Source organism: Oryza brachyantha, chromosome 1 (genome assembly GCF_000231095.2).
Source record: "Oryza brachyantha chromosome 1, ObraRS2, whole genome shotgun sequence".
NCBI lineage: Eukaryota > Viridiplantae > Streptophyta > Magnoliopsida > Poales > Poaceae > Oryza > Oryza brachyantha.
Window position 1 is genome coordinate 14,142,335 of NC_023163.2, and position 71,832 is coordinate 14,214,166.

At 41.1% G+C, this 71,832-nt stretch overlaps 4 protein-coding genes across 8 annotated transcripts; 2 read left to right on the plus strand and 2 right to left on the minus strand.

Annotated features, from left to right (window-relative positions):
* The first annotated feature begins 20,324 nt into the window (after positions 1-20,324).
* Positions 20,325-34,308, plus strand: LOC102709893. 4 transcript variants are annotated; one of them, XM_015832834.2, is made up of 8 exons: positions 20,325-20,903; positions 21,019-21,081; positions 21,701-22,402; positions 23,207-23,341; positions 24,145-24,228; positions 25,339-25,395; positions 25,562-25,617; positions 33,434-33,518. In XM_015832834.2, the coding sequence occupies exons 1-7, from the start codon at positions 20,340-20,342 to the stop codon at positions 25,571-25,573; spliced, it is 1,617 nt and encodes a 538-aa protein (XP_015688320.2). In that variant the 5' UTR covers positions 20,325-20,339; the 3' UTR covers positions 25,574-25,617; positions 33,434-33,518. The 4 variants fall into 4 exon arrangements, with proteins under 4 accessions (XP_015688320.2, XP_015688319.2, XP_040375736.1 ...); XM_015832833.2 differs by lacking the exon at positions 33,434-33,518 and adding an exon at positions 27,290-27,755 and having other exon boundaries at positions 25,531-25,617; XM_040519802.1 differs by lacking the exon at positions 33,434-33,518 and adding an exon at positions 27,290-27,325.
* A 337-nt stretch (positions 34,309-34,645) lies between these two features.
* Positions 34,646-39,683, minus strand: LOC102710170 (probable RNA-dependent RNA polymerase SHL2). The gene is made up of 2 exons (XM_006645894.3): positions 36,936-39,683; positions 34,646-36,323 (listed from the first exon to the last, which is right to left on the minus strand). The coding sequence occupies exons 1-2, from the start codon at positions 39,681-39,683 to the stop codon at positions 35,454-35,456; spliced, it is 3,618 nt and encodes a 1,205-aa protein (XP_006645957.2). The 3' UTR covers positions 34,646-35,453.
* A 5,545-nt stretch (positions 39,684-45,228) lies between these two features.
* Positions 45,229-50,498, minus strand: LOC102721402 (protoheme IX farnesyltransferase, mitochondrial). Its single transcript, XM_006644183.2, has 7 exons — positions 50,146-50,498; positions 47,724-47,853; positions 47,300-47,437; positions 47,050-47,183; positions 46,152-46,277; positions 45,928-46,031; positions 45,229-45,852 (listed from the first exon to the last, which is right to left on the minus strand). Exons 1-7 carry the CDS (start codon positions 50,415-50,417, stop codon positions 45,464-45,466), a joined length of 1,293 nt encoding a protein of 430 aa, XP_006644246.2. The 5' UTR covers positions 50,418-50,498; the 3' UTR covers positions 45,229-45,463.
* Positions 50,499-58,445: 7,947 nt separating this feature from the next.
* Positions 58,446-69,448, plus strand: LOC102721685 (general transcription factor 3C polypeptide 5-like). Of its 2 annotated transcripts, none has more exons than XM_040524146.1 (14): positions 58,446-58,819; positions 58,907-59,096; positions 59,716-59,814; positions 59,900-59,966; positions 60,889-60,955; positions 62,619-62,661; positions 63,889-64,060; positions 64,166-64,264; positions 65,668-65,730; positions 66,911-67,046; positions 67,682-67,865; positions 68,248-68,369; positions 68,454-68,486; positions 68,989-69,448. In XM_040524146.1, exons 1-14 carry the CDS (start codon positions 58,616-58,618, stop codon positions 69,244-69,246), a joined length of 1,737 nt encoding a protein of 578 aa, XP_040380080.1. In that variant the 5' UTR covers positions 58,446-58,615; the 3' UTR covers positions 69,247-69,448. The 2 variants fall into 2 exon arrangements, with proteins under 2 accessions (XP_040380080.1, XP_040380083.1); XM_040524149.1 differs by having other exon boundaries at positions 68,450-68,486; positions 68,989-69,256.
* Positions 69,449-71,832: the final 2,384 nt, after the last annotated feature.

A 71,832-nucleotide genomic window follows, 5' to 3' on the forward strand; every position in this document is an offset into this window, starting at 1 on the left:
CTAGAGTTGGCAAAAGTAATTAGCAATGCCTTAATTTTATAGCTGTACTGAGCCATATATACGGACCATCCAATTTGATATGTTTAATTTGTTGTAAGTTGCAGAGCTTAGATTATTCCATGGTGTGCGTGTGTGTGCGTTCTATTCGAAGTCCTAATTAATATTAAAATTCTGTTGATGCAAGTTTGCATTTGTACATGTACATTTTCAATCAAGAATCCAATACATGCAAACCATACTATTCAAACTCAAAATTACATACTCTAATCTAGCTATTTTTCAGCAATTAAGGTTGCTCATTTTTGATATAGATGAACACGACACAGGCAAACTGGAGGTGGCTTGTTTTTACCCCAAATTGAATCAATGTCGTTCTTAATTTTGCTTTTACATGCATGAACTGAACTTTGACCAGAGTTCTTTTGAATAAAGTGGAGATTCATCTATCGTCATATAATCTTACCTACCTATGTCATGAAACCAAAGTCATCGAGATTGAGAATTAATGGTCCAGATGTTTTTTTTTCGATTAACATGGGAATTTCTAGATTTTCATATTAATGGTATGTGATAATTTCTAGATCCTAGGAGCCTCCAATTAGTTTATATGACGATCTGTGACCAAATTCCAAATGAAAAATACGATCTATATGGTGTTCAGTTGTATTACTAACAAAAGGTTACCCATTTCAATTATATCCCAATTACTATATATACCAGAAACGAAGAAAACATTTCCTGTTACAAGTATTTTAAATCACCTTCACACTATGTGCAATTTCAAAAAAATTGTCTGCCACACCTTTTCGGGCTTCTTTTTTGTATTCGGATGACTTTAATTAGTTTGTTTGCATTGGCAGTGGCTGAGGGAGAGGTGTACGTGTTAGAAATATATATCTTCAATAGTATATAAATGCATGCGATTTATACTCCAATGATAACTCTAGCTTATACAACTGAGTAAAAAGTCATTCATTTTATTAGATTTTTGACCTTGATAGATCCAAATCATACACACCACTCCCTTCATCCTAAAAATAACTTGATTTCTAGATTTAATAGAAAGAAAAAGAGTCTAAATGTTACCTGACTGACAAGACCGAGAAACGGTAGTCCCGGTCACACTGGAATTTTGACATTTTGGTTCTTTTAAAAAACTTATTTTACAAATAGACCACTGAAAAAACTTATTGCACAAATGGATCTTTTGACCATGCCAATGACATTGGCGCTGTCCTCCTGACACACGAACATAACATTGTCATTTGGAGGACGGCGCCAATGACGTTGGCGCGGTCAAAAAGATTCATTTGTGCAATAAGTTTTTTCAGGTGAACTATTTATAAAATAAATTTTTTAAAAGTACCAAAATGTCAAAAAGGTTGGTCACATCTCCATGGAAAAAGTCAAAAGACCATCTGATCTCCTCATAACCTCTCCCTCCCTCACTCTCCACCTTACATGTAGCGTGGTACTTCTACTCCATCTCCTCAGCTTCATGTGTGTGTGTGAGTGAGAGTGGAAGGATTTATTTATAGCTGAGTGAAATCGTGTACTGGCCGATCGACCAAGCTGATGAGTGGACTAGTTGGTGATGGTAGGCCGACGGACCATTGGAGTGGGCCAAAAGTGGAGCACCTCTGCACCTGTGTTGGCTTGAACACCATGATAGGTCACCTGGTCCCTCACATGGCGTAGGGGTGGATAGCGAGCTAGCTCGGCTCGGCTCGGTCTAGCTCGTTAAGATAATGAGCTAGGTCGGTTCGGCTCATTATCTTAACAAGCTAATTAAAAACTCAGCTTGGCTCGACTCATTGGAAATCTCGAGCTGGCTTGTTAGGCTCATGAACCAATGCTCAAAAAATTGGCCTTGAAGCACCTCCTCCATTCAGACAGCCGATGACAAGGCCAGTGAAGGCCACAAGGCAGCAAGCAGAGAACAAGGCGGACGGAGATAGAGATGGATGCACGGCCGAAGGAGGCCCATGTGAATGGGATGGACCGATGCCTAATGGACTTAGCGACGGTGGTGCCGATGGGCGATAGGGTGACGGGTCGACGACCGATGGAGTTGGCGGCATGCCGTGGTTCCTGCACGCCATGGGCCAAAACAAAGTGAGCGAATTGGCGTGGGCGTGCGGGCGGCATGGCGATAAGGGTTGGAGAGTGGAGATGTAGCCGTGACTAGTCAGCGATGGGATTAGGGCTGGGCAAATTCACCGAAAACCAAACATGATAACCGAAACCGAACCAAAATAACCGATTTACATGGTTATTTCAGTTTTCGGTTTTTAAACGGTTTTAAAATTTAGTTAATTCGGTTTTTGGTTTTTTAACCGGTTTTTATTTTTAGAAAACTGAAATTAACAAATTAACCGAACTCAACTCCTTGACTCCTCGCTGCCTCGGTTTCACGGCCTATGCGGCCGTGTCTCCTTATTATTCGATTCTAATCTCCCATGATTCAAGAAGCCCTAGTGCCTCCTCGCCTTCTTGAGTTCTTGTCCACGGCGGGCGGCGTCGATGCGGCACTCCTCATCTCCTCAATGCCGCACACCTCGATTTATAAAGATCTGTTAATAACTTTGGTTTTTAACCGATAACCGAAATAACCTAACTGAAATAATTCGGTTATTTAGGTTCGGTTAATAATTTTTTAGTGTAAATTTCGGTTTTCAATATTCAAAAACCGAAGTATTAAAAAACCGAATAGATCGAAGCGAATAAACCGCACTAACCGATTGCCTAGCCCTAGATAGGAGTGGGAGTTGGAGCCGGGCCAGCCAGCGATGGCGAGAAGGAGAGTAGCAGTAGAGTATTCGGCAATGGTGATGGGAGTTGGAGTCAGCCTTGGCAACTGCACAGAGGAAGGACGGGAGTGCGTCGTGTGCCTGTGCGGTTCCAAGGAACTAGGGTTTTCTGCAGGCCTGTGGGCAACTGGGTTGTGGCATGTGGCCTATGTGCCTAGAGTATGGAGTGTCGAGTGCTAAACCGGTCTGCCTCGTTAAGGCTTGCGAGCAACTCATGAGTCATGAGCCTCTTGTTGGCTTGTTATCTCTAACGAGCTAAAATGTCAACTTGGCTCGTTACGAGAATAAAACAAGCTAGGCCGAGCCGAGCCGAGCGAGCTAATGAGCCATGAAGCTTCATGTCCACTCCTAGATGGTCGATCCCGATCCCTAGTTACAGTTGGATGGTTGGATGAGCACTAGATCATTTGGTTAATTTCTATGGAGAAATTTGGATGGGGCCTACTAGGCTTTTGGTAGCTAGTGAGCCTAGATCGATTGACTACTCTAGACTGTCCAAAGGGCCTCCAAGCAAGTGGAGACCAACCGGTCAAGTCATGACTACCACAAAGCACCTCATTTTGGCCAGGACATCAATGTCAGTTGTTCTAAACTAGGCACTAATAAGAACCTCTACCGGACATTTTGCCCCTAAACAAGCCTTACCCTTCAAGAACCAGTATTGATGAAATAACTTTCATGTCTGTTCATTGAAAAGATTAACACTAATAGTATTCCTGCTAGTTTTTTAAATTAACCGCGTTCAAAGGTGATTCAAAACGATCAGCTGATGGTCCACTTATTCTCCCAGACCTTTTATCTCCCTCTCTTCCACTTCTCCCACACCTTCTCTCTCCCTTATATCTTCTCCTGCTCCCCTTCTCCTATCCTTCTCTCTTCCACTAGGCAAGCCTGGCGAGCGGCAACCCTAGTGGGCAATGGCACCGGCAGCCTTGGTGAGCGCGCGGTGGTAGTGGCGGACCATTGCAAAAGATTTTAAACCAACAAATGCACATGAAATTATGTTAGTTTAAATAAAGAATGGTAAGGTAACATGTTATCTTCCATTATTTCGTAAAAATGTTGACAGTGAAATTGGAGTTTAATTAATGACTGTCAACACCCATTGCAAAACTTCTGGCTCCGCCGCTGCCCCTGCACCTTCGTCTGGGCATTCTTCTTCTTTTTAGAAGGTAAGATAATTTTTAAAAACATGACGAACAAAGTGAATGTAGATTTAATAAATGTCGTTTTCCTTATCTAATTGAATGTTTAGCGGTTCGCTCTTTTTTAATATATCATTAAAACTTCAGCAATTTATTAGAAGATAGATCATGTTAAATTTTACAGACATGTAATAACAGGCTATTATTGCTCAAACACTCACTAAAATATGTGTTCTACTTATACCATGAAGCAAGCCTGCGCTCTAATTGGTTGACATGCATGATACTATTCCCATGCATACCATGCAAGATATATTTGACACCGTAATCGTGTAGAACAATTCTATTTAGAGTCCAAACATCCATAACAGGTTATCTCTGTGACACATCAATACGACCCATTTGAGATGACTCATCTATGACGAGATAAAAAGTCTCTCATTTGAGGTTAGGCTGCCAAGAATCACATGTCACTCGTGACAAGTCCTGGTTTTAACTCATCGTACATGATCTATCACCGGTCATAATCATGATCCATCATAGATGACATATTATATGTGATGGGTGTAGTGGTATGACCCATCAATTTCATTGGGAGGAATTAGCAAAGAAAAGAAATCTTCTATCTGGGTTTGAACCTAAAAAGAAAATAAATCAAAACAAGAGAAAAGCATAAGCGAAAGATCAAGTCGAAGATTGGACTGGCTCGGTAACTCAAGTTGACCAGTCCCATTCATTATTGCCGGATGAGTGACCTTATCTCGGATGAGGCATACCACTATGTTTATATCCATCATAGATTTATCATGGGTGTTAGTTATGGCGTGTCACATATGTGTGCAAATTTAAAATTTTCAATTTTGCAAACTAGGATGGAGACATATCCTATATCAAAGTACGTAGTAGATGTGGACAATATCTAAAACTTTATAACTTGCAACTTTTTCATTTGAGATAATTTACATCACCAAATATGCATTCCAAATGATGAGATATACTTAACAAAATTTTGAATTTTTCAAATAACCTCATATGTTGAAATGACATATATCAAAGTTGTAGAGCTAAACCAGATCTACAATGTTATAATTAGCAACATTTTCATTTGATATGGTTTACATGTCTAAATATGCTACCATGTGAGATCTACATTGAAAAACGAAAATTAAATTCTTAAAGAACCACGGATGGAGATATCCCTTATATAAAAGTTGTCGAAAACAATAAGCTAGCCATAAAACATTATAGGTGGTAACTTTTTTATTTGCAGTCATCTCAATTATCAAATATGTATTAAATGATTTAGATATAAATAGTCAAAAAGGTAATATGAATATCGTATACAACACAAACCCTATAGCTTATACACTAAATCCATGCGTAGGATGGGTAGTAAATATTCAAAAATATGTTTTAGCAGTTTTTTGGTGCATTTTAAAATCAAAATCATGAGTCATGAATTATGGGTAATAAGTCATGACTCATTAGATATGAATCGTCTGGGATGGGTCATATGTTCCAACCCATAAAATTTGGATCAACTCTGAGATGTGGTATTTTACTACCCGTCAAAGATCACTTATTTCTGGATAGTGTTTGTCTGCCATGGACGAGAGTTTCTCATGATGGAGGACCACTTATTTACGACGAGCTAGGTCTATCCCCATGCTGGTTAGCACCCACAGTATTGCATGGAGGCACATGGTGTGGCAGTGAGCACAGAATTAAGGATTGATTAAGAGATAGACGTATGTTAGTATGTGTGGACACCCGGGTTGGGCTTAGGGGCTAATCGCACTGAGTCCGTGAGTTTTTTTTGTTGTTTGAGAGCCGAAGAATCGCTTCCATTAATGGCCGATGGGACAGGGCTGACACAAGTCCTATCCCCTACCGAGGTAGGCGCATGCTCCTAACATGCTATCGGTCCGTTGTCACGTCCATCAATTCAGCGATGACTTACTACGTCGTCCCGCATGCCTCAGTATTTGCAGCACCATGTGGGTGCTAGGGCGCATTTAAGCCAACGAGAGGACACAGTATGATCCCTCGGCCGGCATGTCCTTAGGCATGCGAACCAAGGACCCGATCCTCGACGCCCTCCTTCACAGTGATGGCTGCCTCTCGGCCTCACTGGCGAAGGCCGCAGGTCGGGGCGAGCGCCTGTGACGACCTTGATCTTTTCATCGAAAAGAACATGGTAATATGTTGGAGGACATGCTTCCTTCGCGCAGCATACCCCTGGGCTCATTTCACCGACATAATGCATATGAGGGAGGGCTTCTAGGGTTTCCATTTGGCTTATTCTACAATCAAGATTTGCTCTGATACCAACTTGTCACGTCTAGAAATTTACATCAATTTCCGAACAATAGTATGCATTAAACCTCAGTCCAAGAATCAACACAAGTACATGATGACAAAGTTGAATACATAGTTCCACAACTTGAAAACATATAAAAATAATTGACTAGCGATAATGCAGCGAAAAAGAAACAAACTAAAACTATCTAATCTTGAACTTGTGATAACGGCTCCATACCACAGGCAACTTGATGGCCAGACGAACCTTACTCCTGAGAACTGCCTCCGTCGAACTCAAACTCTAGGTCGAGGGGATAAATTAAGCCAGGGTGAGTATGAACCACCGTACTCAAGAAATAACACTCGTGGAAAAGGAACAATAATGAATGCAATTGGATATCAAGGATAGGCTAAAGTTACTTTGCATAAAAACAACATTTATTTAGCAAAATAGTTGATCGAAATATAATAAATAGAATAAAACATTTAAAATAATCATCCACTGTCCACGTTACATCACATTGCAGACAGGCCCATAAAACCATCATCTGAACTATACTAGTTCCAGATTAATCAAGTTATTAAAGATGAGACTAGTCCCATCGAGTTTGGCAGTTCACCCCATAACCGTGGGCACAACTATTTGAATAGTTTTACTCTAATCAAAGGTGTATAAATTTATCCACAAGACATGGCCCCATAACATGTCACCATGCGCCGATGTATCACCGTGATACCTCGGAAAGGAAACCATGATAGAACATTTCACCTAACCCTCCATATCCAATCGACATCATTCTTCAGGTTTCACCCTCTCCTTTGCACCAAGGCAGACAATCCCCTCTTGTGCCTAGGCAAATACGGAATTAGCATAGGTCATCACGGGACCCATCCATACTCCATAATGCTTACCCTTTCTTGGATGCGTCAAATAGAGAAAAGTTAAGCTACAGATTCCACCATTACCCACTCTAGCTTGTGGTTAGTATGTATAGTACTCCCAGAAATTCCCGAGAACTGGTCCTTAATTACCATGGACACGACTCTCAAAATCATGAACCCACGATCCACCATTAACAATATTTTAGTTGCAATTAACCCTCATCGGGTAATTAATCATAATCAACAACTATCATTGTCTAACATTAATTAAATGATAACTCATAAGCTATGTTGAATTAATCTTGGCTATGCAAAACCTAGGTCTAACTCTAGTCAAATTACCCAAGTTAAACAACAAGAAATGGGAAACAATGGCTCAACAATAGGTAATTCTCCAGTAAAACAGTTTAGCAAAACAATGCACATTTGAATATAAAACATAGCTTTTAAAACATGGGATCAATATGATCAATGTTAGAGTGTCACTTGCCTTTCTCTTGTCTGGATAGAACCTCAACGACAACTTTGAAGTAAAGCGGCACTTCGATGAGAACGGCTTCTACACGACAAACAAGTAAAAACAAAGACAATCAGACTATAAGACTATTTAAGCAGGAAACAAAACTATTTTAACAGATTCTTGACAAAATTATTGATCTATTACAATTTAAATGGGCTTAAATGGACTTCGGATTAAAAAGTTAAGAATTTAAGAAGTTACGTTGTTTTCTTGCTTAACCTATAGAAAAACAACTTGGACGACTCAAGAAAACACCGGACATAACACGTATTAGCACGACATGACCAAAACATGCACGTATGAGAGATTCGCATGACGAATCAGTGTTGAAACGTGAACCCATGAACGAAGAGTAGAAACAATGACGGGATTAACGGCATGATTTAACGACTTGTTAAACTGAAATTTAATGACTCACTAAATGACTTTAACGTAAAACCATCTACGCATAAAATTGAATTCCACACGGTAAATCGATCTCACGCTAGCTAAACAAATTAGAAACCTAAACAAATAAGCAATCTATGAATTTAGATTGATTCATAAGGAAATGACATGTGAACCTGAATATCGGTGCGGAGAAAACAGCCGACGGCTGCTGCTATTGCTCAGCTTGGGCAGGGACAGGGGCGTGGGCTCACGACAGGAGAGGCTCGGCAGAGGGGCTCGGCCGGCGGCTAGGAACCCAGGCGGCATCAGTGTCACGCCCTGAGTTTTACCCTAGCCAAGAAATAATTAAATAATGCATTAAAAATAATTTGTTAATTAAAGTTCAGGAGAAACTCAGTGTAATAAATTAATTTAATTTAATTGGAAGCTTTTTGGATGTTCTAAAATGTCCTGAAAGCATTTTAAATTATTAACAGGATTTATATTTGAATTGCAGTCAATAAAATTTGCTCAAATAAACTTAATAAAAATCGGCAAAATTGGAGGCAATTTCTTTTTTCCCTCCTTCCTTTTTCTTTTCTTTTTCCCTTCTCCCTTTTTTCCCTTTTTCCCTTTTCTTTTTCTTTTCCTTTTTTTCTCTCCCTTCAACCTCCTCCTCCTCTCCCGCTGGGTCGGCCCAGTCCTTCTCCCGGCCCAGCTCGCCCTACCTCTCTCCCTCCCGCACCGTGCCGAGCCAGGCCACGGCCCAAACCGCCGAGCCCCAAGTCCTCTTCGTCTCCCTCTCCCTCTCCCAGGACACCGACAGGTGGGCCCCACCTGTCGGGCCCGTCTAGCTCCTCCGGCCGACACCGACGCAACCCCGCCGTCGTCGGAGCGTTGTCGCGCCGCCGCGCCCGTCGCGTCGTCGTCGCCTCCCCGAGCCGCCCGGCGTTCCCGTCGTGTCGCCGCCGCGTTCACCGTCGGGCGCTGCTCCCCGCCGTCGGCCATCGCCACCGGTCTCCACCTTCGCGCCTTCGCCCGCCGGTCTCGGCCATCGTCGGTCGTCCGCCGCCCCACCGTCGTCGTTGTCCATCCGGTGAGCTCTCCCCTTCCTCCTCAATCTCTCCCTCGTCGCCGCGCTGTCCTGCCGCTTAGCGCTGCCACGCCGTCGCTCTCTGTCGCGCCATGGCCGCGCGTGCCGCTCGCGCCGCCGCACCCACTCCACTTTCCCCGGTCGCCGCCAAATCCGTCGCCCGGCGTAACCACTGCCCCGCTTCTCCCGGCGCCGCCCCCTTTCCCGCGCCCGTCACCAACTACCTCCCTGCCCTACGCGCCGGCCTCCACCTTTAAATCCCCTCTGCGGCCGCCACTGCTCCCCCTTCGCCCTCTCGAGCCACCGCTGCCCTCACCGTCGCGATGCTGCCCCATCCTCATCGCCGGCGTCGTTCTCGTCGCCTTTGAGACCCTCTCCCCTTACTCCTCCCTCTCTCCCGGCGCGTTCCGTGCCCGCGCCGTCGCTCTGCTGGTTTGCGCCAAGCCGCCGCTCTCGCCAAGCCTATCGCGCCCTCGCCGCCGCGCCGTCGCGTCCCGGCCACGCCACCTTGCCCACGCCCGTGCCGCTGCCAACTGCCGCGTGCAACCGCCGGCCACATTCCACGCCGCTGCTAACGACGTCCCCGCCTCCTCCGCGTCCGCGCCGGCTGTCACAACCACCTCCCGCACACACCGGCCGCCACCATAAATCCCCTCCCTGGCCGCCACTCGCTCCCTTTCATCGTCGCCGCTACGCTGCCGCCCTTCTCTGCCCCGCGCCCGGCCCTCGCCGCCGCTTGAGCGCCAATGCCCCGCCTCGGGATGTCACCGGTCGTCGCCACGGAGCGCCGCTCTCGTCGCCCGTTGTCACGCCCAGAAATTCCTCACACGAATTTCTGAACTTAATTGTGTATTAAATCCCTGTCCAGGACCAGCCAGGGTACACAAAAAGACAATGTTGATTACATAACCATCGTTCTTAGAAACAACTGAAAATTACACTTATTCTAGCGGAAATGCAGCGGAAAGAAAAACAAAGGGGTAGACTAGCTCCAGCGGGTTCGGCTCCAGTCCACAGGCAACACTTCGACGGCGGAACAGCTCACTCCTGAGAGGCACCTCCATCGGACTCTGCTTCTAGCTCTGGGTTGGGAAAGTTAAGCAAGGCTGAGTACAAACCACCGTACTCAACAAGTAACACGGACAAGGGGAAGATAAATGATGCAACGGGATTAACAAGGACAGGCTAGGGTTAGTTGCGACAAAGCAGCAGTTTAAATAAACAACAGAGCTTAAAGAATAAAGGTAATTGAGAACAGTAAAGCATAAATAAAATAAGCAGTTGTAAAGTACCACAACACTACCCAACGTTACACCACGTTGCAACAGGCCCAACCACTACTCAACGTTACACCACGTTGCAGTAGTCCCGAGAGATAACCAATTTACTCAAGTTATTAAAGGTTCACTAATCACAGTGAAGCTGGGAGTTCGCCCGTAACCGTGGGCACGGCTATTCGAATAGTTTATACTCTGATCAGAGGTGTACTACTGTACCCACAAGACACGACTCCACTACACTTGAACGTGCGCCGACATACCATCACGGCATACCGGAAAGGAGACCGTGATAGGACCCGTTACACAACCCTCCCTATTTAATCGCACCACACTTCAGGTTTCACCCCCTCCTTTACACCAAGTCGGGCAGTCCGCTCTTGTGCCTTAGTAGATCCGGAAGCAGGAGAAGCTTTCGTTACACCACGATTGCCCGTCCATCCTCCATCACGCCTACCCTTGCCTGGGTACGTCAAATAGTTCGAAGTCATGCTCCAAATCTCACCTTACCCATTTCGGCATGTGGTTAGCACTTAATGACTTCCAGGGTTTCCCGTGAACCGGTCCTTAATCGCCATGGGTGCGACTCTCAAAACCATGCACCCACAGCCCACCATTATCAATATTTTAGTTGACATTAACCCGAACCGGGTAGTGAATCATTATCTCAGCTATTCAGAACTAAGCATAATTATATGTGATCCTATGAGCTATTTGTTCTAAGCATGGCTAAGCATTAACCCAGGCCTGACTCTAATCAAGTTACCCCTGGTCCAGCAATGAATAAAGTTGGATAAACAACGGCATAATAATAAGGTTTACCCGAAAATAACATAAAGTAAGTACTTTAATTAAAACAATGCATATTTGAAGTAATAAAGCGGGGAATTTGCAATAATGGGTTCAATATGTTCAAGGATGAGTGTCACTTGCCTTGCTCTGGCCCTTGGGGAACTTCGGCGACGAACTCGAAGTAAACCGGCTATTCGGCGGGGTCCGAATCTAAGCGACAAAGCACAAAAATAAATAAAACAGGCACAAACTCTACTGAAACAGCAAAAGAAACTATTTTTAATGGATTCTTGATAATTTTATGAATTTAATGAAATTTGAATGGACCTAAACGGAGACTAGATGAATTACTTATGAATTTTAGAAGCTTTCTGGGTTTTTTAGCTAAACAGAAAAGTCCTAAATCAATTATTGCGCAATTAATGGGGCTGCTGACGTCAGCGAGGAGAGAGGAACCTGACGGCTAACAGGTGGGGACCACCTGTCGGTGAGAGAAGGGGAGAGGGAGAGACTGACACGCGGGTCCCACGGGAGGAGAGAGGAAGGAGGGGCGCGGGGTGACTGACGGGTGGAGCCCACTCGTCAGCGAGAGGGAATAGAGAGGAGGGGAGCAGAGCGTGGCTTGGGCGGACGGCGGCGACCGGCGGGAGCAGCAAGCGACGCGGCGGCGGCGGCGCACGGCGACGGTGGAAGGACAGCGGCGACGGCGACTGGCGAGCGACGACGGCGCGGCACTCGCGAGCGCAAGCGACGGCGGCCAGACGTCGGCGACGCGGAGGCGACGACGACCACGGCGACTGGCGGGAGCGGCGAGCTTCGGTCTCGTCCGGCGACGGCGCGCGACTCGGCGGCGGTCGGCCGAAGAGGGGAGAGAGGGGAGGAGGATGGGGATGCTCACCGGCGGCGGCGAGGGTGCGGATGGGTCGGCGAGATCGAGGCGAAGGTGACGACGCGGGTTGGAGCGGGAGATCGGCAGCGGCGGCGGAGATCGATCGGCGGCGGCGAGGCGACCGGGCGCGACGGCGACCACGCGACGGAGGAATGCGCGGCGCAGGGACGTTCACCGGCGACGACGAGGACGGCGACTGGTCGGCGACAGCGACGCTGAGGTGACGACGCGGCTGGACAGCGGCGAGGGCGTCCGACGGCGAAGTTGCGCGGCGGCGGCGAGAGGCAGCAGCGCGGCGGCGACTCGAGCGGACGGCGGAAAGTGAGCGACGGCGCGCGGCGGCTCGGGATTTATAGGGTGGCGGCACCGGCTAGGGCGGGCGGAGGTTGGAGACCTAGTCGGCGACGACACGGTCTCGGCGGCGGCCGTTGCGGCGGCGGCGGTTGCGGCGACGGCGCGGAGTTCGGCTCGGACGCGGCGCGGCGCGGCGCGGGCGCGCGAAACAGTCACTGACAGGTGGGCCCCACCTGTCAGTGGCGCGGGAGAGAGGAGGGAGGCGGCGCGGACTCGCGGCGCGGGAGCTGGGCCGAAGCCGCGGCCCAGGCGGGGCGCGCGCGGGCGGAGGGGAGCGGCCGGCGCGGCTGGGCCGGCCGAGGAGGAGGCTGTGGGCCGGCCCGGGAAGGAAAAGAAAAAGAAAAAGAGAGAGGGAGGAAAATTGGACTTCGGCCCAATTTGAGAAGGAAGGGAAAAAGAAAGGAAAAATGAGGGAAAAAGGAAAACCCCACTTTTGCCGAGTTTTAAATTAATTTGTTCGGCCAAATTTTATACTTTTGCAATTTGAATTTAAATCCTGTTAGTCGATTTGCCAGCCTCGATTTAATTGAATTAATTCCTTTTAGAGGGATTTTTCCTGAGTTAATTAAGCCAATTGTTATTTACGGATTTCTTTTTATGATTTAGGCTTAGGACGAAACTCTGGGTGTGATACCCGTGCGCCGTTGTCATCGCGCCGCCGGACACCGAGGCCGCCCGAGCGTCGTCATCCTCGCGCCCTCACCGCCGTCGTCCGTCAGTAAGCCCGCTCTCCTCCCTTCCTCTGTTTCTTCGTGCCACCGAGAGTGCGCCCCGCCGCTCACCGTCGGCCGACGTCCTCCGCCGCCACCCGGCGACCTCTCCGCTCCTTCTCGGTCGCGCGTGCCCGGCGTCCTCCTCCGCCCGCGACCAAGCTGCATGCCGCCGCGTCAGCGCCTATGCCCGCCTCGCTCTGTGCCGCACCCGCGCTGCGCGTAGGCCTCGCCACCGCGCTGGCCGCGCTGCGCCATGCCACCGCACTGCCGCCGCCAGCTGCACGCCGGGCCGGCCGCACTCGTCAAGCCGCACCGCCTCCCCTCCGTGCGTGCGCCGTTCACCGTCGCCGTCGGGCGCCGTTGCTGCCGTCGACCATGCGCCTCCTCTCTTCCTCGGTCACCGCCTAACCGCCGCTCCTTAGAGCCGCCCCTCGCCGCGCCGTCGGTCGTCGCTGCCGTCCGCTGCCATCGCGCCGACGTCGCCGACCACCGCTCGCGCCACCGCCCGGCCGCCTGCCGCCTAGCCGCGCCACCGCCACGCCACCTCCTCCCGCGCGCAACCATCACTCCGCTTTCCCCGGTCGCGCCGTCGCTCGCAACGGTCGCCGCCGATCCCGCTGCTCTGCTCGCGCCGGCCCAACAGCCATGTTGCTTTTCCCGTCCGTGCCGCACAACCACCTCCTCCGCGTCCGCGCATCGCAACAGCCGCCCCGCAACCACCGGCAGCCATCCGCGTGCCGCTGTGGCTAACCACCCCCGCCCTTTGCATGCCACCGCCGTGACCTAATAACTTCACCGCTGTCGCGCCGCTCCTCCCTCCTCTCTCCGGCCACGCTTGTCGCCGCCACAAGCGCCCGCCACCATCGTCTTGCCCACTCGCACCGCCATGCGGCGGCTTGCGCCGCCGCCTTCTGCGCGTGCCGTGCCGCGTCGCCTCCACTCCGCGTCGTCGTCGCCGTGCACCGCGTTCGGTCTCTGCCACCGCCGCCGATCAATCTCGTATTCCACCGCCGCTCTCACTCACCGTCGGCCGTCACCGCGTGTGCACAAGCCTCGCCGACTTGCCGCTGCTGTCCCCACCACCGGTAAGCCGTCGCCGTCCTCCCCCTCCCTCTCTTTTCCTCTCCGCCCGTGGCCGCCGGAGCCGACGCCGCCGCCGCATTCTTGCGCGCTTCGGCTTTCTCCGTCGCCCGTCCGCCAGCCGCCACCCTCGCCTTGCTGTCACCGACGCGACCCCGCCACTGTCGGAGTGCCGCCGCGCTCGTCGCGTCATTGCCGTCGCTCTCCCCGAGCTGCCACCGTCCTCCTTTGGCGCCGCCGCTCTCAGCGCCGCCGCCGGTTCTCGCATCGCCGTCCGCCGGATCACCGTCGCCCGTCGCCGCCCGCTTGTCCACGCTGTCGTCCGCCGGTCGCCGCCCTCCGCCACCTGCCCGGCCGGCGCCGCCTCTCCCCCCTGTTCGGCCGAGGCCGCCCCGTCCTCCTCTGTTCTGGGCCACTGATGAGCGGGCCCCACTCGTCAGCCGGTCAGCCTCCCCTCTCCCTCTCTCTCACCGCCATGTGGGTCCCGGCTGTCAGCTTTCCTCTCTCCTCAGTGCTGACGTCATGCCTCCAATTAATTGCGCAATAATTCATTAAGGTTTTCTGTTTAGTTTAAAAACACAGATAATCTTCTAAAATTCATAAGTAATTCATCTAGTCTCCGTTTAGGTCCATTCAAATTTCATTAAATCCAGAAAAATGCCAAGAATCCATTAAAAATAGTTTCTTTCTCTGTTTCAGTAGATTTATAGTCTGTTTTTGCTTGTTTTGCCTTGTTTGTCGTAGGTTTTGACCCCGCCGCAGCGCCGTTCGTTCCCGAAGTCGTCGCCGAAGTTCCTCGTGAGTCTAAGCAAGGCAAGTGGTACCCTTCTTTGATCATATTGAACCTATGATTATAAAATCCCCCGCTTTTACATTCAAACATGCATTGTATTCAATTGTATTTACTTTATTTATCTATTGGGCATTTACCTTTATACCTGTTGATCCCCATTTATTATTATTGTCATCCCAGGGTTAATTTGACTAGAATTATGGTTAGTCAATGCTTAGCCATGCTTAGTTCAACTAGCTCACCAATTCTTATTTAATTATTGATTAAACTTTGATAGACCTTTAATGGTTGTAATCATTATTAATATCCCGTTGAGGATTAATACAACTAAAATATTGCTTATGGTGGGTTGTGGGTGCATGGTTTTGAGAGTCGTGCCCATGGCAATTAAGGACCGATTCTCAGGAAACCCTAAAAGTCTTACACGTACTAACCACAAACCAGAATGGGCAACGGTGAGACTCGTAATCTAGCTTGTCCCTATTCGACGTACCAAGGCAAGGGTGAGCGTGATGAAGTATGGACGGGCAATCGTGGTGTAACGAAAGCCTCTGCTGCTTCCGGATTCACCAAGGCACAAGAGGGGACTGCCCGACTTGGTGTAAAGGAGGGGGTGAAACTTGAAGTGCGGTGCGATTGTCTAGGGAGGGTTAGGTGAAAGGTCTTATCATGGTTTCCGTACTAAGGTATCGTGGTGATACGTTGGGGCATGGTAACATGCTTGGGAGCCATGTCTTGTGGGTAAAGTTGTACACCTCTGCAGAGTAAAACTATTTGAATAGCCGTGCTCGCGGTTATTGGGCGAACCGACAGATTCACTGGGATTAGTTGAACCCCTTTTATAATTGGATTAATCTTGGAACTGGTTTAACCCTGCGCAACATGGTGTAACGTTGGCAGTGGTTTGGGTCTGTCGCAACGTGGTGTAATGTTGGACAGAGGGTTGAGCCTGTTGCAGTGTGGTGTAACGCTGGACAGTGGTTTAGGCCTGTTGCAACGTGGTGTAACGTTGAACAATGGATGATTATTTTAAATGTTTACTTTACTTTTATTTCATCCTATTTTTATTTACTGTTTTGCTAAATTACTGTAACTTTGTGCAATTTAACCCTAGCCTATCCTTAATACCCTATTGCATTCATTATTCCCCCTCCTCTTGGGTGTTACTTGTTGAGTACGGTGGTTTGTACTCAGCCTTGCTTAATTTTCCCCACCAGAGCAAGTGCCAGAGTTTCAGTCAGAAGTCAGAAGAAGGTTGTTCCCAAGGTTAAAGTGAGGTTCAGTCCGCCGTCGAGAATGTCTGTGATGTGGAGCCGTCATCGCCAGCTAAAGCTGAAGATTAGATGGTTTAGTTTGTTTTCCTTTTCCGCTGCATTTCGATAGATAATTGTTTTTATTTGTTTTTAAGTCGTGAAACTTGTGTATTAATTTGTCATAGTGTGTACTCAGGCTGATACCTGGACCGAGATTTAATACATGCTATTGTTCAGAAATTTGGTGTAAATTTCTGGGCGTGACAGTCAGCTAGGGCAGCGGTGGCTTGGGCACATGAGGCGTGTGGCGTGGGGCTAGGCATAGGAAACAAATGGGAAAAAAGGTTTGGGGCTAGGGGTCTATTTATAGGAGAAAACCTAGAGATAAAATAAGGTATTCATCCCCTATAAAAGGGAATAAATATATTCCCAAAGGAATATGAATTAGAGTCCTAAGGAAACTAGGATTAGGATTATGGATTGAATTAGGAATAGAGTCCTAATAGGATTAGATTTGAGGGGAGGTGGGGGATGGCGGCATGGGTGGGGATGGGGTGTTGGGCGCACGATAGGGGAGAGGTGGGGGCGTGCGGCAGGGAGGAGGAGAGGAGTTTGGTCGCAGGGGAGGAAACAAGGAAGCCTAGGGGCTTTTGGGCCTAAAAATCCGAGTGATACTCTGATTTGGCCCAAACGAAAACCTATGGTTAAAGAAAAGAAAAACGGACAACCTAGTTGCCGTTAAAAACTTTGAATGACTTTTATTTGGTGAATTTTTACTGTGATTCTTCTGAAATTCACCTATACATCCCGTTAGTCAATTTTAACCCAATGAAAAATGAAAACATGTTTTCGCGGTCTTTAGACGATTTAATTAAGTAATTTTTTTTGACTATTTTCTCCTGGTTAAACCAACAAGATTTCTTGCAAATAAATTAGGGTTTTGTTTTTAGGCTTAGGACAAAAACTCAGGGTGTGACAGTTGCTCCAATGCAGTACCTAAATTCTTATAAAGTGTGAGTGTGTCAGTCAGTTTGATCCTGCAACTGACAAGATGAATAATAAAACAAACCTGTCAGATATCGAGCTGATAGGTCACTGAGATCCCAGCTGATAGGATATTAATGTGGTGGTGTTTAGCCGATAAGCTGAGCAATCGGTTGTTGAAAGTTTAGATCGCTAGAAATCTAGTAGGGATGAACTCAAATAATTAAACAAACAATAAATCATTTGCTACGATCGGTCAAAACCAACTAGCATGTGATCCTCATAAGCTGATGCAATATAAATAACCACTAATCTAAATAAATAAAGTCGATTGGTGTAAAAGCAATATAGTAATGGAATCGACTATCCTATTGATATAAATGCAATGAGTATGCGAACTAGCAAAGATCATCGGCTATAACCAACTGAAAATCGACCAAGATCTATAAAATACCTAGCCTAGTTTGCTAAAAATAATCTTAGAAGATCGTACCGAACCGAGACAGTTCAAGATTACGCCTAGCAACGTCAAGCAAGATACTAAATATATCGATATCACAATCAAGCCGATGACCGATAACTTATCGATTAAAACTCTGATAAAACAATGAGCATGATATATTGATCTGATGTAAACTATTTCATAAACACAATCTAATAGATTGGACCGAACCGAGACAATACTAGATTGAATATGTCAAATAGAAAATATCAAATTAACGTAAATCACCCAAAGTGGTCGATCAGATCAACCCAAGATACAAAAGTAACTTAAGTTAAAACTGATACAGTAACTAGCAATCGTATAACCATATCAGAAGATTGGATCAAATTGAGACAATTCTGATCTAGCCGATACGACTATCGAGGCCAGCGAAACATAGAACTTACCTCTTTGCCGGAGATCAAAGTGATGTAGCCCCGCATTAGGTGCCAAGTTTCGCCGGTAATGAAACCTCGGTGAGGAGGGTGGTGATGCGCCAAAATTTGTATTTGATCGGTGTATGTAGATGTCTTACGATGACCCTGTGTGTACATATTTATACCCATAGGTAGATACTAGTCTATATAGAACATGACATGTATTTTCTAATAGATTAAATGAAACACACAAGTCCTGACCAAGCTCTAAATCTAGACATAAAAAAAATACTAAATACTACCTAATTAATAGATAGAATTAAATCATCACACATGGTCTTCACGATTCCTTCTTGAATTCAGACTCTACTGGATAAACTTTACATCGGTTGATCACATCCTTTCTTTAACCGAATCCAATAAGAAATTTTATCAAGTTTTAATGTTAACACTTAGTATCACAAAGAAAGTTATAATTTTCCAAAAATAACATATGCCATTCTCATTGTTCGTCGAAATAATTATTACCTATGTTTGATGTTGTAAGATATTTCGATCCTCCCTAAATCATATACTACCTCTGTAAGACTTTCTAGTCTCGTATATAATTTGTATATATATATATATAAATAATTTATATATATATATATATATGTATATATGTCTAGATTCATTAGCATCTATATAAATCTAAACAAGACTAGAAAGTCTTACATTGCGAAACGGAGGAAATAGATGCTAATGAATCTGGACACATATATAACATATATTCATGGATTGATTCATGAATCTAAATAGAGCTAAAATAGCTTATAATATAAAACGGATGAGTAATACGGTCATCGGGACTCAATTTTATACTGTACTAGCACAATGCCTATGCTTCAAAAATCATTTTATAAAATTTTATTAAATACTTGGCATATATAAATAATTTAATGAATAGTTGAGCTCCATAAAAACATATACTCTCTATATGTATTTTAATATAATACTCTTAACTTTATTGCACATGTTTAATCATTTATCTTATTAAAATAACTTAACTTACATAGTTATCATTTATATTTTTATGAATAGATTTATTATTAAATATATTTTAATTATAACTTACATCTTTCCATATTTACACATAATTTTAAATGATTAAACTTTTATCAAAAGGTCAACAACATTATTTATAAAAATACAGAGGAAGTATTAACCTGCCCTCAAACTGTTAACACCAAGCTAATTAACCACAAATAATATATCTAACAATAAAAATGTGGCACATGGAGCAAGGTTTAATTAGCTAAATTAATTTATTAATAATGAAATACTCATATATCGATCGAGACATACATGAGTTAAAAAAATATGGTCCACGACCTACATTAACATGGTGAAAACGATTGTCCCACACACGGCTATTACGACTGCTTCCAACACCTAGTCCAATATGGATTAAATATCCTTCGGATCTTGGGTGGCGGGTCTCCGTCGTCATCTCTAACTATTATCTCATTCTATATAGTCTAAACCAATACGAACAACATGTTGGCTCTTGGCCATATTTTGACCTTTTCCTTAGGCTCGGACTGATGGTGAACTTATGAACCAGATTATATGACAAGGTAGAAACACTATCATTTTTTATAACATTAGATTTTTTAATAATTTTTATGATAGTAGAGATTTAGATTATACAACAATCAAAATAATCTATCCTAAAATCATAATAATAATATTTAATTTGAGAATTTATGTAGATGTCAAAATTCATCAATTTTTATAACATTAGAGATTTAGATATTTTTTATAATAATATAGATTTGGATTATAGAACAATCAAAATAATCTACCCTAAAATCACAATAATAATTTAATTTGAGAATTTATTTAGGTGCCAAAATTTTGATGTTAAAATTATAATTTATTGTTGATATATTTAATAATAAAAAGTATAAAACAACACTTTAATAATTAATTATTGGAGAAGCGCTTCACAGCTATGAAACAAACCGATTGTTCTACACTTAGGAACGAAAATGTAAATGATGACCTCGTGGTGGAACGATAGACGAAAAAACCGGTAGAACTCTTATTGCTTTTATATATATATATATATATATATATATATATATATATATATATATATATATATATATATATATATATATATATATATGTTTAGCTGTGTGTATACGTTGAATAGACAAACAGCTGTCTTGGCCGTCGTATATGCTTTATTACCTGCACCTGCGCCCTTCCGAGGAGCTCCCCACACTTTACTTCTCTTCTTCTGGAAACCCCTCTCGAACCGCACGAATGGGGCGGCGGCGGCGATTCGCGCAGCTCGCCTCGACCAGCGACGACGACGACGACAACGACGTCGTCCCCGCCGCCGACGCTCCCAAAGCGAAGCCCACGCTTCCCTCCTCCACCTCGGGCCCCAGGAAGCAACAGCGCCGCCTCGCTCCCGCCGCCGACGAGGATGATGACGATGACGTGGACGACGTGGAGCTTGAGGAGGAGGAGGAGGACGAGAAGGATCTGGAGGAGATGCGGAAGAACGAGGAGGAGGAACGGAGGGAGGAGACGCAGACCCGCCGCCGCCGGGGCCACAAGCCCAAGCGCCCTGCCGAGGAGAGCGAGGAGGAAGAGGAGGCGAAGGCGGAGGAGGCCCGCGAGGAGGAGAACACCGAGGCGGTTCCCATCGGGGAACCCGTGAAGATCACCGGGAGGGGGAAGAAGCAGCGCAAGCATTACACCTCCTTCGAGTACGAGGGCAACACCTTCGAGCTCGTATGCCGCCGCCTCCTCCTCCCTTTTGCCCCCAATTTTGGCTAGGGTTTTTAGGGGTTTTAAGAAGTAACCAATTTCTCATTGTTTGGGATGGATGATTGTTCTTGATTTACAGGAGGACCCGGTGCTGCTTACGCCCGAGGATAGCAAGGAGAAACCCTATGTTGCCATCCTTAAGGTCTGTGATCGGATTTGGACGATGTTAACAGTACATTGGCACATATCTCTCTTATACACATGATCAAGGAATTGTTTTAGGCATTCAATTATGTGTCATTTTGTAGGCATCACCAAGGTCGGTGATGAATCACACCTGTTGCATGTTTGGGTGATATTACTACATTAGCATGTATATCTCTCTTATTTACATGACAAAGAAAGAATATCAAGGAGTTATATGCATTAAAATCTGGTGTTGTGTTGACGCACAAAAATCCTGTGTCAGATTTTTCACCTTTCCTTTGCTAGTTTTCTTTAGGGTGACAATTGGTGAACAATTGTTTCTTCCTGATCAGTTTGACATATTGATGTAAATCTTGAAGATGAATTTCTGTCCAGAACTCTATGAGCATGCACCAGTTTTGACATGAATGTTTACCTTTCAAAGTTGTTTCAATGATGGAACTATGCTTAGATGTACTGATGCACGTCTTATCTCTGACCTATCGAACCGTTGTTCTATGGTCTGTGACTGAAATCATTGACTCATTGTCTACCTATTGTTGTTGTAATTTTATTCCCTCTTTCCAGAGTTCATTATGATAAATAACACATTATTTATTATCATCTTGGAACAGGATATAACAGAAACCGAGGGAAGCTTATCAGTAACTGGCCAGTGGTTTTATAGACCAGAAGAGGCTGATAAAAAGGGTGGGGGTAGCTGGAAAGCAAGTGACACGAGGGAGCTATTTTACAGTTTTCATTTTGATGATGTACCAGCAGAGTCAGTTATGCACAAGTGTGTAGTCCATTTCATTCCTCAACACAAGAAGATTCCCAGTCGGAAGGAACACCCTGGATTCATCGTCCAAAAGGTCTACGACACGGTTGCGAAGAAACTCTGGAACCTAACAGACAAAGACTATGAGGATAACAAGCAACATGAGATTGATCTTCTTGTTAAGAAAACAATAGACCGTATCGGGCAGCTTTCTGATCTTGAACCTGCAGATGCACCTGTAGACAACAATGATCAGCTCTTGAACAAGCGAGGCCTACGGAAGAGACCTATGCTCCCTATAGATGTTTCAAGGGATGATGCTTTAGCAGGCAAATCTGAGCAGTTTGGAAAAGCAGAGACACCTGGAAGTGATAAGCTAAAGAATTATTCCACTCTTGTCAAATATAAAGCTGTTACTGGTGATCAATATCGTGATAGGTGGCTTGATAAATTAGTGGATACTATTCCACTAATATCAAAGGAAAGTGCTGGGGCTTCTCATGCTGATCCTGGTGGTGCCACCAAAAGTTCGACTAATGGTTCATCTGCAAAGGAAGTAAGTTCGGGTGTAAGTTGTTTACTCTCCTTGTGATGGGAATGGTTTAAACTCCTACATTTTGAATATATGTTGCATAGTTATGTTATAGGAAATTAGGAATTTTTATGTCCCATAACTGCATACACGTACACTAATATATGACCATACAATAGGATTATTTGACAACTGTATGAGTTAACTTTGTCAATTATATGCCACATAGAAACGCTACAATTAATCATTTTGGTAACATTAGGTTAAGTTATCCTCTCACTTTCCAACTCTTTTGTGTGCTAAGCTTCTATTTTGCTAGCGACATGAAATTTGCATATATATTATAGTTTTCCTGCTATATTTTACGGTAGCAATTTTATGGTTGTGAGAATCGTTGGTAAACTGCATCTTCTTGTTCCTATATTCTTTAGACAAGTGGCCTGGGATGAGTAACACTACAGGGTTCACTTGACAAGGCATCATTGAACTACGGATTGCTTCCCCGAGCAGCCAATATTGAATAATTTATTATGTTTGTCTCAAGCATTTTTGGTTTTCTGTTCTGTATGCAAACATGAAGGTTAAAAGTAAAACTCACATCTCAGGGGTGCTTAAATGCTCTAGCAAGTGTGAAGTCATACCCTGCTATATCCATCAGTGATCAGTATAACTTTGTTTGCTAACACGAACTAATGATTGCTTCTCAGCACTGAGAAATAATACCATATGTGCTAGTATGTTGGCAATGGTCATTCTTTAGGACTCATGTAAGCCTCGTTCGTCCTTTATTTGTGTTCCTCCTTAGATGGTTTTGCGATCTGTTTTCAGGACAATGAAAAATCGTATGCACCTGATGTGGTTATTTCAATAATGGCCTCCTTAGAAAGATCTACTTATGAAGCTCTTGGTTCCGACTTCCAGAAGTATAACCAGAAATTGAGACAACTGCTGTTCAACATCAAGGTACATACAAACAAATTTCAACAAACCATATCCTTCTGACAGATGCACAGTTCACTTATTAGTTTATTTATATATACCTGGTCTTGGAAAGCTCCATTTTACTAATTGCATAATGTATAGAGCTAAATACATGACTAAACTACAGTCTTTAGTTGCATAAGTAATAAGTGATAAAAATTTTCTCAAGTAAACATAGTAGAAGTTTACATCCTAAATAATTGGCATCTTGACCTTTGCAGTACTACCATACCATTGATAGAAAATCAATTCTGCTAATGTCTCAAATGTGAATATGAGATTATACCAAGTTTGGAATTCACAAAATATAATACATGCATTATGTAGAAATTCTTAAATTGCAATTTTCACATATTATCATTCTTAAAGCAAAACATTGTTTTTTTGGGTCATCTGCTCATTGTAAAACATAATTCTCTTGCATTCGCTATAAGGCTTCTTAAAATACCACCTATGACTAGGAAAATTTCTTAATGTCATTATTCTTGATTCAGTATTAGGCTTTTTGGTTACCACTCATGTTTCATTTGAATAATGCAGGTAATTTCTTATTTTTGTAACTCACATTGCCGTTAAACTTTCTCCTTCAGACTATAAGCTCAATCTTTTTCTTTAGTTTGAAATTTTTGTTTTTCTTTTTGGATCATAGTAGCACTCCCCAACAATTTGTTTCATCGTGATCTTAACCATATAAAGGTTTTTAGCTTGTCAAACATTATGATTCTGTAAAGACTGCAAATTATTATTTGATGACCTGACATATCACTGTTATTTTTCATTTGCAGAATAGCCCTGTACTACGGAAGAGACTGATGAACAAGGAGCTTGATCCTCCAGTCTTGTTAACAATGTCTCCGGATGAACTAAAGGTCTAATTATCTTTCAACTATTTTGCAATCTTTCACTTCAAAATGTACTTTACAGCATGTTTCATATGTCTCATGCTCTTTACTGTAGTGACTAAGTGCCAGTGGTGAGCATTCAGTTTTTTTCAGTTTCATTGGTTTGATATATTTGGTTTTCTCACACTTCACTTTTTGCTAGCCAACTGAAAAAAAAAACTTCAAGTGAAAACCAAGCCGAAGAACCGAACAAAATCAGTTCCCTTTTTATTATGCCTCTGCTTTCTCCATGGTTTCCCCAGGTCCTAGCAGACCTTCCTCACCATTCCACCACTGGCCACACCGTCAATGAGATAGATCTCGCTGCTGCCAGCCTCCCCCATCTCTTCCATCAGGCCCCATAGTTTGTTGGTCTTGCGCATAATTCTTTTTGCTGCAGCCTGGCCTCAAGGTTGAGTGTCCTGTGCATGTCGCTGGAGGTCTCCTGTGGCGCACGTGCTCCCATATGGCCTTGTCGCATGAGGACATGAGATCGAGCACCGTGTCACTGCTGGTGCTCTTCTACAAGCTGCTGGGCCTTGGTCCAGATTGGTTTTCTCGGTGGTTTTGGTTCACATAAAAAAAAACTGTAATAAAGCCAAAGACTGAAGTTCATCAAAACAAAAACCCAGCTAGGAACCTCAAACTGAAAAAATGCTCTGTTTGTATTTTAGTAGGTAGGAGTATAGAACATGGTTGCTTATTAATACAATTCATTTCTACAACAAAGTTAAATAGGAAGCATGTCTAGTCCAAACCAATTTAGTTTAAGCACCAATAGATATTGAGCATTATTTTTAATATAGAATAAAAGGTATTTTTGAAACAGTTAAGAATATATTGTAAATTAGAACAGGGTAGGAAAATAAAATGGGCCAAAGATGGTTTTCCAGATTTCCTTTTTAGTGGGTTTGGGTTGCACATTTCAACTAGATATGCCCCCCCCCCCCCCCCACACACACCCCTTCATAATAGTCACATGTTGTTCCATTGAACTTTTTTTTAACACATTCTCTTGTTATAATTATGATTTGTTCCTCGTTTAACTTAAATATGCTTTTGTATCTAAATTAACATTTTTTTGTTTGGGCATTTTAGGTTGGCTTGACTGCAGCAGAGAAGACATCTGAACCTGAAGAATCAAGGAAGTTACAGGTATTGTAAAACATATGTGTTACATTCAGTATATAGTTAGCCAAAAGAAGATTGAAGATGTTCATTATGGTAACTGAATTTGAACATGGAGTTATTACTTTGAGATTCTCTGAGTTTGGTGTTTGTTTCATCTAGATGACTGATGCACGATGTGTAAGATGTGCAGAAAAGGAAGTAGGTGTATCTGATATTATTCATGCTGGTCATGGAGATCGCTATCAGGTATGTTAATTTTCTATTTCTTATTTTATCCTTGATCCTACTTTTACTCAGGAGATACATTTCTTTTTTGTATTTCTGGTCATACATAAATCGTTTCAATATTGTATGTTTTGTAAGAACCTAACAGTAACACGAACACTTTACAGCTATTAAAAGTTTTTTAACCTATCCTTTGAAATCTTAAACCCAGCTTTGGAATCAATTTGATTGGTAGGCTTTCAGATTTTTTTTAATCAATGGTAATCCTTCAATACGCTTTTCTTCAATTCTTTAAGATCAGAATGAAATGTTTTTAGCAAATGCACCTTCGAAAAAGCAGTGAAGATCGGGCTCTAAATCCTCTAGCCTATGATCATGACTTCCTGCTAACCAATGTTTGGATTAAAGATCCTGCTGATATATCTATGGATGCACAAAGCACAAGAAACTTTATGGCCTGTTTGGATGTTATCTTTGTGCTAGATGAATTGACTCGGGGCTCTAATTTAAATCCATGTCGAAATGAAATGAAGGTCCAATTCAGTGCTTTTGTTTTGGTAAGATCTTTAGGGTCATGTTGGCGATGAGCTGAATGAAGTTGTCAACGGCGGTTAAGATAGGCTAGGTTATCATTGGCAAAGCTTTTAGGGCAATATAGGAGGCATCGGGATTTCGAGGGTGGTAGTGGGAGGTCATCAATGGCGGTAACTTTGGGGTGGCAAGGTAGAGCTTATGAGGGTATGGTGGTTGATAGCTGTTTTGGCATGATTGATGCAGAGGAGAAAGAAGACGTGTTTCCATGTTTAAGCCAATTCAAACCTAGGGCCTTATGAAATTTTCTTGTGCTCCTCTAGTTATGGTATGATTCTATAGAAATGAGCAATTTATATTCTTGTGGAACTAGAGTTCCAAATGGTTGAAATGATTTTTCTTCGAATTTACCCTTAGTTCCTAAATCCAAATGGGTCCTTACAAATTGCCCATACCAAATGGTATAAGTGCAAAAATAGCAAATAGTTATTCTAGATTATGACGTACAAAAACATCTTACGAATGCTGTTTACTAAATTTTCATCCATGGTTGTTGATAAGCCTTGTGGTGTTCTCCAAATTGTACTGCGTGTTACCATCCTCTTGCTGAAGGACTTGGTCTGCAAACTGCTAAAGCACATGAAGATAGCCCGTGTGAAATGGAGATACTTCTTTTTTTTTTTTTGCCATACAAAAATTTATGTTGGTATGTCTTTACCAAAACCAATAAGCCAATCCTCAAGCATTTGAGTAAAGTTGAGGATTTAAAAAGGTTGCATGCACAACTTGATGAACAAAACATTTCTTGATACCTCCTATTTTCTTTGCGAAGTTCATTTTTGTTAAGATAACTTGGCAAGGCTAATTCCAGTAGCATTAAAATACTTAACTTTTAATGGTATTTTAACTTCCATGCTAATTTATCTACATTGAGGATACTGTAATTAGCAAGTGTATCATGCATAGACTTTATTGAATACAGTTCATTTTTGTTTGGGCTTTTAGTGCAGAGCAACTTGTAACCTTAAAAATCCTAATGGAGAATTGCTTGTTTGTTTGGGCTTAGATTTTTGTTTTATAACTAACTAATAAGCCCAAGCAAAGGGGGTATTAGTAGTTTAAAGGGAAACATCCTTAATAAATTCTTTTTATTGATGTCAAGGTCCTGGACACCCAAACCCCCTTAACCATTCCGCCGGCAAACAGTGCTCCATTTAGCAAACCTATATTTCGAAGGAGAAGATCGTCACTTTGCCCGAAAAACCTGGACTTGAAATAATGCAACTTCTTCAAAACCCTTATAGGTATTTTGAAGGTCAAGATCATGAACATCTGAAGGCCACAGAGCGTGGAGTTTATGGGGACTTGTTTGCACTTTCAATTGCTAAGTTTTTCCTCGGAGTGCTCTTTAGTTGTAGAACTGTAATGTTTAATCTCCTATGTGCTTTGGTATACACAAACATCTTAATGGGATGAGCCATTTCCTTCGGTGATGGTTGGATGGTCTTTAATGAGTTCGTCTTCGCTAAAGCAAAATAACTCACTTCACTGAAAATTTATTTGCCAACTCAGAGTGGTTTGAGTGTATATAACAAGTGCTTTATGTTATTGTTCAAGGTCATGTTCTATACAAAGTATCATGTTGTCAAAGAATGAATAAAATTGTCACCCACAATAGGGGGGCACAATTCTTATCATTTGTACATTCATAGCTCCTGGTATGAAAACTGTGAGCATCTTAACTGCTCTGTTGAGAAGGATATGCTACATCTCCATGTGGGTTCACTTCTTTAGTTAGAGTAGGTGGGGGTAATGTCCAACTACTTTAAATGCAAACACTGCCCTCTATGATAAAGTTCTCAATCCTAGCACCAGTTTTGTGAGAACCCTTTTATGTTAGAATGAATGTTGGACCATGTGGCCTTGTCATAAGTCTTCGGAAATATCAATTTTGGATTACTCCATTTACTCCTAGTTCCTTCCTTTGTGCCTTCCATTGACGTTTCATTCAGAATGATCACCCAATCCTTTGTGGATCTCCTTTGCAAAAAAATGTTGCATGAATTGGTTGCATAGTATTTTTTGGCAACACCATTATATTTTCACCATGCAGCCTTGTAAAATTTTGAAGTTGATATGCCTAACAGGTAGGTTTGTTTTCTATGATGTATGGGCATGGCCAATAAGTGGATTCACCGTTTACAAAAATGAAAAAAGAAATAAAGCCGATGTGGTGTTATTGTTACATATTTAATAAATGAAACATGCATTTATGATGATCCTCAAATAGGCCCATGAAGTCCTTTATGAGTTCTCGAAACACATCTGTCTTGCAAAGTAGTTATGCTATAGGAAACCAAACAACGATTATCATAATTGGTAATGGGTTTTCAACCATGCGTCGATCCCTATCTTGCTTGAGTTGGAACATATGTCATTATGTTGGTTACATATTGCTTTGCATGCCTCCCTTAACCTTAGCTAGCGCATGGCCACATACTAGTAAATCTTTTTACTTAAGAAATGAGCAATTTGTCAAGCTAACCACTCATTAGAGATATTCCAATGCTAATAACCTTTTTCTTTTTGTTAAAATCATCTTTAACTAACTTCTGTTATTTCCACTTATACTTTCAGCTCAATCCCATAGGTGGTATCTAAGTATTCTAGTTTTATCTTGCCATCTGTCCATAGTAGTATGGCCTCATAAAAACCTTCTCTAGTTAACTACCCCTTAGGTAGCCTAGCATCCATACCGCCATTATACCGTTGCCTTGGCCGTGGTGCGAGAGGCCGCACGCCAACATCATTCATTCTTATCTCTTTATTCCATGTCTACAATTCCCCTTTGTACGTCACATGTTTGTTATGATTCTCTTCATTCTTGTCAATATCTTTATTAGCATTATAAGTAGTACATATTTACATAGTTATTACTTGCTAGGATTGGACTAGATTGGCGCTTCCGCCAGAAAAAAAAATCAAAACCACATTAGGTTCAGTTTAAAGATCAGGTGTGCAATCTAGTGTTTGCCCTCGGGCGGGTACCTACCGACTAAAGACTAGGCTGATTTGGCGGCGACTAAGTGTTTTTTTATAGCTTTTCTGCATAAATACACGATTTAGACAAAAATACCAATGTATGACTAGTACTATGCCCATACTAACGTTAAGGCTCAGTTTACTAATACAAATAAGATATACTGAACTCATTCAAATGAAATCACATTCAAAGTTATCTATCACGCGTTTGTTACTCTGGTGATCTAAACAAACTCCGACAAAATTGCAGCAAACCACTAGTTAATAGTGACTATTTTAGCTTTACACAATTAATTATAAGTTAGCACACACTCCAAGTGCAAGTTTTCAAGTTTAGACGATAATTTCAGAATTTGCAAGGCCAAACTTATATACTAATTTTAGAAACATTACAATGTCAAGCTCATACACTAATTTCACAACTACTACAAGATCAAGTTCATACATTGCAAAAACAATTTTATTTAAATAATTTATGTACATTAACTAATATTTGCTTAAAATTTAAACTATGTAAAGCTAAATTTATGAAAGCTACTTTATACAAATGAGTTGCATCCCATACAACTTCTTGTCTCCTTTTATTAAATGAAAAAATGTTGTATATATGAAATGAACAAAATAACTATGCAACTCTCAAATAACACATAATTCAAAGTCCACATTTTTATGAGTTGAAAAACGGATATCATTGTCTCATATTATATAAAAGAAATTTAAATCAAATATTAATTGATCGTACAATACCTAGCAAATATTTATCACACGGGTTCTTTTCATTTCAAAAAATATACCACAGATTGAAATTACCTGCGATTTTTCCATTGAATCTGTATTTCCTGTTCATTATTACCAGGAGGTGCACATATCCATCAATGATTAAAAGAATATTTTGTAGTGATGCATCATTTGAGAAATCAAGAAATTTACTTATTTCACATAAAAAGATGGTGCCAACAAAATATTTATAGAATCTTAAATACTCATCCCTATCTATCAGAGATTTATTTGATGTTAGAATTAGTGATTTGGTCGTTTGGGCGTCTGACTCTGTCTTGATCAATTTGATGTGAGCATAGCTACAGCATGCTAATGAGCACAAACTTAATTGTCTTGGCATCGATGTTGTCGTTCTAATGGCGTCTCCTACCGACTTGTGCTATTGCACTAGCCATGTCAGATGTTGTGATTAGACTTTGATTCTAAAGGTGTGTATTGCATATTTATAGAAACTTTATAATTGGAAAGTTAATCTTTATCTATATATAAAAGTCTTTAATGTATAGAAAATGTTTGCCTTGTTTTAATTGGAAGGTAATTTCTAATATATGGAAACTCTATAATTAGTAATATAGCTTCTACTTTAGAAAGCTGTGTAAGGAGAGGTGGAGTCCATCTTAGCCTCCAATCTTGTGAGATGATTTAGCCGTTGGATTTGAATAATGATGAATGAAGAATGAGGGATAAGTAAAATCAGTTGGTGCACTATAGGATAGATTCAACGGGTTGTGGTCAAGAGCCTAAGCTAGGAGCGGTCATAGCCGATCCAATCCTGTGGGTTGTGTGGGCTGAGTAGAGTTGACCAGTAGCAAAGCGAAGCTGCCCAAGCCTGGCGGTTGGTGCAACTTCAACTAGCGCCACCATCGCATACACCTTCCATCGATGCGAGGAGAGAAAGAGAGCAACAAATGAGTATCGGAAGAGCGTGATGGTGCAATGGTGGCACACCTGCACTTTCCTCGATGCCTGGACGAATGGCCGGAGAAGGGGAAGAGTGTGGCAGCTTCTATCAATGGTTTGCAGGTAGGTAACCCTAATCCCCTAATATGCATCTGACTCACACTTCCATTTTTCATCCTTGTGCATCGCACCCAAATTTTGGTCACCAGCTCATCGCCAAATTGCCACCTAGTTTCTCCCTTTGCCTTTCCAAATACGCTAAGTGCTGCCCTGTCCAGGCCATCTAGTACAAACTAGTACCATTTAGGAGACAAAATGACCAATCTAAGTGCAAACAAACTGGAAAAATCGAACTGAACTAGGTGGTTTTTAAATGAATTGACCAGTTAAACCTGGAAAAATCAGTTGATGGGTTGAACTGAGGTCCAATTCAATTTTTCAAATGTGCTGCAGCTACTTGTTGATGGGCTGAACCAAGGCCGTTCTCAAAGGACTGACCTTACTTGCATAACGACAGGTTTGAAATTGGTTTCTGAAGCTTCAAAAGACTTGTTGCATGTGTTTAAACTTATGAGAATGCATCGTTGTAGCCCTTCATGATATCCTGCCATTGTGCTAGACTTTTGGTCATCATCGATAGATACTCATTTGGGACTGCCTCATTGTCATTAGCTGCCTTCTTTCACCTGTACACCGTGCTAGCTCTTATCCATCATACATCACCTAATGCTCACAAGAAAACCACCAGTCTATTCTGACATGAACCAGTTCTCTGGATCTAGCTTGCACCAACTACAAAGCCACTATCTCCACAAAAAATGAGCAGAATAATTGAACTAGAGAAGAAAGAAATGACCTCTTCCTCCGACGGGTAGATCCATGCTCAATCACCCATCAAAGATACCTACACTAGCTGTGCTCAATCCCTCAAGCACTCACTGCCTCAGGCCATCACCTTCATCGCATCGCAGTGTCTGCCTGCATGGTTGTCTAGGCTGGTTGCTCGCTGGCAACATGCCTTATTTACGGGGTAATCACAGCGCTGGCCTCCTAGGTAGCGGGCTAGTCGACCAGGGTAGGACAGTGGCTGCACGGAATCGGGGCAGTAGGGCTAGTGACTAGACAACTTGGCAAAGGTGCAGCTGCGAAATTTAGAGGTGATGGCATGGCACCAAATTCCAATCGCCGCAGGTCCAGCTGTGGGCAGTAGAAGGGGGTTGAGCACAAAATCTATTGCTGCCACTTCTCGTCCTCTCCTCGCACCTAGTCTCTACTCAGTGGATATCTGCCCTATTAGCGAACACTGTTGCACCGCTCTTCTCCATCATGCTTCATAGCCTTTCAATTTCCTTGCTTTTGTTTCGTGGAGCTAGTGGATGGAAAGCAAAGGCGAGGACAGGAGTTGGCGCAGTGATGGCATGGGTAAAACCAAAAAATCTACCCACGTGAATTTGCAGGTGTATCTTTGGCTGTTTGGCATCTAATCGAAATTTCACAATGCACTGGCTGGAGTAGTTACTAATTAGAGCATGAATTGGCAAATCTGTGGAGAGTGAGATTTTGTATATGCTCACAAAAGTTCATTGTACAAGGATTTGGCAATATATACATGGGTTTGAATGGAAGTTATACTGGCTTGGTCAAGCAAATATTTCATTGATTTGGGACCCTGTGGTTTTGTGCCTTTGATAGACTTTTCAGTTCAACTCTGTAGCCAATTGATTTTGCTGAACACATTCTTTTTATAGCTTGATGTTAGTAACGAGTAGAATTAAGAAAAGGTCCATGTGTCTACGTTGTGAATTTAAGCACAAAATCTAATCTTGTTGGATAAATAGTATGATCAGTTTTATTTGTGTACAACATGGGATGTTCTGACTTCTGATTTCATGAATTCTTATACTTGTGTCTGAAATTGAGATTTCTGTTGCATCACATGGGCACATGACTGGTATATTGGAAAAATGAATCAGGAAATGATATGTGACAGTGATAGTAGTTGATTAATCACTAAAAACGTTTCCCTGTAGTTATACTGTTAATATTATTTTATAAATAATTGTTTAGGACAATGATCAAACATGTGCAATGGAGACTTCTGATGCTCTAAAGACATGTAAAAAAGGAAAAGAGGTGGTACTAAGTTGGATTGATTTTGCATCCAAATATGGCTATTATATATCAACCAAAATGTCGTTTTTGTATTGTTTTTCCCCTGGAATGCCTTATTTTTAAGAATTTTTCATCCAAACTCAAACTGCCTTCTCTATTTTGTTGCTGGATATTTGCTATCCATCATCAAGGCCTATGAGTGAATATTTGATGTGTTAAGAGACTGGCAAGTGGCGAATGGCAACAGTAGTCATTACTCAGTAGCGTTGACTGCTGATAATGTTCAATGTATACTCTTTTTATCTGAAGTAATGATTGAACTTGGACTCACCTCCTAGATGGAATCTCCTTGTTCTTGAACTTGTATATTCTGGTGTTTATGTGCTTAGTAGTTCTGTGATTTCTGAAGGGTGAAACATCTCGGTACTTCTTTTGCCCCATCTTTCTCACGGAACTTATCTTTTGGTTTCAGCTGGAATGCAACGCCTGCGGGCACTCGTGGTTTTCGTCGAGAGACGCCATCACAACGCTGACGGTGGATACCCTAAGCAGTGGTGGGAACGTGGGCACCGCGCCATGGGCAACGGCCAAGTTCGACGTCCTCGAGAAGCAGCTGGCGAGCCCACGGGACCAGCCGGACAAGCCAGCGGCCGACGCCCTCCAGAAGAGCACGGCGGCGTACATGCCGACGCTGGAGAAGCAGAAGTCCTTCGGCCGGCAGAAGCCGGACGAACCCTCGTCGGCGCCATCAACTAGCCACGAGTAGATTAGATCATACGCAACCACGCCAGCCACGCCCCGTCAGCACGAGCAGCCTTTGCCACGATTAGATCACACGCACCACGGTACACGCAACGCATCGCCAGCGTTGGTCATTAGGAAAGTTTTAGAGATTATCTGTACAGCGTTAACATGTTACACGTTGAGCCGAGCACTCATGCTGCTACTGGTGAGAAACAGAGCAGACAGAGCTTCACGTTGGCATCCTCACGGGCACAGCTAATCATGTGTTTTAAGTTGCATCACTTCCAACGGTTGGAAGTAACCTTGCTCCTGTGCATCGTGAAGGTGTCGAGGGAGTGTTTGTGTTGTGGTTACTGGCCTTCTTTTATCTTGTGTTTTGCTTTGAATTTGCCTAAGCGATGTTTGTTCGTCACTAGAAGTGGGCCATGTCACTCATGCCCAACTAGTCCGTCAGAAGTTTCCACAATTTTTCATGCCAGGAGGGGCGAGAAAAAGGATAAGTATGTATTCCTGCGAAAATTATGTTTTAAAGACGCAAAACATTTTCCCGTTGCTTTATGTATCACCAATGTATTCTATGCGCACAAGTTCTATATGCACTTGCGGTGCCATCAACTAAAAATGCATCAAAAAGTTATTCGTGTACTTAGTAAGATCTTAAGTACATGAATACATATATAATACACACAAAGAAATTTCATTATATTTTAGCTATAGTAAAAGAGAAACCTGTGAAGAATCCCAGAATCAGTAGCCCTACCAAACAGGCCCGTTAGCGTTTGGCTAGAATTTAACTAAAAAAACTGAGGGTGGAGCAGATTTTGTTAAAGAGTTTTCTCTTTATGCGTAATGAATCTGAACTTTGAAAAATTTATACGTATGTGGAAGAGGAAGATGATAGAAGTAAACCTAGATTCCCTTTTTTTTATTCTGTTGTGGAAGTTGTTAGTCGATGTGTACCATGACTGCATCCTGAAGCCTTAATGCAATGCACATGATATGTTTTCCTCTTACATCTCTACATGCTCTTGAAGTTTGGTTTGCTACCATCTCTATATGCTTTTGAGGTTTGGTTTGCTACCAGCTCTATATGCTCTTGAAGTTTGGTTTGCTACCGAATTGCACAAGCTTCAACAAATTACTGGATGCATCAAAAGTGACCTAAATCATAACTGCATGCGTGCTTATTTCAAAAATTGACGATGGACACTGTCAGTAAATCCAGTAAACTCTTAGCAAGTTTACTGGCTAGATGACAGCCTAGACTTGTAAGGAGACGAGATCATCGTCAAGAATTTGAGTAAGAAGCATTTCAGTCGGTTTTTTTTTTTTTGAGAACTCATTTTCAGTCCCTTCACTTTGGCGATATGACTCTGCTGTGCACATCTCCAGTTGGTGCACACTCTGGTGTCGCTGCAACACTGGATCGACGACCGAGAAGACAAATTATCACCCTCATCTTTGACACAAATAAGAACCTGAATTGAATACAAATTATCACGAAAAGCTTAGTTCATTTCATAATAAACCACATCATCTGAAATGTATAGTTTTTCAGACTTGAGGGGGCATGTAAGCAGGAACAAAAGCACACAGGAAACATTCGGGAGATCAAGTTCAGTAGAATAATGAAGTGAACAAAAGTGAAAAGATTTTGTACAGATGCCCTGAAACGGCAGTACGAATGGCAGAGTGGTCTTACTGCGACCTTAGATTGGTGGGAACATCTTGCGGATTGCATACAGTCATCATAACCTCTCGGAGATGTATGTTGCAAGCCTGTCGACAGGCTTTTGGCCTTCAACTCTCACTTTTCCATGGGACTTTAGCTTTATCCGCACCAAGTAATCTACTGGGATCCATGCAAAGCTAAGCCTTGCTGGCATACCCTCACCATCTGGGTCCAGCATGCCCCTTGACTTCTCGACCCATTTGGGGTGATAGGTTACCTGGTACCACGCTGACGCCTTCATCTCGTAGAGCAGGTTCTTCTCGTCTTCACCAAGCTCGCATTGATCTGATGCTATGCTTTCAAAGGTACTTCTGAACTCCTTGCGTAGCGCAGAGTAAGCCTGCTTGAGCCTCTCTTTTATCTCCCCTTGCTTCTTGCTGTTGTACTTAGTAACAGACGTTATGTTCCCTGTCACAAGTTCTGCTTCAGTGTGTACTTTGTACTGATTTAGCAGCGCACTCAGCTGTGCCTCATATGAACACTTGCATTGCCAAGCACTTGCAAGGAAATCTGATGCACCAGGAACTTCCAGATCTATGTCATAAGGCAGATCGTTTGGAGTGCAAACCTCTTCGGACACCACATCCCCATTAGAGGCCTCTTGGATTGACCGATAAAGCCTTCCTAGAATCTTTTCAGATTTATAAGACAAGGATTCTTCCTTTCCCATGAAGTCAGGGTAGACTTTTGGTTTAAGGTGTTGCGGCATTATAGCAAGTTTGCCAGTCTTGGGGAAGTCCACAGCAGTTGCCGCTAACTCAGCTAAGTGAATGCACTTCTCATCCATTGCACCATACTCGCTAAGGTCAGCATGAACAACATGAGCATTACAGATCCTACCAAGATTCTCGCTTATCATGTTCTTTAAGAAGAAATCAATGATATCCTATTACAGAAAGAAGGTCTTGTTAGTACAATGCATTAATAGCAATAAATACTTTCCCAAAAAACAAGGAATCAACAATTTGTAGAAACTAGGGGAAATAAAATTTGTGAGTTAAGAAAGTTTTTTTATGCAGCTATATGTATACGCGCAATTGGAGAATATATATTCGCCAATGCCGGATTTTAAATCCAAAGAACAATCTAATTGATAATGAATTGGACTATTGAGTGTTATGTGTGTTATGTGAGCACACATAATAATATTCTGATCTCAAGTTCCCGGCTTGTCATTCAAATGATGTAAAGAATCAAGCAAATATGACATGAATTCAAACAATGAATAACATGAGAGTTTACCAAACATACAAGTGCTGCGCTAATAGTTTGCTAGACTTGAAATTTATGTGTTACTTCTAATTGACGGAATATGCTATCCCCTGTCTTTGCTGGTTTCCCCAGCAGTAGCTTGTGTTTAATTTTTTTTATTTTCAGTTCTCTAAACAAAACTTGTATATGCTTCCAACGATATCCTTGTACGAAAAAAATACATGTATATATTGAACAAAAATATTATGTGACAAACTGCTCACGTCTCAAGAATTATTGAACTTACATGTTGAGATACTGGACGTGGCAGCTGTTTTGCTTCAGGTGGGGAGTAGTCCATAGGATTCCAGCTCTTCTTGCCTGGAGGTATAAGTTTCTCATCCCATGTCACAAAGTAGAGATCCCCATCAAGATCGCTCCCAGATGCCTCATTAGCATGTGGCCTCTCGCCTTTCTGGGGGAACACCAAACAATCAACCAGATGATGCAGTTCAGGCACATCAACAGCTTCAAGGATGCGGACATCCCCTGGATGAAGACAGGGATTCTTTGCTATTACCACAGTACCCACAATGATCTCTGTGTTTCTGTCTGCAGATGAAAATCTTGACCCATGCTTCTTAAAATAACTGTTCAGTGATGGAACTGAGGCCCGAATAAAGCACTGCCCTTGCTCAAGAACCCCAAGCTCATCAAGACAGCCCATCAACCACCTTCCCTTTGGCACAAATATCCTTGCTTTTTCCAAAAGATCCTGCAATTGCGCAGACCTTATAGCCAAGAGCATAGCTTTCAAGTGTGGTTCAGATCCAGGTTCAAAGCCAGCACTAAGCATTAATGCTGCAGTGTTTCCATCCTCAGCACATGAAGTTAAAACCTCAAAAGCAACATCTCTGTCTGATAGAATATTGTTCAGGTTAGAAAGCATGGTCTCTTGCATTTGAGAGAAGATAGCATCTGGGACATTCAGTGAGGATAGCAATGTTATTATCTGGCGATTTAAGAATCCTGGCTGGAACTTTGTCCAGGAGACCACCTCTAACACCGAATGGCTAGACTCAAACTTCCTCATGCTTGGCCTCAGGGATAGCCGTATCCCATCACCATTTCCTTGCCAGACAGCTATGACACCCTTGAAGCCTGCATACCTGATCTGATAAGCAGATGGGGGGTTATCAGTCAGCTGTAGCCTCTCAGCAACTTCCAATGCAAGGTCTGGGGTAATTTTGCCGATTCCATCAGAGAAAATGTAGTCATTATGTACAATATCATCAAAATTCTCATCAACCTCGTCCAGTTGCATTGTCACAGTTGCATATGTAGATGAGAAGCACTGACCCATTCGAGCAGCGTGCTTCGCAACATTCTTACTTGTGAAACGTCCCATCCACTTCCTAATCCCTTCCACCGTTGTATTTCTGTCCTCAGCAAAGAACCAAGCTGACTTGTCCCTTAACTGGTTCGACGAGAATGCAAGAAATGAGTACTTCCTTCCACACAAGTGGAAACCCTCCGTCAGCAACAGCCTGACACGCTTATACACCGTTGTCTTCTGCTGGAAGTAATTTGACATCAAGTCTTTGACAATTGGTGCAGTGAAGGAGTTGAGCACATGGTTGTTCAGCATCTCCATACCCTCGTCCATAAAAGTCACCCTCAAAAACCTGTCGGCCACCTCTCGATAACGCCGAAGAACACGGTTTGAGCGCTCCACTTCGGGAGGCAGACAATAAGCCCTGGTAGGCGTGATCACCAGCCTCCGCACCTCCTCGTTGTCATCCCCAATCTTGCTGCAAAGAAGCTTGGGGTTCCTGGCCACCCTATCCAGCGCCTTCTTTAGCCTCCTGCACGCATCAAACACAGGGAACTTGTCCCCCCAGAAATCCTTCAATGCAGCCACATTGATGTCATCCGCCTTCCTCCTCAGCAAACTGAAGAATTCAGGGGTGAGCTGGTGCTGGTTGATGATCCCCTTGTGCACCAACGCGTTCACGAGGAACAAAACCGGAAACCTGAGCCCCTCGACGTGCTGCAAGCAGAAGAAGACGTCCTCCATTGGCTTCCCGAACTCCGGCTCGTCCTGCACCGTGAGCCCTCGCCTCGTCGGCCCCCGCCCGCCGCCGCAGTCCACGATCGCCACCCTCCGCTCCCTCATGTAGTCCAGCGCGCGGTCCATCTTTGGCCAGAACCGCGCCGGGAAGGAGATCCTGTACACCCCGCACCGGCCAATGGCGCCGCTCGGGGTGATGTCCGTGGTCCGTATCCACGGGTCGTCGTCGTCGAGCAGGTCGAAGGGGACCGACTCGTGGAAGTCGTCGTCAGCCGTGCGGTAGTGAACCAGCGGCGCCGCCCTGAGGCGGAGGAGCAGCGAGCAGTCGAGCCTGTACAGCCGGACCTCCACGACGTCGCGCACCGAGAACTCCAGCTTGACGTCGCAGCGTATGACGGCGACCTCGCGGAAGCCCGGGAACGTGAAGGCGGTGTCGCGGGTGAACACCAGGCGGCAGCACCCGTCGAACGGGTCGACGGAGAGGTCGAGCCCGGAGGCCGGCCCGCGCCAGGCGGCGAGGAACGCGTCTTGCGCCGGGAGCGCGCCGACCTCGAGCCCCACGTCGGGGAACCGGAACGGCTCCGTGCTGCGCCTGCGCGCCACGCGGAGGGAGCTGTCCGGCGCGGACGCCACCCGCAGGGGCTTCCCCCCGAGGATGAGCTCCGACCTCCCCGCGGCGTCGGCGGCGCGCCGCGCCCCCTCGGGGCGCGCGAAGTGGACGAACGCGTGCGGCGGCACCCGGTCGTACCGCGGCGGCGCCGCGGCGGCCGCGGCCGCCGAGGCCGCGTGCGCGAAGTCCGGGTAGGAGTCCGGCGGCGTCCAGGAGGTCTTGACGCGGCACCGCCAGACCTGGCCGGCCTCGTGCTCCAGGAAGTCGGCGAGGTCCCCCGCAGCGACGCCGGCGTCGAATCCCCCCAGGCTGACCTGGGTGGTCACCAGGTCCCCCGCCGACGCCGCGGCGCCGCGCCGCGCCGGCGATCGCATGGCCGCCGGGTGGGAATGGGGTTGGGTGGGTGGGGGTGAAAATCAATCGGATTCGGTTATTAAATCGACGAGAAAGAGGAGAGGGGTTTAAGCGAGGGGAGACGAAGGGGTGTGAAGAGTGTGTGTTTTGTGGGCCCACGTGTCAGTGGCACAGTGCATTACTCATGCCGATGATCATAATCTCACTATTAATTGCCACTGTGTTTGTTGGGGTTGTGAAAACGAAGATTGAATGAAGAGTTTAACACAATGAGCTCTTTTGATTTGACATTGGTAACTTTTAAATTATTTATTGTTTTCTCTCTTTTTTTCCAGTATTGTAAGATTTTTTTAACATAGATTAATCTATTAAGCGATATACATAGATTATATATATATATACATATATAAATATATACATATATATATATATATATTTGTGTTAGCAAAATGTAAATATTTAATTGTGAAACTTACACAGTACTGCCCTACCTCTTTCCTCGACCTTATAAGGACTTATTTAAGCATAATTTACTGTTTGGCTTAATTGTTATACTTACTTCCTTCATGTTTTTTGGGAGAGACTAGCTAAAGTGTGAGTATGCTATACATAAAAGAGAATATATTATAACACTATATAAAGTAAATAAAATGTGCTTTTATAGGGAATGTCCAGCTTAATTTGACTATACATGTGGTTGTTCATTTAGATTTTTTATTTTTAATATTAAAAAGTTCAAGAAATAATTTGCAAATTTTGAAACAAGAGTAGGTGAGGTGTCAGTGAATTACTAGCTTTCATGGTCATCTTTTGGCATTTTATTTCAAAAAGATGACCGGTGTATTTGCAAACAAAAAATAATTTATAAATAAAAGCAAAGGCTGAAAATTCAAAATAAATGTGTTTTAGCAATCTAAAAATAAATGTTATAAAATAAAGTACAATGAAAACTCCTAAAATCAACTCAAAACTTAAAGTTAAAAATTCAGATTTTGGCTTATAAGCATATGCAGAACAGAAGAAGTGAAAAGTTGTGTTCATTTGAGTATACTCCCTTCGTCCCCTAAACACTTCATTTTTGGTCTTGCTGGTTTGTCACATGTTTTTTAAGCAATTATTATTGTATTTTGGCAAAGTTGGAGATACTTGTGAGATTTTAGTGTGTAGTTTGTATTGGTATGTGTGAGGTAGGTTAAAAATAAAGTCTTTTTGGAACGGATGAGTAGATTATAAGGTTGTATTGAGTGTATTTTAACACAAATTTAATCCTCGGAGTAGCTATATGTTAATATGTATTTCTAATATATAAAGACAGAGGGAGTATTCTTTTAGTTAAGCTTGTATGGTTATGTTTAAGACGCGAAAAACTTCAACAGTACATCATGTTTTCACGTATTTTGAATTTTCATGCCAAAATAAGATTGGTTAAAAACTGCATTAGCACTCGTATCTGGTGACGAGTATTTGTAAATAGGGATAGTAGTTCTATTAAAAATTTAATGTCTAATTATTTTATTCGAAATGATTGATGAGTAGGGGTAATTTAATTGTTCGATTGCAGGGCGAGAAGAACGGAGTAAATGCCAGGCGCAGATGAGAAAGCACACAAGAGGTTTTATTTTTATTTTTGTCCAATTACAGGAGAAAGCAGTGAGGAGATCTTGGAGCAGGAGCTTGAAATAATTGCAGGGTTGAAATAATAGAGCAATAAAGGCTACATCCAGTTTGCTAACCACGACTCTTGTTTTTTTTTTTCGTGCATGTGTTTTTCAAACTAGTAAATGATATGTTTAAAAAAACTATAAGACAGTTGCTTTTAGAAAGTCATATTAATTTACTTTTTAAGTTTTTCTATGCGCTAATCAGCTACTCCATTTTTACGTAAAGGTGAATCTTCTCGTAACACAAAACAAGAAGGTAGCCTAAATATACTTGATTAGTAACAAAACTAGATTACTGAGGCTAAAGGACAAGTACAATCATTCAGACGGTTGTTGTCTATTTAACTAAATAGACGGCTTGTACAATGACTTATCTATTTGTTTATCTATAAAACATTTAATTTATCCTTTGACACATAAATCAAGGTAATCAATAGTGCTAGCGAATAGACGAGACGCGGCGTACAATAGTGCTAGTGGTGTTGGTTTGGCATTAGAGCACACACCCCTGATGTCTCTTCACGAAGAGACACTGTGGCCGTCTCTTAGATGGGGCGGGCTCTTTTTGTAAATTTCTTCAACATACAGGCGGCTTAAAGACAGACGTTATACATGCCCTAAAGCCAGAACTAAGACCCATAACTAGAGGCTGTCCACATGGCTAATACTTGAAGCTAACACCTCTATCTTTATGTTTTCTTATGTTAATAAGACAAAATTTAAATTTTCGATCTTAAATTTAGAATTGATTTTGGAGTTTTTACTGAAGATTATTTTTTAAGTCTTAACTTTAAATCGCTAAGAACATGTATATAAAAGTTTTATCCATAAATTATTTTTCGTTTATTTGACTTATTTCTAAAGAAACCATCACCCCTTAGCATTTTATAAATTTGTATGGATGTTTATATATATAAATATGTAAGTGATGTGTATAATATGTGTATATATAAACAATATACATGAATTTAATTATAGCCAAAACATCATGTAATATGAAATGGAGAGACTAAATACTTAAGACTTTATTTATTGCTTGTTACGTGCTTTTCCGTGGCAAATCCTGATTGTTCGAGATAGTTTGATGATAGGGGGTGAATTCTACCCGTTAATCCCGACCGAACATTTTTAGATTCTTAAACTTGGTCATGGGTCCCACTTAGGGCACCGAACATTGTGGCGAATTTTTGCTAAAGCTGAATTATCGTGTTTGTGTGTGGGCCCCACCCCTATAGTGACAAGCACAGGGAAAGTGCCCTTTTTATCGGCATCTTTGTGTCAATTTGGGCTGAAAGCTAGAGAGAGTTCAGACCATCATCTTAACATTGGAAGAGTGTGACATGCTCACATCACATGAATTTTTCGAGAAAATATTATTTTCTTAATAGAAAATCGTAAGATTAGAGATCACGTACACGAAATCGTTAAAATAGGGGTCTGTCGACCATTGGGAGCCTGTCGACCCTTGGCTGGTCGACTGCTGCCTGGGCCATCACTTGTCGAACCGTGGCATGCCAACTGGCCCCACCGGACAAATAAATTATGGTGTTAATTATTAGGTAATTTATTAATTATGTACTCCCTCCGCTCCCAAAAAAACCAACGTTTTGGTTTTTGTGTTGAGCATTTGACCGTCCGTTTTATTTAAAAAAATTTTAAGAAATTTTTTAAAAAATTAGTCACATATAAAGTATTATTCATGTTTTATCATCTAATAAAAATAAAATTATTAATCATAAATTTTTTTAATAAGACGAATAGTTAAACATTATATCTAAAAACTGAAAAGTTAATTTGTTTTGCGACGAAGGGAGTAGCTGTTTGCAGTGTCATTGCTAAATGGTGCTAAATGTATTTAAGTCATGACAAGATTAAATTAGTTGTTAGTAAGTACGTGTTATTAATCGCATATGAACCTTTAATGACATCATTATGTAAAACAATGACAGGTACTAACCATAACCGCAAATCCAATTTATTAAAATGTTAACTTAATGTAGTACAATTAGAGACCGTTTGCCGGAAATCGTGGCCAATCGACCGTCCAGCGTACAGCCTACGATAGGTACCATTTCTTTTAAATAGGTGTGAACTTAGCAAATATTATCATTAAACCGATACTACAAACTTATTTCAATATATACTACAATTTTAACCTTGCTATTAAGTTGTATTAACATTCGGAATAATGATTTATCCTTAATCATCTCTATAAGCAGACTATGTTGTACAGGTAAATTAAGATCACCAACGACCTTTTTAGTTTCTTCTAGTAGTTGAATAGGTTATTTTTGTGAATTCTTCAAATGTAAATCTGAATTTATAACTAGTTAAATAAATAAAATTAAATATGTACAATAATATTTAACAAATTTCAAGTACACCAACAAATACTTAATACTACAATTAATACCGATCGGCCTGTCGGCCGCCTGTGGACAGCCCACAGTTCAGCAGGCCCCCTATCGTTCTACCAGTTATCGACAGACCTACATTTTCGCGATTTCATGTATGTGACCTCTAATCTTGTGATTTTCTATTTAAAAAATAATATTTCTCAAAAAGATTCCACATCACATGGCCAGTTTGTCCAACTACTTACATATAAACAGCTTTTGGCATAGATATTCACTTTCGATGTAGCGTTTGGCTGTGCAGGTCTGTCTGCTTTTGCTCCAAATTAGATCGACTGCATTACCGGTCTTTAAACTTGTGGCACAATATAACTTAGGTCCATAAATTTAAAAATACACGTTTAATTTTATAAATTTGTTTTAATGTACCGTCTAAGTCCATAAACTCGTTTTAATGTACCATCCAGCTTCATAATTTTAGGCATTAAAACGAGTTCATAGAACTAAACATGTATTTTCTAAGTTTATAGAAATAAGTGATACCGCGCCACGCCACAAGTTTAAGGACGGGCCATATACTTTACTTGACCTAAAATAAATAGTTATCGACCTAAAATATCATTCAGCTATGAAAATTGATGATGTTATCGGCAATTCGCAATATACGGTCTCTCTTATCATTCCGTTATAAGTGATGATTGTTGTCATCGGCTACACATATCTCCTCTCTTGTGGACGCTGGATTCAACTCCAATATCGAAACAAACGCATATCACCTCCAAAATATTTTGCCAGACACTACCTATAAGAATATCTACAACAAAGGCCATCCTTTTGTTAGATAAAATAAAAATTATTAATCGTAGACAAGTATATCAATATGATCTAAGACTATTTTCGGCTTATATGTAACTAGGATGCGCATGACCTATAATTATTATAAAAAAAAAGGGAAAAGAAAGAGAGGAGCGACCTAACAAGTTAACAACAAATATCATGCCGCAGCAAACTATAACCACAAGTAATCTTCATCCTCAAACTCCACCAAAGCAAAGCTTGGACCATCAAAAAGCTCTCCGATTTTCATCCTAGAGAGAATCTTCAACTTTATACAATGCCTTCAAAAAGGAAGGTAAATGACATTGCCAGGTATAAAGAGATCACAGCTATCTTGAATACACTGCAATTGTGATTGTACTCTTTTTTTTTTAATCAAAGACATCAGTCTCTTCTGGGCTTCTAGCCAATTTTCGACTTCTTTGAGTGCAGGTCAATTTAGACATTTACCGTTGTCAAAAGTATCAAATTTAAACTAGCACGGATATATAAACGATAATTTTGTCAGGCTGGAAGGGGTAATTACGCTGGTTCTCACTTCACCGGTGCATATGAAACACACTTCGCCCTTTAATTGAGGCACCATGCTTCGTTTGGCAAATGTAATTTACACAAGAAGGTCTGCAATGATGTAAATATGATCTAACAGAGAGAATAGGCCACACACTACAGAAGTACAGATAGGTTCAGTATGTAGTATAAGCAACCAAAAATTGAAAAAATGCAGATTATCTGTGAAAGTGTATGTATTCCTGTTACTGAAGACATCAAAATGTAAATGGATATAAATTTTACAATCAGGTGAGCCCAAAAGTTAAATTCCTAGTTCATTATTTTCATATCAAATCAGCATCAAGGACAGAGGAAGTACATTGATCAGGAAATTTCCTTTAGAAGCCAAAAAAGATGGACCGACATTGCATCCACAAGTCTAGTCCAAGTATATAATCATAGCTCACCTTGGGGAGATACATATACAGGTACTGGTAGGAAAGGAAAAGGGGCAACAGAAGCATAGGCAACTGGAGGGCGCGAGTGAACATGAGATGGTTTTCGGTCTTCACGCTTCTGTCTCGCTCTTTCTTCATCCTGCTGCTCCGCGCCATAAAGAATTCCAGTCATTTCACTTGTCTGAGTGACATTATGCTCCTTTTGTTCGTTAGGCAGCCGATGTAACAGAAGTCCAGCCATAAATGCAGGAAGATACAAAAGGCTACCATAGAACATTCTCCTTGCATTTTTGGGGTTTGGTTCCAGCATAAATGATAGAGCTCCAATTGTAAGGCCTAATGTTAGAAGTGATGCTTCAAGACTGAACCACTCAGATGTGAGACCCCCTACAATGTAAGCTCCATAAGTATTTTTTTTTCAGAAAATAAAGGGAGTGAAAAGTGCATAAGATTAGTACTTACAGTTATATGCAAAAAATCCCAAGGGCAGCATGTATAGACAATTCCTGAGTGATACCCATGCAGTTCTTTTACCAGTAGGATCAGCAAAAGAAAACATTCGATACCTGAATCACACAGCCAGAGCATATATATACAAGTCAGGTTCAGGTTTTGCACTTGAATCATTCGATGTAACTTCTATAGTAAGTATACTAATAATTAATCAGATAGGTGAGGTGACTCACCCTCCAGCAAGGTAATCGTTCCGACATAAGTATGCAAGTGACATGAAATGTGGTATTTGCCAATAGTACAATGCAGCAGGGAGAATCATAGCATTCAGTGACAATTCAGATGAAGCTGCTGCCCACCTGTACAAAAGATGAAATAAGGTTTGTGGTCTTGTGACAACAGAAAAATAGGTGTCATGACAAGAGAAATAGCCACATTGGCATTCAACAAACAAAATAGGGCATTGACATATGCAGATAAGTCCATCAGGAACTAAGCTTAACATTTTACCTTGTGCAGGCATTCTAGTTGAGCAATGCTACTGATACTGTCAAAACAGTTTTACAAAAATAACAAACTCTAAATGGAGGGTGCAGAAATCATAGATAAGGATAGATACAGAGAAGGAACTGGTAGTGCCTTTGTTTTTTTTTTTAAAAAAAAGTGTTAATCCATACACTTTGAACTGTCATCACTGTTCCAGTTAAACAATCTGATGTAGTAACGACGTTTCAATCAGCATACAAGGGTTAACTTCATTTTATGGGGAGATATCTAGAGCACCTCTGATATTCACTGTACCCAGTGCATCAGGCCTCCATTTGTCCATATATTATCAGAAAAGAATGGTTCAGGTAGGAGGGAGTGGTGTTCCACCAAGTTACCAAATACCAAATCAATCTCAATATACTAAAGGATAAAACAAACAACAACCAAGCCACAAACTATGGTTTGTTATTTTCATTGTGCAAACTGCAAATATGCTATTTGGTATACATATTCCAATTGTTTACGTCCAAAATTTTACCACTCATTCAAGAGAGAGTTTTGTTAAAATAATTTCCAACACCATGCAGCACTAAAACTAGGGAACAAAGAAGTAGAGCAAAGTGTGGTCAGCAAGTTGAATACCCTAGAAGTGGCGGTATAGCACCAACAACTGCTCCAACCCATGTATTTACAGGGTGTATTTGCTTCAACGGAGTGTACACAAATGCATACAGAATAAGATTAGAAGCTGCAAGCCCAGCCGCCAAGCCATTAGCCTGCAGAAACCTTGGCAAACTTTACAATGTTCAGTTGTAATAACAGTATTATACCAACTACTGCAACAAAAACACATTTTAAAACAATGTTCAATGTGCGTAGATATTGTACAAACCTTCCAAGCCAACAAAGCTGTTCCAGCAGCTCCAATACTAGTAGCCCACATGGCAGCATGTCCAGGACCAATGCGCCCTGATGGTAGGGGCCGCCGCATAGTTCTTTTCATTTTAGCATCATTCTTTATCTCAAACACCTAATAACAATGCCATTTCAAACTGTACTCAGATACAGATGCTTAAAGCAAGTACTGCATGTTCATTGTCTCTGAATGAAAAACAAATATAATTAACCAGATCTATCCTAAGTTCTTACTAGCTCCAGATCCTGATATGATGCAAATATTTTGGTAATGACGAATGTACGTCTGATGTTTTTTATGACAATGTGAGTAAAAAAACAAAAGATGTGAGAGCACATAAATATAACTAATATTGGTTGACCATGCTGATGGATAAAGCTATCAAAAAATAAGCACATACCTGGTTGAGAGTATTTGCAGACGCTGCAACCATCATGGTACCGGCGCAGGTGCAACAAAGTCCAGCCATGTCTACCATGCTGCCGCTTCCGAGAACATAACCAGCCCCAGATGTTGCCACAACAAGGGCACTGAATACCATATTAATTGAATAAATGATCAAAACAAAGAATTGCCACAACAAGGGCATCCATACAATAATAATAGAATAAACGATCAAAACGAAGAAACAACTCCCCACTTACAAGCAGTTTTAATACTAGCAAAAGAAAGAGACAAAGAAGGTATCACAATTTTTGTTGGCAAGAGATAATGCCAGGTGGATATGAACTCAAAAAACGTTAACAGATTGTGCACTGTTTGAACATTTAATTCAGTGTCGATCCAATTACATGTTCAAAGTTTCTAACAACAAATACAACAGCACCTAGGGAGCTTAGGAAGTCATGTGCACATCTAACAAGTGGCATGATGAAGGTCAGCCAGTAGCTTGATACAGCAAGCTGTCACATGCCTAGGTATCAAATTTAGCATACAAGTCAATGCTTCAAACCATGGTAAGAGATTAATTGCTTATGCGACCTTGAAAGCAGCTTGACAATTATCACTAAAAATATTAATATTGCAATATATATTACAAAGAAAATTAAGCATCTACTTCCTAGGAGTTTCTTATTGGCTATTAGCTTAGTGCATAGTAGAGATCGAGACAGTTTTGGCAAGTCCTTTAATATCATATACCACATTTTGGTCAATCAAGAATACCAATAAAAGTCAGACTAAGTTTTCCAAGCAAGAAAATGGATGGACAAGCATCTGGTTGCTTAGTACTCAACCCAGAAAAAGGTTTCCACACTAGTTGCTCAATCTGTTGTACACTTCTTACTTTTATTTTACATTGGATATCTCCCTCCAATCACCAATACTTGTTTTGGACAAGCATGTGATAGATTTTTTTAAATTTTGAGTAACAATATCTTCTAGGGCATGTTTGGATAATGGGTTATGAAGGGTGGGATAGGAAATGGAAATGAATGGAGGGTTAGGATGTAATGGGGTGGGAAGAAAGGATGGTTGAGACTTAAAGATACCCTTTGGTGGGTGGGAAATCATTTCCCTAAACCATTAGCCAAGCATGTCCCTAGAGTATTTAGGATAGATACATAAAATCATACATGTGTTCAAAAATAATGGTCAAACATGCACTAGGGAAACCACATAGCTGTCCAAAACCTAAATTACAGTTATCTGTCAATGTGACAGGAGTAACTACTACAGAGAACATGAAGGAATTCTGGTAGATCACATGCAATAAAGCCAAAAACAGAAACAAAATATTGATTAAGGACATTTTGTTAATGCTATAGAGGACATTTAAGCACTGCAAGAGCAGTAAGCAGAAAAATTTGCCACCGATAAATCGTCAGGGTGAACCAGCCTCTAAGTTGATAAAGGGTTATTTTTAGAACATTGATGAAAGTTCATTAGGATTAGACAGAAAATGGATCTCTGCCACATATGTATGTTCTACACAAATCCTGCATATTTGAGCACATAGAGGTCCTAAGGTTCAAATAAAATACAGAATAGTGAAGGAGAAAAAACAACACTCCATCATAGACATGACTCTTTTTTCTCGGAGAACCAAACTACAAGCCCATATGTCCTCAATATATGAACGCACCTAAATGCAAAATTTTCCTAGTAAGTGCTGTCTCGTAAAAAGTTCAAAACCTACCACTGTTACAGTGGTAAGAAAACTGCTTAGTTACCATTTTTCTAATCATGGCATTTATATAATACTAACATTGAAACGACACATTTCTTTTCATCAGATTTGGTTGTGCATCCTTAATAAGACATGATGCTATACTTATTCAATCAGTTTCTATCATATAACCAAAAGGACTGCAATAAGCCACTTTTAACGGAGCACGATATGTTGGCAGAAAACAACACAAAAATGACAATTTCACACAGTCATCAGGAAGTCAGGGTTCATATTTTACTACACCAATTTAAATGAAATGATCTTATATGATAGGCATACCAATGTGTACTAATGAGCTCCTACTCCTTTGTAATAAACGAAACAAGTAACAAGGTTCAACTTGTATTCTAATGAAAGAGGGCAGTAGAAGTTTTACCAGCCTAGAAGTTAGAACGCAGTCATACGAACCAGAATTGAGAGTAGTCTTCTTGATGAGAGAAAGGATGTAATTTCCTTTTTCCCCAAACAACAACAACAACAACGAAGCATCGAGGACAGCAAATCAAAGCAAGATAGCACTATTTCCATAAATGCATAGACTTGCATTCGAAAAAGACGTCTATTTTTCCCGTTTATCTAGATTACTGACAAACATTGGAGAGAGAGAGAGAGAGAGAGAGAGAGGGAGGGAGAGAGAGAGCAAATCGCACACCTGAGGCGGGCTTTGGAGAGCTCCAAGTAGCACCTCCCGTAGTGCCTCAGCACGTCGGAGACGGATCCAGCTTTCTGAGAAACAGCTGCAGCGGCCGCCGTTGCCTCCGCGACGGCGGGCCCGGCGGCGGCGGCTGAGGGTGCGGAGGACGAGGAAGTGCGCGCCGACGCGATGGGGGCGAGAGCTGCGGCATGGTGGGGGTTCGTGTCGGGGAACACGCGCGAGCGGAGAGCCCTTGCGGCGGAGGCGGCGGTCGCGCCGCCCCTCCACATGGCGGCGGCGGCGGCGGTGGAGCCCGGAGGATCTGGCGAGGCAGGTGGAAATTTTGGGGAGGAAGATGGTTGGAAGGAGGAGTCACGCGTGGACTTTGCTAATGAGATACTACAAATGGGCCGGGCCGGCCCGGACCCAAAGGAGTATGGATATGGAATAAGTCCACTTAAGATCCCTAAACTTATAGCGTAGTATGTTTTTCGTCCTTGACCATAAAACCGGATACAACTGGTCTCTGAATTATTAAAACCGGTGCACAATAGGTCCCTCGACGGTTTTGAAGGCGGTTTTGACTGACTTAGTGCCAATATGGCTAGTTTGACTAGCTCTCCATCCCATGTCGCATTGACATGACGCTTACGTGAAAATTATATATCAAAAATATAGTGAGTCCACCTGTTAGCTGAGAGGGGAGAAGGAATAACATGTGGGGTCCACGTGGGCCCTACTATATTTATTTCTTTTAGGTAGCTAACTGTGGGCATACGTGGGCCTGCCATTTTTAAATCATTTTTTGTGTGTAGCTGACAGGTGGGCCCACTGCTTTTTTATATAATTGTCACGTAAGTGCCATGTCAATGCCACGTGGGACGGAAACTTAGTCAAACTAGCCATGTAGGCGCCAAGTCAGCCAAAACCGCCTTCAAAACCGCTGAGGGACCTCTTCTACTCCGGTTTTGATAATTTAGGGACCGATTGTATCCGATTTTATGATCTAAGGACAAAAAATAGACTGGACGATAAGTTGAGGGACCTCAAGTGGACTTATTCCTATGGATATTGTTGGTGGTATGGGCTTACACTAGCCTACTGGAAGACCACGAGGCCCGGCTTAGTTTGTCGATTTTTTATATTCTTATATTTTTTATTTAAAATCTTCAAATAAAAACAGATTTTGGTTTGAAAATAATCGCCGACCCATATCCAACGCCGAGCAAATGGACGAAATATATAAAAGTTCACTAACCGTGAAATCCGACATTGCAGGCAATAAGTGGCGATCGTCTGATCGATATTAACAAGGCGATGGAATTTTGCAGATAGCCCCCTTGTCTCTAAGGCCCCTTTGAATCACAAGAATGAAAAAATGGAGGAATCGGAAAAACACAGGATTCTGACAGGAATATAAGTGTAAAACAGAGGATTGCAAAACACAGGAAAAACATAGAAATGACTGTTTGATTGGACCACAAGAAAAACACAGGTATTTGAGGAGAGATAAAGACACAAAGTATTTTTTCCATGAGGTTTTACCTCTTGCTAAATTTCCTCCAAAACTTGTATGGGAAGAGGAATTTCATAGGATTTTATAGGATTCATTCCTTTGATTCAAAGGGCTCTGTAAGAGAAATTCCTATAGGAATAAAATCCTCTAGAATTTCTATAAGTTTCTTTTGAATCAAAGAACTACCTAGGCATTTTATGCCCTGTGTTGGACCACTTGCAAATGTGCCCCTTGTCGCCTATTACTTTGCATACATGCCAACACATTAAATCAACGTACAAACCAAGGGATGCATTTGCATGTTTAGTGGGCACATTGGCAAAATGTCCTCTTGCCAGGGCATAAAACGCCTAGCTAGTGGGCTACAAGAGGGCAGGCTACAAAATTCCACCACTTCGTTAGATAGCCGTTAGAGCATCTTCAACAGTCTCTCTAAATTTGAAACTCTCCAAATATCTATTTGGCCAACTCTTCATTTCATTTGTCAAGTCAAAATTTATTGTTTACTCCAACAACTTCTCCATCCATCCTCTTTATTTTGAGTCTATGACAACGAGACCCATGTGTTAGCCTCTATACACATTCTTCTTTCTCTTTCTTTCACTCTTCCTCTTTATGATGGCGGGGGTCATGGCTAGGACGGCATGGACAGTGGTGGAGTGTGGCGGTGACGCTCGGACGGTGACGAGGGTGGGCTACTGGCGGTGACACTCGGACAGGGACGACGGGGGCGACTCTCGGATGATGCTCAGATAGGGATGCTCGGGCGACGCTCGTACAGGGACGGCATGGACAACAGCAACGACGCTCGAGCAAGGACGACAACGACGATGACGCTTGGGCAGGGACGGCGATGACGACGCTCGGGCGAGGGCGGGCTGGTCGGACAGCGGCGATAGCGGTGGCCTGATCGGATAAGAGTTGGTGGTGGCAGAGGAGGGATGAGTTTTCGGTTAGTGGTGACAGCGGCCCCACGCATGGGACCCACATATGGCAAATCTGGTTTGGCTGGCCAACTTTGGCAAGTGGGAGGACTAGTTTGGTCAGCCGGATGGACTGCATATTTTCATCAAAATTGATAAATTTTAGCTTGAAGAACCAAATAGCCAACCTATTGGATATGCTCTTAGACGTCCGCTACTCGTCGTCAGCCATGTCATATTTCATGCCCAGCTAGTTGGTGTTATATATATTTCGTCCACTAGCCAGGCGTTGGGAGTATAGATTTGCGATTTTTCAAATGAAAATCTATTTTTGAAAATTTCAATGAAAACTATAAAAACAAAAATCATGTGAGATATGTTAAGAGTAACTCACCGACCATATTTAATGTGATTTTATTAATTTATATACTCTTTATTAAAATTAATAAATACATATTTTGTTTGAAATGGATTATATATATATATATATATATAATATACATTAGTTGGGTGATATATCCTATTTAGCAAACACCGGTTAACGGCCGTTGGACGGGCGGCTAACGATGCTCGCTATATTTGCAGACAGTCACAATGCCCACCTACTAGGTGATTTTAGCAGAGCAGAGGACCGCCTACGGAATGTCTCCACTTGTGAGTGTTGGATAGGGGAGGCGATTTTGTAGGCGTCTCCCTATAAATAGATAAACCACCTACAATGAGCGTATTAAGGGGCCCACCTGCAAAATCGATAGCACCCTCCTCTCTCAAGTGCTTAGGACTTGCCACGAGCATAAATAGGCGTTTGTCACATTGGATATATCGTCCAACTAGTGGTATCATATTAATATTAAATCTTTAGTTTCTGCCCTGACTCAGACACGGTTCACTGTTCATGTTTTCACGACCCCACGTCACCCGATTTATCGCCACCGTCGGATCGGAGCTGTGTGGCTGGATGTGCAGGGGTCGGCGCTCGTGCGCGTGGAGGCGGTGCCCTCGCGCTGTCTCGGCTTCGCTCGCGACGCGCCGCGCTTTTCGTCTCTAGTACGTAGCTTGCCTCTGGCGACAAGAGACGATGGGTGATTGGGTGGACGAACGTACGTGGACGGATTGGACTGACTTACACACCGACCGATGGAAATTACAAATTGGGCTGCGTGTTCTTCTGTTAGATGAAAATAAAACACCAAAAGTTGGTTGATTATTATGATTTATATTACAACTGATGCAATTAACTACTATAAAAATTTAAAATCTGTTTCCGAAATATGATGGTGCCCATTTTGTAGCTTTTAGAATGAATAAATGAAATAACATATTTATAAATAAAAAATAATTTCTGAATAAAACAATATATTTATCCCTTCTTTCTGTAAAGTTAATGTCCACTAAGTGTAATTAATGCTAATTCTCTCTTCTCTCATGGAGTCATATCACCTCAATTGTTTTTAGCCTTAGAATGATACATCAAGGGTGTAAATTGCATCTCTTCACATCACCTTAATTATTTTTAGTCTTTGGATGATTCATCAAGCGTGTCAATTGTATCTCTTCCCCAAAAGATAAACCATACAACTCGACCATTTATAATTTAATGGATAATTGATAAAGACATAAAAATATATAGATACATGAAAAAAATCGTATAATAGGTAAGAAAATTTTTTTAGAATTCATATCTACTATATTATCACATAGTTCTCCCGCAACGTACGGATATCCATCTAGTTTTATATATATTACCCACTAGCTAGTTGTTGTGGGTCAATTTTACATTTTTTTCAAACAAAAATATATTTTTGTTAATATTTAATTAAACAATATATAAATAAAAAATATTTCTAATATCACGTGCGCGCGGTGCCGGACGCTAGCTCCCTTTCGTTGTATGCTTTGTGTCAACGCCAAAATTTGGTAAGATTTTTTAGTGAATTTGATTAAGGAAAGAGCACAATCAGCCAATGGAAAGCTTATCCAGAAGAGTTTGAATTCAAGAAGTAATCATGAACACCATGGTATGACAGTTTAATTCTATCTATTAATTAGACATGATTTAGTAATTTGTCTTTTATCTTTAAGAAGTTTAGTCGTGTGTTTAAATTAGGACTATGTTTTCTTTTGTTTTTTAGAAAACATGTGTTGTGTCCAATACGAACGAGTGTTCACTCGTGGGTATAAATATACACACTCAGGGTCCTTATAAGAGAGCTCTCATGTCAATACAACTACTCTCAACGCATCACCACCCTCTTCACCGAAGTTTTATCGCCAATGGCTACATTGCTTCAATTTTTGGCAGAGGGATAGGTCCTACATTTTGCCAGTCTTAGTAGCCATATTGGTTAAATGAAGACTTCCTCGATTTGATTTTGGTATGATATTCTGGTATGATTGTACGGTTGCTAGTTATCGAACCAGTTTCAGCTTTAAGGTATCTTTGCACCTTTGATCATTCTGGTTAATTATTTAGTGACCATATCGATTAGATCGGGACTTACTTAGTTAGGTCCAACATTCCGACCAAAACCTGTAATGTTACTAGTGATTACATCGACTCGGTTCTAAGTTGCTCTTATATCATGGGTTGATCTGGTTGACCATTTTGAGTGATTTATATTGACTTAATATTTGTTGTTTGATATCTTCAATCTCATACTACCTTGATTCGGTTTGGTCCAATGTATTATTAGATTGAGTTTATCAAATAGCTTATATTAGGTTGATTTAACTTGCCCATTGTTTTATAAGAGTTCTATCGATAAGTTATCAATCATCGACTAATCAGATTGATAATCTACGTAGGTTTGCTAGTCAATCAATCAATCTCTTATTAAGTGTGTTCTGATGCTGCATTGGGTCATTCCGACCTATCAAGGTTACCCTTAATAAGCTAGATTAGATAGTTGCTATCGGCTGGTGTTAGCCATCGACTAATAGCTGATTGCCCCACTTTATTGCTTTTATACCAATCGACTTTATTTAAGTTAGTAGGCGTTTGTCATTGTTTCATTGGGGTTTCAGCCCACGAGTTGTTTAGGTGTTGCATCGGCTTATAAGTGTTACATGCAAGTTGGTTTTAGCCGATTGTAGCAAATAACTCATTATTTATTTAACTATTTAAGTTTTTTTTTATCAAACTTTCATCCATCCAAGCTTACAACAGCCGATTGTTTAATCTATCGAGTAAACGCTACTGCATCGACATCCTATAAGTTGAGTTCTAAAATCCATCGGCTCAATAGCAGATCGACTTCTTTTATTCATCTTGTTAGTTACAGGAACATATTAACTGGCACACTCGTACCTCATCAAGATTTAGTTTCTGCACTGGAGCGATGCATAGATTATCAAGTCTTCACGTGTGTTTAGCATGCCAGATCAACAGATTTGACGTCAACATCTTGTAGCATTAAATTCAATAGGAGGATGCTAGTCACTCCTTGGTTCGACTTGCAGAATAGGGATGCCCTCTACCAGGTCCCTTCAATCTTGTCATATCATCACCCTAAGTCATGATGACCAAGTTAGCGGCTTTATACCAAACTGATAACCATCTACTATTCTCTTTCGCTGACTAGTGGGAGCCACCCGTTAAGGGTCCAACAGTGCATTCAAAAGACTACCAACTTTGTCTCTACCTCAGCTACATGATGCACTGAGGGATAACATGCCCCCCAACGGCTTGACTCTTTGTTTTCTCCATACCTTTTGAGCACTACTCATCGAGCTTGCACTAGTGATTTCTCCTGCCCTCCCCGTGTTGAACACAAAAATAGTGTCCATGGATGTTGGGAGTAGTCTCACATTGGAAAACTAGGGGGAGTGGTACCAATTTAAAAGGGAAAGGGTCCCTCACCTTATGGGCTAGCTTTTGGGGTGCAGAAAGGCTTCCTCCTGGTTGAGTCGGCGTCTCCCGGTTTTGGGCCAACAAGTGGTATCAGAGCTAGGCCCGCAATCTCTCTAGTGTGCGTGCATACTCGTGTGGTGTAAGCCCGAAGCCCAGTGGACCGCGGGTGTGAGGCCCGTATGTGCCTATGTGTTGGGCCGGTAAGTGGACCGCGGGTGTGAGACCCGTATGTGCTCGTGTGTGGAGCCGGTCAGGGCTAAGTGACACCAATGTGTGACGGGGGAGATTGTTGGGAGTAGTCCCACATTGAAAAACTAGGGGGAGTGGCACCAACTTAAAAGGGAAGGGGTCCCTCACCTCATGGTCTAGCTTTTGGGGTGCAGAAAGGCTTCCTCCCGGTTGGGCCGGCGTCTCCCAGTTTTGGGCCAACAATGGATCCCTTGCTCGAAAAGTCCACACCCTGAGAAAACGACAAAGATAACTTATGTGGAAAACCTTTATACATGTGTCTTTTAGCAATTAAAACCAACGACTAAAAAAAACTCTAAAATAAATTACGTAGGCCTCGTTCGGCACCCCTCTAATTTACCTAAATTCTCTCGTTTTTCACGCACACGTTTCCTGAACGAGGTATTTTTATAAATTTCTTATAGGAAAGTTGCTTTAAAATATCATATTAATCTATTTTTTAATCTTTATAACTAACAATTAATTAATTATGTACTAATTTATTAATACTTTTTCTATGGTAATATCCCTACGCCAAATGCGGCCATAGTGTGATAGGAATTCGGCCATTCCATAACGCGGCCTTAGTGTGATAGGAATTCGGCCATTTCATTGTGAGGTAGCACGTGGCAAAATTTATATGTTTAGAATACCACGTGATTTATTTTTAAAGTTTACTAAAATATTTTTAAACAGAAACACCGTAGTCCAACATCGCGTTGTGTCTCATTGTAGAGTTGATTTCTTTTTCTTTTCCATGGATCACTAGAAATTCGTAGTAATAGCATCTCGTATACTTTCTGTCCTAAAATAAATCAATCTTTCACTTTTTATCTACAATATTTAACTCTTCATCTTATTTAAAAAATATAATTAATATTTTTATTTTTATTAGATGATAAATCATAAATAGTATTTTTTTATATTTCTTGATTTTTTTAAATAAGACGGATGATCAAACGCTGAAAATGAAAAAAACTGTGTTTTTTAGGAAAAATTCCTCGTATGCCCTCTAAATATTAGCCTATCCCTTATGTGCCCTTAAATTTTGCTAACTCCCGTGCATGCTTTTGAATTTTAATTTTAATCCCTTCTATACCCTTTTGGCTGATTGACTGTTGAATTTTTGTAAAAAATATCAATTTTGCCCTTATGCTTGGAAAGGAAAACCATAGAAATATGTGGAATATGGTATTAAAAGCTATAAATTCGCTGCTCGTGACAATTATATTCTTTACACTATAAGATATTATTCATGACAAAAATATTTTATAATAATAAAAATATATCATTTTTATTAAAAAATATATGTAATGCATTTTTGTGATATTAGTACAATAGATTTGCTACATGTGTTGTATAACTTAAAAAATGCTACCAATAACTTAAATTTATTATGGTTACCATTTAAAAAGTTACACACATTTTTAATATATATTTAAAATTTTAATTTTAAATACTCTAACTTAAATTTATTATGGTTACCATTTAAACTGCTACTCATATTACTTTCTCATACATCAAACTTAATGTCATACAATAAAGTACTATATTTTTAATGTGTAAATACTTTATTTTCTCATTCCTTACCTATCTATCGATATTTTTATACTTATTTAACGGTCAACTCACGTGAGGGACATAAAAGGAATCAAAACAAATATTAAGCGGTACATAAGGGAGTGACCAAAACTCATGGATATGCAAGAGATTGGGTAAATTTTTAGGGGCATGGAAGAAATTTTCTTTTTTTTAACAGATGGAGTAGAAAAAAAATAAAAATAAAAAACGAGCCCGCGTCCCACCGCCGCCGTCCAGACTCCAGACTCCAGACTCCAGCGAGCGCAGCAGGCGACAGCGCCGCCGCCCTCACCGGCGCACCGCCGGCTGCACTGGAGGAAGGAAGAGGGTGTCTCCGTCTGTGTCTGATAGTATTACTACAGTACCTCTCGCGGTCCCCCCCCTCGCCGGATGGCCTCACCGCCCTCCTCTCCCTCCCCCGGCGACGCCGAGGCGGCGGCGCCGCCTCGGCCACCTTCGCCGTCCGCCATAACCGACGGCGCCGTCTCCGGCACCATCCCGGCGGCCGAGGCCTTCGCCGTCCACTACCCGGGCTACCCGTCCTCCCCCGCCCGCGCCGCCCGCACCCTCGGTGGCCTCCCCGCCATCGCCAAGGTGCGTCGCCTTGATCCCCGCTCGGCAGGCGGGTTTGAGCGGCCGGCGTGGCTGATTTCGGCTTTTGCCTTTCTCTCTCTCTGGTAGGTCAGGGGCTCCGACCCTGGCGCCCGCCTCGAGCTCCGCTTCCGCCCCGAGGATCCCTACTGCCACCCGGCCTTCGGCGAGCCCCGCATGTCCACCGGCCTGGTGCTCCGCCTCTCCAGGCCCAAGGGCGGCACTGGGCCGCCGCGTGCTGAGGTGGTTGCGCGCGTCCGGAACGCCTACCACTTCGAAGGTCAGTGTGCTGAGCGCGCCATCTGTTTGATGAAATGCCTCGTCTTTCTTTCGCGTGTAGTGTGTCTGTTGTTGCGCTGTGTTGCATGCACGTCCAGTTAGAAGCTGTGTCGTGAGCTCCATGGGCGATCTGAGCAAGCTTGCTCGCCAGATATGTCAGCAGGCAAGGGCAAAATGTTCCTTAAATTTATTTGATATATAGGTGTCAAATGTGTAAGCTTGTGGTGCAATGAGTCCAAATATGTCTACATATACAGGGAGGGACTATTGCACAAAGGACCCTATATGAAGGTCTAAATTCTTAGCACAATCTATAAAATGTCAAATGAAAGGCACCAAAATGAGTCTGTTCTACTTAGTGTTGCCTGGGTGGTTTCTTAATGTTTGATTGTTTCAAGAACTTGTGCTATCTGAAGCAGAATTGAGTTAAATATCTTGTGTTTGTGAAATTGTATAAAACTTGTCTTGTTTGACTATCTCACTCATCAACCCTTGTGGTTGTAAAACTTAAGTAACACATCATATGATACTAAAATCACCCAAGCCTACTCTTGTTGTAAAGTCACTCTCAACCAATGGCTATTTGACGTGAAAATGTGCTCTGCTCCATGTCTATGCAGGTATGGCAGATTTTCAGCATGTTGTTCCAGTGCATGCTGCAGAAATGAGAAAAAGAAAACGTTCAGAGTGTCCAAATAATAAAGAAGATCTGTGCACTGGTAGCTTACCTTCTGATCCTGTACTTTGAGATGCAATGCCTTATAGTAATATTTCTTATTGTTTATTTGCTCTCCTGGATGACAGATAACGATGATGTCATGATGTTGGTACCTCCACTCTTCTCAATAAAGGATAAACCAACAAAGATAGCGTAAGTAACGCTAACTAAACAGTTATAAAATTGAATTGCATGTTGTATTATTTGAATCATCTTGTATTGGCATTCCTCTTGTTTGCTTTTAGAAAGGTAAGAATAGTCCTTCGATATGAATGCTAATGGAATTCCCTCTTGAAAGTACACATCATGGAACAGTGAATGGAATTACATTATCTGATGCATTATGTGTCAATATGCCCATATGCACATTATTTATGGTTAAAAAAATCCAAGAGAAGTGTTCAAGTCGGAGGCAGCTGATGAAAACAACCTTTATTGATGTAGTCTGCACAGCTTTCTATATCTGGGTGTAACAGGGTGTTTCTACCGATAAGTTCATTACTATTTGTGGACGAGTAATGATTTTTCCTCGAGCTTTCCATTTTAATTTTATAATCAACTGGCTCTTCATGTAGAAATGGTAGTATGAATGCACTAGTTGCATGATTGAAATGCAACATTTTAACTCCTGGATAATAACAGTCTTTTCTTGTTAGAAACAACCTTTTTATTTGCCAAAACCCAAATGTCCTTAATAAAACTCATATGCATGCCAACTTACTCATGCTAGCCCTCCTACAGTAATTTTTTTTTGTAGAATCAGTAAACCTCAACAAAATATCTCCAGTATTTTACTATTTTCAGAAGCACCCTGATTTTTTGCATGCTCTGTAACCTTTCTGTATTTCTAAATAAATTGCATGTAGCATCTTCTATTGTCACCATTGTGCCTCCTCTAGTCTTTTGGAGAGAACCACTTTGGATAACTGAAATCAGAAGTAGTTCAAGGAACCTTTAGCAGTAGAAATGCAATGATGTGAAATCCATTTGGCTGTATCCGTAGCATTTTGTATTTATAAGTCAAATATGATTTCTCAATATTATTGCCTCATGTTGTTTAATGTAATTGTTTTAGGCTTCTCCCGTCGTCCAGTGCATTGTCCAAAAGCATGCAAAGGGGAGTTGTACAGCATCGTTGGGAGGTGCGTCATCGTTGCATGCACTAGTTTAGTTATATAGCTCTTATAGTGGTTCTAGGGGCTCATGAATGTCTACTGGTGCATATAATTGTAAATTTCTCCTGTTTCTATCTTACGGGTAAACTTGGCTCAGTATTACTTAGCTTATCTTGATTTCTACTACTTCTATTTCAAATATCAGACCTACTAAATTTACAAGCCCCTTCCAAAATATAAAGTATGCACATGAATTGAATGCAATTTCTCTGTTTCTAACTCATCTATCACCCCTCTCATTTCAACCTTTATGTTAAACAGCCACAATTACTAGTCTGTTTACTCTATCCCTGAGGCATTAATGCTTTGGAGATCAACTTTCTTGGTTTGATGATCTCTTTAATCCCCATGCTTGACCAAAACACAAATTATAAAAGAAATGGAGGCGGGACTTTCAGTCTTTTGTTATTTCACTATATTGTAAGAGCATCTAGTTTTCTAATTTCTTTTTTAAATACATTAGAATTATGGTATGAGCTAGGATAGTGTTGTCTCCATTTGAAATATAGTGGATAAAATTGATTAAAACAAACTGCCCCTGGTTGAGTTTGACTAGTTTTTGGACAACTAACTAGCACTGTCCTTTGCTTTGCCATGGAAATTGATTTTCTCTATGCTGAAGCATATTACTTCATCTGTGCAAAAATATTCTATTCTTGGCCTTCTCTTCTCTTCTTAAATATATGAATTACGGATTGTAGCACTTAATCTACACCCTTCATTGGGAAAATGAATGGATGAGAATCCGTGCAGGTCTTAACTTTCAGTCCTTGCTATGACTGCATGTGATCTCAATCGCACACTGGGGACTGCACAGGAACCGAATCCCTCCAGAACCAACTGAAATGTTTTTAAGCAGCATACACTGGTTTAAGGGATAAAATTTGGCATATTGCTTGTTCTCAGCCAATGTTTTCAAGTTGTCCGATTAGTCGCGATTAATCACGATTAGTTGTCCTTATCGATGATCTGACCTCGATCAGGGACTCCGGCTCGATTAGCTCGACTAGAACCCTGGTCGTTCGACTAGTCGTCGACTGATCGCGATTAGTCGTCCGACTAGGGGGTGGACAACCAGGTCCGGGTTGCTTCCTGAACAGGCCTACTTTTGGCCATAGCCCATTAGGGTTAGCAATATATTGCTCATTGCCTAGGACTTAACCCATCACATGCCTGTCACCTGTTTTCTTCTTATTTTCTCATGGCAGCTGCGCTTGATCATGATATAGTGTGTATATATATAACTATAGATCATGATAGTGTGTATACATATATAACTACATATAGGAATATATATTATATATTATGTATATGTCCTGAAATATACTGGAAAACTATATGGACGACCAGGATTGACCAGACTCGACTAGTCGATCTGTTCGACGACTAATTGTGACTAATCGCCTAGTCGGTTCCATGGCGACTAGAGTCGACTAGACGATTTGAAAACATTGTTCTCAGCTTGTTACTGACAACTGATGGATTATCCATACTAAATTGGCATATAAACTACGAAATAATACATAATGGTTGTTCTTATATATTCTGCGTGTCTTTTTCATTAGAGACTTTGACAATTCAAGTTGGCTTGTTGACTGAATTGGTTATGTGTGTTTTTCTGTAATAACAGATGGATATTGGACCAACACTTGCGCTTCCTTTCAACGTTCAAGATATCCTTTTCTAGTGTTGTCCTGTCAAGCATTCTTTTTCCTTCGAAAGATATCTGATCTTAAATAACTTGACATAGGGAAGGAAGACAAAAATTGTAAAAACAAAATGAATTAGGGGGAATACTATACGGAGCTAAACAAAATTATGTACCAAGAATGGAAATATGAAATAAAAAAATGATATGTGTAGAATTGCTTACTTGGGAAGGATATTCTTTTATATTGGTTTAGTCAAGATACGGGATCTGTTTCTCTTTGATCCTAGAAATAGTTTGGTGACTTGGTTCTAAGACCAACTTTCTCATTTTGCTTACTTGGGAGACAAGATGCATTAGTCCATGAATGACTCATCCCTCAAAGCCAGACTTGCAGTGAAATTAGAATGGCATCATCCTATGAAAATCATGGGATTCTCTCATGATACATGGAAGAGGCAGAAGTTGTCCCTCCAACCAAACAGCTTAGCTTCCCATTTTTTGGCCATGTTGCATAGTTCTAAAGATAAATTAAGGTGCCCCTCAGAGATAAAAGCAATGAGAAGAATTAATTCATGCATACAGTTCTCTGTTCGTTTTGGGTTATTCATGATATTCATAAAGTGATGTTAACAAGTTCGGCTTTATTGACCCGAGTTTTAGTATGATGGTTTAATCTACATGAAGGCATTATCTTTTTTCTTAACCAAGTTGCAGCTGAATATATTGTTGTGTTTCTGCTCATATAGGATGAATGATTTGTTAAAGAAGAATTCATTGAGGGGAAGTATGAAAGGTTGAAGCAAAACATTGCAGAATTTGTTAAACTAACCCGATCAAAACAATTTGTTAAACCAATTCTTACTAAATTGTTTGCAGCTGATTTTCAAAGATGATTCGGAATAAGCACAGCTTAGTTACCACAAACTGACATATAATCTCTGAATAGGTTCAATATAATCAACAGCTATATTGTAATCGTGGACTAAAGTCATCGAGTATGGATCTACTAAGCAGATGTGTGGCTCTAAATAGGGGTGAGCATTCTTATTTTGGGTTTTGGGAAAATATATACCACACCAAATTTCTGAATAATCTGGCGATAGTGTTTGGTTTTTATCGAATTATGCTTCATCATGCAAGCAAGAAAGCAAGACAAACAGAACAAACCAACAAGACTGACAATAGTATTGCCAATGATACTAACATCGGCAATATTGCCCTGTTCTTTGTTATCTTAATTGACACTTACCTGTTCCGGAAAAGATTAACTGGGAGGACCACATTTCGAAAAATTCACCAGAGTGGGGTTGGCAGATGGCTGTGTGCAAAATGTTTGATGAGCGTCCTGTGTGGCCAAGGCAGTCACTTTATGAACGTTTGATTGATGATGGTTTGCAGATCTCTCAAAGCCAATTCAAAAGGTTTCATTATTCGATCCACTCATGTAGAATTGGCACATTATTTTTGTCTTTTCAACAGTTGTTCATTCATTCTTTCTCGTGGGCATATTTTGTTTATTTGCTCAGGCTTCTCTTTAGAGCTGGATATTACTTTTCTACTGGTCCTTTTGGCAAATTCTGGATCAGAAGAGGATACGATCCTCGAAAAGACCCAGAGTCACGAATGTAAGCATGGACATCTTTTTGTAATATATTTGAATTATTGTTTATTTTTGGCACCTTTTTCCATGGCATCATTATGGCAGAACTGCAAAGTGTCTATTTTGTACAGAAGATGGGAAGCATAGAAGTGGTCAATGATTGGGATAACAGATAATTAAATACAAGGCACAAGTGATAAGGAAAATAATTGTCCTACAAGATCACTCTCATAAGTGAAACACATATTTCTGGATTGGTAACAATAGTGGTGCCTCTGTGTTTGCAATCTGCGCATTATAGTTTGATGATTTTTTTAGATGGGTTGGGTTAACGAGGGTATGGGTTGCTAGTCTATTGGACATGGGTAACATCAATCTTTTAGATGATTTGGATCAGCATAAGCTCTAAGTCCTGCTAATTTGTCAAACAACTGGTCCAGTCCAACTTTAATAGCATGCCACATTGCCACTAACGATATTGTAATGATGATTTGGTATTTTGAAACAGTAGCATAAGTGCTCACTAGGCAGGTAATAGCGCTCCGCTCAGCCTGTGGTCTTAGTAGCGATTATCAAATTATCATCATGTCAATGTTTCATCTGTTTTCTTAGAGTAACAAATGAATGATTGAGTAGAGTCGTAGACATGATTACTAGTGGCTTTGAGTTGTACCTTTGCATCTTATTATCCAATTTATGAAACAAAAGGAGAAAAAAGAAGAGAGAGATATCTAGCATTTCATTGCTGTAGTTTTTTTTCATCCATGATCCATCACCACGGTCAATTCTGGATGGGCAGAGTGGAGAAACATGATTATGATTTGAAAACGTTGTAATGTTTATAGTGCTAAACATTTAAGTTCATGCCATTATTAGTTAATTGTGCAAGAGGGTAGTAGAATGACATTTTCGTCGTATATGTTCTTGTCAGTTGTTGTCCTGGTAACACTGACCTTTTTAACTGTGAATTACAGAACCAACATGAAATAAGTTGATTTTTGTGTGATTATTATTATTCTACTCCTTGTCATGATTATGCAGAAATAATTGATCTAGTGTTTAGGAAGGTTTCTGTAGTTCATGCAGCTATTGTTATTGATGCAGAAAAGTTTTAGACTACCATATCAAAGGGAGAGTATCATCTTGCATGTGATATCTAATAGACAGTTTTGATTTGATTCCTAAATTCCAATGTTGATTTTCTTCAGACCAAGTAGCACTCAAAGTTTCCCCAAAAAAATTACTAGGTTCTTTAGCGACCCTTCCGTTTTATGTGTAAGTGAGGGTAAATCCATTGCAGCTGAACTTTGAGGCTTTAAAATGATTATAATTTGGCATTCTCCTGTCATGCTTTCTTTAAACCGAGAAATGTTTTTTCTGGCATTTTTCTAATGCTGTTTGGAATGCTTTTTTTTTTTTTGGATATAGGTTTCAGAGAATTGATTTTCGCATGCCTCCTGAGCTAAGGAATCTTCCAAGGAAGGACCGTAGGTCAGTAATGTTTCTTTCTGTGAGTAACATCTCTTTTCTTTTAGCTTGAGACAATGTCCTATTAGTATATTTTTTAAAAAATATAGTTCATATTCTGTTGATTTTTCCATTTTTCCTGTATTTAGTGACTTAAGCGTTGTATTCTTAAATTTTTTTTTGAGAAATTCATGAACACTAGAAACCACTCCTAATTTTCTTTTCTTTTTTTGTTTTGTTCTCTATGCAACACAGCGTTATGCTATGACATTCTCATTAAAAACTATAACAACTACTCAGTCATTTTTGGTTTTGCATATTTTCTTTTCGAAAACGCTGGAGAACTGCACTTAATTTCATTAAGAGGAGAAATATTTACAAAAGAGAAGGATACAAAGCAACCCTCAAGAACCCAAAAAACAACAAAAACAAGACAACCAAGGCAGAGACCTACTAAGGAGTTCATGGAGTGCTTTGGCTCCGGCGATGCTACAAAGAGTACTCTCGCTAGCTGTGCCTTGGACAATGACCGAGGTACTAGGCGTAGCATCATTAAAGATACAATCATTATGGTGCTTCCAAATTTCCCAAGCTACTAGGATAACCAAGGAATTTAGACCCTTCTTCTCCTTCTTAGGCACATTTTTGATGGTTTTGAACCACCAACTAGAGAAACGAGGCGAAGAGGGCTGAGGGCTGCAGCTGCTCTTCCAACCTTGTCGAAGATTAAAAACCAAACTTTCAGTGAAAAAAAAGCACATTTGACCAAAAGATGTTAAATGGTTTCTTCCTCTTGATCACAAAGTGGGCATGCATCCGTGTGTTGCATTTCTAATGTAGCAAGACGTCGGAGGTCCAACATCGGTTTTTAACCACCAACCAAGTGAAGAATTTGCACTGTGGCCCAACTTTTCTATGTTCTTTTCCAAGGTGCAAATGGTTGTATCATTGTTTTTTGTGTTTGTGATAAATATTGTTTGTAATTTTAATAAGACAGTTTATATATTTTTAATTATGGTAAATATATACATTTTCATGGAAACTTCTACAGCAATTTATTTGATTTTTGTAGATAATTACAGTGTCCATTGTAAATTTAGGTTATGGATGACTGTTCAAATCTTTTTTTCTTTGTATATAAGGCCATGTTCATTGTTGCTTGTAGCTTTGTGATATTTAATTGATGTTGTTTTGGCATTTACAGATCTGAAAAATGGACAGAGATGTGCAAGCTTGAAGTGATGCCATCGAAGAGTTTCATCTTCCTGCAATTATTTGAACTGAAGGATGAGTTTATTCAAGCGGAAATTCGAAAACCTTCTCATCAGTCAACTTGCTCAGTGAGTAACAAAATAACTATGTTCAGGCACAGAATATCTTAACTGTTAACTTCTCCATTCATTTTTGATGTTTTTAAATCAGTGCATCAAACATTATGATGATTGATTAAATCTGTATCCGAAACTATATTACTAGACCTTTCGTTAAAAGACTACCATGAATTATATTTTATTAGGATATATTAATAGATTTCTTTTTAAAAGTGTGCATGCCTGATTTATGTGACTGAAAATAATGTTAAACAAAAGGGGCAAGATGTGCTTATTAATTCCATATTTGTTTCTTTTATATGGGCATTAAATTTTGGATGGGAGATCTACTTAATATTCTCTTGGTCAATGGAAGTTAACTGTACTTCTGGGATTTATTGTTGATCTCAAGGACATATATCGTGACCTCATTATTAATTATTGAGTATTATTATTACAAGTTGTTTGTTGAAGAAAATAAGAGAAGCCAGCAAGTTTGTTCTCCTGCAAACAGGGGGTTTTTGTAACTCAGCAATGATTAATCTAGGCCACACATGCTTAATTTTGAGTGATTATTTCATGCCCAACAATCTTGATTCATAGTTAATACTAGATTTTTTGGGGGTTCTGTATTATATAATCTAAAACAACTGATTCTTGTGTAGCATTTGACAGGTTGGTTTTGCAAGCCAATGATTAAAACCTTGAGATTGCAACTGAGCATACGGTTATTCTCATTATGCCCTAGTGAAGATGCTAAAAACTTTTTGAGGAATGCCCATGAACTAATTGAAAGGTCCAAGAAGCAGGAAGCACTTTGCCGATCTGAGCAAGTAAAGGAAAATAAAGGTATTGTTAGATTTATTCAATTTTATATCTTAGTACTATCAAAATGCATCTTGTTTGATATGTATGAGCATTGGGCACTCAAAACATATTATGTTTTACGTTTCACATTTTGAGGACATATGCTCTGAGATATGAATAGTATGAACATATTGCTACTTGGATGGCTTAGAATATTGAGTAAATTTCCCAAAATGCTGGGTACTATGGTTCAAGCTGCAGAGCTATTGATTATGTATGATACTGTGTTTTACTTTTGTTCTGATGGGTATGCCAGAAACTCAGGGCAGTCAGGTTCCCTTTTTGTATGGATGAGTATAAATACTTGTTCTTTTCCAGAGATACTTAAGCACATGTTACCTGGTTGTTCAATCCTTTTCTCCAGAAGCACCTGACAGACATAATGGAACTGAGGATCAAGCTGGTGGCAACAACTCTGATAGCGAGGATGCAGATGATGACGAAGAGGAAGATAAAGAGTCAGATGGTTATGAATCTCCACCTATGGTATGCCATTGATTTAACGGTTGTACCAACTTACCATAATTTGTGTTACAGAAACTAATCCTTTTCTGTTTCTCTTGAAGGCAGATGATGTCCCTGATTTCACCTTGGAAGATCCCTGTATCCTTGACATGAATCATTGATCTATTTGATTAATCCTGGGGGTTTGTTTTTGTCCTCCTACATTGGCCCCTTTCTACTTGAGGATCTTGTCCATTTGAGGCACAGGACTTTTTGTTGGATGCATCCTATTTTTTCCCCCCTAAACTTAAGTAGTAGCCTCTCAAGCTGATACATCACATTTTGTTTTTTACTATGTTGGTAGCCTATTAAGTAGTAGTACCATTACAATGTTGGTTAGTGAAGTAAACAAAGATGCGTCGCTTAATTTTTTATTTATGATGTCGTTAGTAGGTAACTTGAAAATTTATAACACAAAGGCAAAATCCATTCCGCCTTTACAAGGCTAAAACTTCTGCATGTAGTTCTAAAAATTGTTATTCTTTTTCATTGTTGGAGTGGCTGAAGTTGTATCAGTTTTGCTAAACATAACTTTATTTTCCCCAATACAATCTGCTCGTGGATGAGGTGCCCGACAGTTTTCCTATTACATTTATATCAGTTACATCCGGAGAAGGCTTCTCCAATGGATACCTTGAAGAGATGTTGCGCAGTTTTCCTCTCCATGAAGATGGCCAAAACAAACCAGGTGATGCTCCTATCAATACTGAAGCAAGTGATGGAGAGTTTGAAATTTATGAACAACCTAGTGACGATGAATCCTCTGATGGCTAAAGAGACATTTTGGGAGTTGCAGGCTTGCAGCCCATCCTTTGTTCCAGTTTTAACATACCCTACTTGCACAGAGCTCATTGTTTAGCTTATTTAGCATTAGGTTTTTATATTGTTATATGTTTTAGAGCTTATTTTAGGCCTATCTTAATTAATCTTTTGATATCCAAAGGATCCTAGTATTTTTTTGACATTTCCTTTTGAAGTTCAGATCAGATGTAACACAAATAACTTATATTTGAATTTACAAGCTATATTTTTACATTACAAGAACATTAGTAGAATTTTTCTCCGGCTGCAACCCTCTTGTAAACTCTTCGTTTTCCATTGATTATTTTGGATGCACTTATTAGATAAACGCTGTTGTCCGATAATTTTATTGTATTTTATTAATCGGAATAATAGCGTGGTTAATGTTTCATTTATGAGAGATTGTTATCCAAAATGATACTGTAATTATTTGAGTCTGAATTAATTGCTTTTGTGGATTGATTCGATAGCTCAAGTCGTTCAGCTGCGGACTTGTAATGGGCCAATGGTTACGTTACACAAAAATCTGCTCACATCATCTTTTTATGAAAAAAATATCCTTAAGGGAAACTGAAAAAAACCTGACTGTTGATGTTTTATACTCTCTGTATTTTCATAGATAATGCAGTTGATTTTTTTATCAGACCATTTATCTTATTAGAAAAGCTATGTGATTATCATTTATTTTGATTTGATTGGATTTATTACTAAATATATTTAATTATAGTTTATATTTTTATATGTTTGTATATTTTTTAACAAGACGACGGTTAGATGTGATAAAAAACCAACAAAGTATTCCCTCTTAGAATACGGTGGGAGTATATCAAGAAAACATCCATTAATGGATCGAGCCATGCGTAACGTTGAGGAATATTACTATTTGTCGACTATCTGATCGACAGTTATATATGAAGACATGGGTTTAAGTAGGTTTAGGCTCTCGGTATGCAAGATAATATTCTAATCCTGTTTGACGATTGTATTTGATTATGAACAAATCAATTAGGAAATTATCGAATATGACATCGCGGATACTGAGAATATGTCGTCATGTTCTCTCCCAGTCTACTAGTAGTGAATTTTTCGAATTTGAATTGAATTTCCAATTCAATGTCAATATCTAAACGGAGCTTTTGAGTTATTTAATTACTGTTATATGCTCATAATGAAGCTCACACTACACGATGACACAAACCCCCAACAGATGACTGGTTGGCAAAACACCACACTCAAAGAGAATGATATTCTCTGTATTTAAGAACAAAATACAGATAAGTTACTGAGTCCCATTCAAAGACTTATGGCTGTATTTCGTTTGTGTTAGGGTAAGTTAACTTATCCCGATACGCAAAAACGTAGTAATAGATTAGTGCACGATTAATTAATTATTAATTATTTAAAAAATATAAAATGGATCAATATGATTTTTTAAAACAACTTTTATATAGAAAATTTTTACAAAAGATACACCGTTTAGCAGTTCGGAAAATATGCGTGTGAAAAACGAGGAGGTAAGTTATCTTAGCTGACGGGAACGAACGCGGCCATACTATAGGTCGGTAAAAGTTTTCCTGTCCAACTTGAACCAAGCCTGGTCTGCAGAGAGATTTCCTGACCAAGATATTTTTGCCGACCGACCATCTGACTCTAGTGCCATTGATTTGCTGACCCACATTATTTTTACCGACCAACCACAGTTCCCAACCGATGGTCTGCCGCAAATATTACAATCGCCAACCTACTATATGAACTCAGTTGTCCATATACAATTAATAATATACACTATTATACACTTCAGGAACACAAGTCCCAAAAAAACAAGAGGGACATCAAGTAATGGCTCGCTTTATTCAATCAGCGAACTATATTACAGTGTTGTCCAAAACCTACACATGAATCCCAATAAACTCTGAAGTAGAAACAACACAATAGCATCATTTTATTCCATCTAAAACGTTTTATGAATTAGTTGCCTAGATACATGGAATTTTTTTAGAATTAATATTATTTTAATGAAAAACCACAAAAGTATAGACCATCCGGAGAAAATCCCAAATTTAGGGGTCTATTGAACGGTGGGCGTTCGACTGGAGCCTATCGAACGGAGAGAGTTCGACAAGGCGCACCACCCGTTCGACTGGAGCCTATCGAACGGAGGGAGTTCGACAAGGCGTATCACCCGTTCGACTGCTAAGCCAGCTGGACCTGTCGAACTGCCACAGTTCGATAGGGGGCCTGTCTAACTTTGGCAGTTCGATACCTGACTAACTTTGGCATTTAGACAGGCCCCCTGTCGAACAGGGGCAGTTTGACAGGCCCTGTCCAACTGCAAGGATGACGATCTAGTCCGATCTCCTCCCCAGTCGACTGCTGGTTGTTCGACAGGGTCGTATCGAGAACCCTAAATTTGCGATTTTTCATGGATGCCCTCTAATTTTACGATTTTCTATTAAAGTAAGGTTAATTCTCAAAAAAATTCTAGATACATGTGTGTGCTAATGAATATAGGCAAATGTATAATACATATACATTGATATATAGATGAATCTAGATAAATTTAAAAAGTTTTATAATATGAAACATAGGGAATAGTAGATAACAAGTAGGAAATATGGCCAGATCTAGTGGCAAGATCGGCAGT

Bases quoted from the DNA above. Each gene is read 5' to 3' on its own strand.
- LOC102709893 (XM_006645893.3), top strand. From the start codon at position 20,340: ATGCTTTATTACCTGCACCTGCGCCCTTCCGAGGAGCTCCCCACACTT. The intron at 25,396-25,530 runs GTATTGTAAAAC...TGTTTCATCTAG, and splicing joins AAGAATCAAGGAAGTTACAG to ATGACTGATGCACGATGTGT. The intron at 25,618-33,433 runs GTATGTTAATTT...TTTTGGTTTCAG, and splicing joins GTCATGGAGATCGCTATCAG to CTGGAATGCAACGCCTGCGG.
- LOC102710170 (XM_006645894.3), bottom strand. From the start codon at position 39,683: ATGCGATCGCCGGCGCGGCGCGGCGCCGCGGCGTCGGCGGGGGACCTG. The intron at 36,324-36,935 runs GTAAGTTCAATA...TTTCTGTAATAG, and splicing joins CACGTCCAGTATCTCAACAT to GATATCATTGATTTCTTCTT.
- LOC102721402 (XM_006644183.2), bottom strand. From the start codon at position 50,417: ATGTGGAGGGGCGGCGCGACCGCCGCCTCCGCCGCAAGGGCTCTCCGC. The intron at 47,854-50,145 runs GTGTGCGATTTG...TATGGTATTCAG, and splicing joins CTCTCCAAAGCCCGCCTCAG to TGCCCTTGTTGTGGCAACAT. The intron at 46,278-47,049 runs GTATTCAACTTG...TCTTTTGTACAG, and splicing joins GCTATACCGCCACTTCTAGG to GTGGGCAGCAGCTTCATCTG.
- LOC102721685 (XM_040524146.1), top strand. From the start codon at position 58,616: ATGGCCTCACCGCCCTCCTCTCCCTCCCCCGGCGACGCCGAGGCGGCG. The intron at 67,047-67,681 runs GTGAGTAACAAA...ATTCTTGTGTAG, and splicing joins CTCATCAGTCAACTTGCTCA to CATTTGACAGGTTGGTTTTG. The intron at 68,370-68,453 runs GTATGCCATTGA...TCTTGAAGGCAG, and splicing joins GTTATGAATCTCCACCTATG to ATGATGTCCCTGATTTCACC.